This window comes from Furipterus horrens, unplaced genomic scaffold, assembly GCF_987537825.1.
Source record: "Furipterus horrens unplaced genomic scaffold, mFurHor1.1.pri manual_scaffold_2, whole genome shotgun sequence".
NCBI classification, from domain to species: domain Eukaryota; kingdom Metazoa; phylum Chordata; class Mammalia; order Chiroptera; family Furipteridae; genus Furipterus; species Furipterus horrens.
Window position 1 is genome coordinate 70,131,422 of NW_028327172.1, and position 72,089 is coordinate 70,203,510.

The 72,089-nt window shown below is 37.0% G+C and overlaps 1 pseudogene; it reads right to left on the bottom strand.

The window, feature by feature from the left end:
• Positions 1–24,087: 24,087 nt before the first annotated feature.
• On the bottom strand, positions 24,088–30,023 carry LOC150018761 (UAP56-interacting factor pseudogene; annotated as a pseudogene).
• Between the last annotated feature and the right edge of the window lie 42,066 nt (positions 30,024–72,089).

The following is a 72,089-nucleotide window of genomic DNA, read 5'->3' on the forward strand; positions in this document are numbered from 1 at the left end:
TGGTTTTACAATATGGTGCTAGTTACTGTTAAAGCTTAGTTTTGCCTTTTAGTTTGGCCTTGATGCAGTGAATAGGGACACCTCTTCTTACTGCTAAACTTGTACATGTTTCATGCCTTTGACAAGGCCCCTGGATGTTTCAATGGACCTGGAGTGTAAAGCAGGATGTTCCAATGAGCATGTTGGCTTCTCTTTTCCTAGTTCATGTGGGTAAAGATTACCTATATTCTGCTTGCACCCTCCATGAACTCCCTTCCCCTTGCCCGAGCTTCTTAACTGTCCTCTGGTGGCCCTCTCACACAGTGTCAGAATATCTGCTGCTTGCCACCATTGGTACCACCCTTAAAATCCATCTCCATTACTACTGCCACCACATCGATTCACATTTGTCACTCTACCTTTTTTCTGCTTCCTGTCTTTCCAGCCTCTAATAGTTCCTGTCATTTTATTCATTAGTCTTGGATAATGAGATATATAGATAAAGCCATTTAATGAGAGTTTTTTCTTCCATTTCATAACCACGGAAGGAATTCAATTCCTCAGCATGCTATGGCTCCCTCATTTGATGTTTTCAGAAATTGCTTCACTATGGCCCAGGGCTTTTTGCTCTGTTTTGTTCAACTTTCTCAGTCATTTTTGCACCTGGAGCTGTTCCAGAAGTTTAATGGCTCCAGAGGACTCCAGTTAGGACAGCCAGGGTTTTTCTGTACATAAATTATTATAATGCTTCTTAGTATTTAATATGTGCTGCATACGAGAACATATAGAACTAGGTCAGAGGCAGTGTTTTCCAGGAAGACCTATCTCAGTCTTGGAAAAGTATATGTCTTTGAGTTGTTGTTGTTCCAGAAATGTGCAGTTCTAGTCTCCCCATTACAGGTTTTGGGGATTGTGAGTTAGTTAAAAAATGATTTAGGGTTTAAAATAGATGTAAAAAATAAATATGAAAGATTCTGGATATGAGAAAACAAGAAGGAGTGGGAGAAGAAGACTATATTAGATGTAAACCTTTTAATTTTAAGTAACAAAAACCCTACTTAAATGGACTTATAGGAACAGGGTGTTCATTGGTTCATGCAACTAGAAAGAATGGGGTGGAAATGGCCTTTGGGTCAGCTGGGTGCCAGGATTCTCTCTCTGCATCTCTGCTCTCTGCTTTCCTTTGCCTGGCAGTGCTTTTTTCTCCTGTGGCAGATAGATTTTTCTCCATGCAACATGGCCAGTGTAGCTCAAATGATTTATTAATTGTTCCACGCCCTTGGCTTAGGAAAATCTTCCTAGCTCAGTGATCATAGAGAAGGAGATAGACCTTTCCTCCCTCCCCCACTTCAATGCAAATAAATCACAGTGAAATGTTCCGTTTGGCCTATTGCATTGTCATAACTGGGCTATACCTGGTCTGGCCCTGGTCACTTGCCCCGCCACGTGGCAGGTGGTGTGAAAATGTAATTGGCAGCTCCCCAAGAATCACTTTATTTTTTGAGGAAGGTAAAAGCAGTTAATCCACAAAAGAAGCAGTTACCTAGAAAAGGAAAAAGGTATCTTTACCAGACAAAACAACTGACATTCACTTTTGAAAGAAAGTAAATGGAAAGCAGAATAGTAATACAAAAATACAGGAGAAAAAAGGGACAAATTTATAAGGAAAATATGAAATAAAAAAAATGATCACAATGATAAAATATGTGAAGATTATCCTAAGTATTTGAAGTTTTTAGGCATTGTCAAATAGTTAATAGTAGGATATACTATTAAAAGTAGGACAAACTAAAGTTTAGAAATTATCTTAGGACTGGAGTAATGTGTATTGATAAAAAATTAAGTGGTCTCAGGTACCTGGTTTAAATTCCATCTACTTGTTTAGAATGGCATTAGGTGGATACCTGTAAGGCTCAAACTTCAGAGTGGATTTGCAATGAGAAAGAAAGAGGAGTAGAGTAGGAGTTTTATCTGGAAAGGTAGGGTGGATATACCTTCAAAGCTTTAAAAAGCCAGAAAGTGCAATGATGACCTCAGCCAGAATTCCTATCTGTGAACCAATGTGGCCAACAACAGGCAGCCTGAGCACCAGAGGAAATTCCCAGAGAGGACATAAGGGAACAGCCTCGTCAGGGTGGAGGCTTGTGCCAATGTCACACAAACAGTACAATACGGGGAAGTCTGACATGTTAAGGCCCAAAAGTTCATGGATTATTCTTCCCTTAGGAAATAAACAGTTGGAAATCAAATGAGGTAAAAGGAAAATTACTTAGTAAGAACAGCACATAACTTCTTTAGGGTTCCTGATTAAGTAAATCCATATACACAATCTCTGAAGAAGTCAAGACTGTTATAAATACCCATTCCATCTAACCCCCTTAACTGTTGTACATGCTGACCAGGATCTTGATCTATTCCCAGGTTGATGAATTAGTGTGCTAAGGTGAAAGGAGTGGGCTTCAAATCCTAGCTCTACCACTGGGTGTGATATCGTCATTTAACTTCCTGAGCTTTCGTTTGCTCATTTGGAAACGTGGAAATCTGGGATGACGAAGCTAGAACCTATTTCTAATTGAGTGCACTTTCCCTAAATAACAACATTCCCCCTCAACCGGTATTGAATAGTTGTGCAAACTGAAAAGAGAACACATGAAATCACTTGGCCTTAAATTCACTTTTCTGTCTCCTTTTCTTTTTTACTTTTTATTTTCAAATTGAATCTATTGGGGTGACATTGGTTAATCTTCTGTCTCCTTTTCATTCTCCATAGCACAGTTTAAATGCCATCTCCACCTATCTAAATTAGATCCAAGTCTTCTGTTTTCTTTCATATCATCCATTTTGTTCCCTTCGAGGATCTTCCTGCAATGTGTAATGAAATGTTTGTTGCCTGTCCTCTCCCACTAGTCACTAAGTCCCCAAGAACAGGGACTCTATCAGTCAGAGTCCCAGTGGGGAAAATATGGCACACTGCCAATGGACACTTAGAGCAGGCTTAATATTGTGGCTGGTTACATTGGTTGGGGCAGGATGTAGCCAAACCACAAAGAATGGTTTGGTATCCCAGAGCTATTAAAATCAGGCCATTGGCATCCTAAGCCTGAAGGGGTGAGACAGAGCTGTCACTGGAACTGGAGGGAAAGAATCATGTGCAGAAGGACACCCTGAGTAGAGTAGTGCCTTTGATTGAGGGACATAGATGACCTAAACCGACTCCACAGGAAGAGAGCCAGGGCCATAGAGGGCCCCTGCTTCACTCCCCTTCGTCCACTTAAATTTCTCCTGGGAATGGGAGGAAAAAGATGCCCACTGATGCTGTCTGGCAGAGAGGAGGGTAAAGAAAGAGGAGAGTGGATGAGGAAGATGTCCAGCACAGGAAGCGTGCTTACCTAATTCACCTCTACACCCAGTGCCAAATCAATGCAGAACTAAAAAGAAGGCATTTCCTAGTATGTATTTTACTGTACTTTCCTTCTCCAGTTCTCATTACTTTTAAGTGGATGCTATGGAGATTTGCCTAATTTAGATTAAACTAAACACCTTTACGTAGATGGGCCTTCCAGGCATCTCTTTCCTTGAGGAATGAGAACTTGATGGGGTAGAGGGCAGTGACAATACATTAGGGCAAGCCTAGAAAAATACCTTCACCCTTTAAAGAACAATAACTGGCTTTTAACTATTCTGGTATTATACTGGGTAGAGAAGGCACCCACCTGACTGGATTATAGAGTCAGGACGCATGAGCTTTGTACGGGAAGGACGAAAGTGAATGGCAGCTGTCACTCCACTCACACCTCCCAGTCCCCTTCCTCCCTCCCAGTGGCAAGGAGATGGTGAGAACAGGAGCAAGCTCCTGAGATCCAGATAAGACCCCAGGTATTCAGGATGGCAGAACTGCTTACCCCTGGGCCATTCCACAACAGAAAGAAACTCCTATCTTAATTTGTCTCATTGTAACAGCAACTCCACCTGCATCCTCACTAAAGCAGAGAGCTTCCAGGGGGTGAGGAGATAGGCTCCCAGTGCTGTATCTTTTGGGTGACTCGACGACAATTGTTAGAAGAGGAATTCAAAAGAAAGAGTGATCATAGCAAAAGTTGTGTCACTGGGAGTTTTAACATGGAGCTAAAAGAATGCAATTAACTGTTGCTCTGTGTTCTCAAATGGACAAGGAGCAAGCACTCCTCACTGAAGGAGGCATGTGGATTCTCTACATGACAGCCATGGAACCCAGATAGCATCAGAGCAGTTGGGGTATAAGCTTGGTGACCTGGCCTCTGGATCCAGGTGGGGGTGTAGAAGAAGATAGCAGGTGGTGGAATATTTGGATACGGTTTTTTGGGATTAGGGGAATACTACTTGGTTGTTCATGGAGAGGATTTTAAGTTAAAAAGTTCTTATTAATTTTCTGACCTCATTGTACCCCTGGATGGTAGGCTTAGGAAATACCTATTACTTTGCCTATTTATGATAGAAGGATTTTAGGCTAAATTAAAATTACTGTGCTTTGGATAAGGAAGGCTGACACTTGGGAAGAAGGAAGAAGCCTGGGTGCCTGGAGAAGACTCACTGGTTCGTGGGGGAGACTGGCAGGGGACAGAATGTGTGTCACTAGGAACTTAATTTTCTCAGTGCCTCAGACTTGACCAGCTCTGGGGGCTTAATCAAGATAACAGAACTCACAGAAGCTGGATATGTAAATCAGAATTTGAATTATTCATTATAAAACAGCTATTCTTTGTAGCATCTGAATTTTATAAAACTATCATCTATGCCCCTTCTTCCTGGTATTAAAGTACATAAAAACCTGAGTTACTGTATTTCTATGATTTTATAATATCACTGATAATTAGATTATCATAGATTACCATTTTTTAAAAAACAAAACCAGTACCATATTAAATGTACTCCTATAAAGAAGCTTCCGAAAGTTACAAGTTTAAAACTGTCATCATCACTTAGAAATAACAAAATACTCTAATGATCCTGAGGTTCCTTCTTGAGCAGAAGTTCAAAGGAAAGCAGGCAGACCAACAGAGCAGTGGTGCGCCAACCAAAGAACCCGGGTGGCATTTGGAAAGGGAAGTGAGAGGTCTGCCTTCCTGGGAAAGCAAGTCAGACATTTCAGGAAAAAAGAGGCGGTATGTAGAATATTGAAAAACACATTCAATTTGTAATTACTTGGATTTGATTTTAGTCACACACATAATTTAGTTTTAATTTCAAATTACTCTAAAAGAGAGTAAAGTTTGAATATTTTTAAAAAGAAATATTTCTTAATTCAATAAATATTTGAGTCCCTGCCACAGGCCAGGCACCGTGATAGATGCGGAGGGCGCTGTGATAAACTAGACAGCCTCTTCCTGCAGGGAGCTGACAGCTCAGCCATGAAAATTGAGATAATGTAGTCCCGCTCCTGGAGCAGCTCAGTGAACTGTGATGCCACCACGTCAGAGAACATTCTAGTGGCCCCGTTCACTTCCTCCCCTCAGAACAGTGTTGGGTCAAGATTGACAAGCCCTTGCTCTCTGGCCCTCCCCTTTCTAGGCTCCGTGTGCACCGTCCTCTTTGTGTCTACACATTCTCTTTTTAAAACAAATCAAAATAATACCATTGCTTAAGCTTTGCATTTTTTCTTTTCTTCCATGAGTGCAGGCATTCACTTTCCTATCTGGTCTTTTGCTTGAAGAACATAATATTTTATGAAGTGTTTTCTGGAGATAAAAGATCATATCCATTAAGCATTGAATTACTAGTTTAACCTTTAGAGAAAAGCCTGATTTCCAAACTCTGGTAGGCGTTTCACTGTCACCTCAACTTCAAGGATAGAATGCCAATCGCCATCAACTACCGCATTTATTGAGCACTTAACATGTGACTTGCTCTGTGCTAAACATGCAGGGTACAAAGATAAAAAACATATAGTGGTTCAGTGCATTGAACACTGGCCTGTGAACCAAAGATACAAAAGATATGGTGGTTCAGTACGTGCGAACCAAAATGTTGATTGTTCAATTTCCAGTCAGGGCACATGCCTGGATTGCCGGCCATGTCCCCAGTTGAGGGCATGTGAGAGGCAACCACACACTGATGTTTCTCTACTTCTCTTTCTCCCTCCCTTCCCCTCTCTCTATCTAAAAATAAATAAATAAAATCTTTAAAAAAAGAGATATGCTTCTTGAGCTCTAACAGTTTAAGGCTGAGGTATATGTGTATAAAATGATAACTAGTTCAGTGAGACAATTTATGCCAAATCAGGGCCATAGACAGGAAATGCTAAAGAGTTCTATGGAGGAGAGATGTGGGTTGCCAAGATTTCAGCAAAGATAGGATCCTGTTTCTTCTCATTTTACTCCTTAACTCTATCCCTATTACCTACAAGTAAAAAGAGTCCATCTAAATGACCTCTCTAGGCCAAGCCTATCTTTATAACTCCACCCTGAATTTTTTTGCCAATCTATGATGAATTCTTTAGTTTGGGTTAAATTTGATCTCTACCCAAATTGGCTCAGTGAATTAAAAAATAAAGAGTGACTCTTGAATATACTGTGCTGGGTACAACATTAAGGATATGGAAATGTAAGGCATCTCTTTCCTCTGAAGAGTTTGCAGTCCCATTTAGGGCAATTAGATGAAAACACTGAAGTTAAGACACAGAATGATATAAAATTTGGTTAAATACTGAACTGTGCAATGCAATTATGGAAACCCTACCAACCTTGTTATTGGAAGATTTTTATTTACCTACCAAAAGCAAATATTTTTCACCACCAGTGGAGTGAAAGACAGTCCACAAGTCCAGTGGGACTCTGAGCAAAGTGAGTCTGGGCAGAGAAAGCTTGATTTCATCATTTCTGGTGATGATTTATGGCATCTGAGGAATAGGAAGTAACTAGCTGTCTTGGGACTCAAGCCATGCTGTGGTTCAAACAATGCCGGCTGCTAGAGTGGGAGAGTACCCTTCCCAGGCCTTGCCTCGTGAGTCCTTCATATCACATACTGAGAGCTCAGATGTGCTCTCCATTTAGGTTGGTCAGGGAGGCAGGGGGCTGAAATAAGAGAAAGTGAAAGCAAAATTGCCACTTATTGAGCATATACCATGTCCTAGGCATAGTATATGATATATATACACACACATATATATATATTATTCATAGTATCTTGTGCTATTTTCACAAAAGGGGATTCATGTTGTCATTCCTCTCTTATAGGTGGCAAAAGTGAAACCTGTGGAATTTGAGTGACTTATCCCAGGTCACACACTAGCACAGCTGAGATTCCAACACTTATTTGACTTATCTGACCCCTACACCTGTGCTCTTTCTACACCTTATTCCGAGGGAATGGTGAGGGGACAAGTGCCTCTCTGTCAGGAACTGGTTAGGTCATGCCTCCTCAGGAGGTTAGCAGTCTTGCCTTCTGCAATGTAGAAAAAAGAAGGAAGAGAACCATGTTTCCAAATGCTTACCTATGGTCTGGCCCATGTTATTATCTATAGGCTTCTGCCAACAGAATATCACCCATATGTACCATATTTATAATGAGAAATTATTAGTTTAACTCTAGTGAAGGCTGTGAGGCAGCAGAACACAAGATCCCCTTATATGTTATAAGTATGCAATAAACATTGCATAGGGAGAGAAAAGTCCCAAACACACCCAGATGATGGAACAGCTGTTGTTCATCAAGGCATTCCACTGAAAAAACTCATGAAACTGCAAAAAATTCTGTTTAATCCTCACTGTCACCTCTCAACCTTGCTAATAACTCTTGAAGAATAATGACATGAAAGCTATTTTCAGTTTAGAGTTTTCTTCACTTTTTACCAACACTCCCCAGTGAAAAGTTTTCCTGTCCTCTACTTCTTCCTGATGCAGGGTGGAGGTAGAGATGTACAGTGAAAATACAGATGAGGGAATTAGGAGGCCTGGATTCTAGCCCTATCTTGCTGGTAATAGTTATATAACTTTGGGCAAATAACTTTTGATTCTCTAGCCTCCATTACCTCACTGTCCAATGAGAGTCTTGTTCTATAGAACCACCAGCAAGGGTCAATGGTGCAGAAGTTGAGACCTAGTTTAGGTCACCTCTTCTAATAGGAAAGATGCGCAGGTAGCAGGGATCTGAGCACAGGGAATGACTTGTATAGAAACGCAAATAAGGCTCGTAGTTGTGGCATTGAGAATCACCCAAGTTGTTTCCACGGAGGAACGTTCAAGCTCAATGCAAAATTTGATGCAGATTTCCTGCTCTGCTCACCTGGTCATTTTTAATGTGGCAGCCACACAGTACACCTGCTCACTCTATGGCATCTACCACCCCCACTGACTAGTACAGTGAAGTCATCATTGTTCACCATGTATGTTTCAGGCAACTCTCCTTGGCTGCCAGGTTATATCCATGTCATGCAAACCATTTCATTATATTAACAATGGCTGAATTTATATATATATATATATATATACACACACACCCATATCGATATACCTATATCTACATATATATTCCTGTATTTCTATATCTCTATCACTATCTTTCTATCTATCTATCTATTCCTCCCCTGAGGACATTTTTTTTCATTGTTTTTAGAGACAGAGAAAGAAACATGAGAAACATAGATGCAAGAGAGAAGCAACAATTGGTTGTCTCCCATATGCACCCGGACCAGGGATAATACATGTTCATACTAGGCATGTGCCCTGACTGGGAATCAGCTTGCAACCTTTCAGCTATGGGATGAAGGGCCAATCAATGAGCTACACCAGCCATGGCAGGAGAAAATATTTTTAAATAACATATCTGATAATGGCCTAGGATCCAGGATATATAAAGAAATTTTACAATTCAATGACAAAAAGGAAAAATTATACAATTTAAAAATGAACAAAATATATTAATAGGTAGTTCTCCTCAGATGATATACAAATGGCTGACATGCACATGAAAAGATGCTCAGCATTATTATTCATTAAGGATATACAAACCAAAACTATCAATATAATAACTTCCCACTCCACACTCAATTGGATGATTATAAAATAGCAAATGTTGATGAGGGTGTGGAGAAACTGGAATCCTCATAGATTGCTGATGTTAATGTAAAATGGTTTAATCACTATGAAAAAGAAGTTTGGCAATTTCTCAAAAAGTTAAACATAGAATTATATGACTCATCAGTTTCACTCCTATGTATATGCCCAAGTACAGCAGAAAATTGGTACTCAAACAAATACTTGTGCATGAATATTCATAGCAGTACAATTCACAATAGCCAAAAGGTGGAAACAACCCAAATGTTCATCAATGAATGAATGGGTAAACAATTGTGTTTTATACATGCAATGGAATATTACTGAGCCTCAAAGAGAATGAAATATTGATATATTTTACAGTGAAGATGAACCTTGAAAACATAATGTTAAGTAAAAGAAGCCAGACAAGAAGGTTACAGACTGTATATTTCCATGTATGCCACATAAATAGAAAAGGTAAATAGAGAAACAGAAAACATATTTATTGTTGCCAGGGGCTGGAGGGAGAAAGGATTATGAAATAATAGCTTAATAGGTACAATATTTAGGGGGAATAAAAGTGTTTTGGAACTGAGTAGAAGTGGTGGTCACACAACATTGTGAATGTACTGAATACCCCTGAATTTTTCATGTAAAAATGATCAATGTCATTGTATGTGAATTTTACCAAAGAAGGATGAGAAATAAATATGTCTTCACAAAGGTAGTTCTTTATTACAGCACATCAGCTTTGATGTAATCTCATACTTTAACATTTCTGCCATGTAGCATTTCAGAAGATGTTGAAACTCTTAAATTGAAAGTTAGCACTATTTCATATATTTGAAAGAATCTCAAAATAAGTAAAGAACATGCTGATTTCTTGACATGTACATACCTGCCTATTATACACATCTTTTACAACACCTATTTCAGTAATCAAGCCTGCAATCTTTCAACTTTATCACTCCCAGTAATCTGATCTCAGGTCCCTTTTGTTTCTCTGTCCTTTTTCCTTTAGGATTGTGGTTTTTTTCCTCCTCCTGTGGAAAATTATGGTCTGTATGGGAAAAAAAAAAAAAAAAATCCTCTGATGGAGAGCCAGAAAACAGATCTGGTGGAGAAGGCTGAGCGTAAAGGAAGGCAATTGGATTTGGAAAGCTCATGAAACAGTATCCAAGACTTGACATTGAAGAAGACCATAGTTCATGTGGTCCCGAGTACATACAAAGCTTTGCTAAGCACCACGCATTTTTCTTTGTTTAGTCTAAGAGTTTCTTATTTCTATTTAATCACAGAGGGAATTTTCAACATGACCGAAAAACCTAATAGAAGGATCTTGCTATACTACCAAAAACTGAACCATTCTCAGCTTGGGAACAGTTTGTCCAAAGTGCAGACTGTGGTCACACACTCTATTCATCCCCTCACTCTGTCCTTTTAGCGTGTCTAAACTGTAAAGGCTCTCTTTTCTGTGAAGTTTTCAATGACCACATCAACTGACCCCAAGCAGCATGAGATGGTTAGAAGTGTTTTTCTCTCTCAAGTCAAGTTTCCATTTTCTTTTTAAGTGCAATAAACTTGTCCAGAAAATGATTCTATCAAGCCCTATCTCTGATTCTCTAGGGTTTCAGTACAGTACATTCTGTTGCTCATGACATCATGGTCTCCATGGCAACACCCCAATGAGACTTTTCATAGTCAAAAGAAAAATAAATGCAAAGAAATTTCTGTTCAATCTTAATAGCCTTGGTTATTTATTATTGAGAGAAGAGGGAGAGAGAAGAATTGAATTGTTTTACTTGAGGTTAACCACAGAAATTTCAAGCCAAACTTTGAAGAGTCTCAATCAGTAATCTTCATTCTTCCAATTTTTTTCTTAACCTCTCCATAAAAGTTATGGTAATGGGACCTGTCTGACGACTGCCTGACTAGGTATTCTGGGTGTTGAGAAGTTAAAGGGAACTTAACCGAAAACATGTAGCAGGCCCCAGCTGGCAAGGCCCCAGGATTAAGACCCCTGTCATGGTAAACAAGTTTCTGACTGTGATTTTCATCTAGTCAGTCAAATTCACTGTGGTAGTTTCCTCATGTGCTGAAAAGAAGGCAGTACTTGTTTTGCCACCTTTAGAGGGTACATTGTGAGGCTAAAATATGTGATTTTTCTATATTAAAACTATGCATTTTTGGAAACCAACTAGAAAAAATATAATGTAATTATCTTTTATAGTCAATAGTATAACATATTTCAATCATGATGGCTGCCATATGCATCACACTTCCTAAGAAAATATGCCTCATGCTGAAGAATGGGTTTAGATAGTCCTATTCAATCCTATGTGACCTGTAGCTCTGCCATAGCCTAGAGGAGAGCATGTAAAAAATCCATAATATGGTCTGATATGAAGAGGAAATAGATAAACCAGGTTCTTTCTATTTGGATCTTCCCTGGAAGATTATTAGGATCAGGATTCCAATCAGAGAGTGCAGGGATAGACTACTCAAGAAGAAGAATTGGGGCCAGTGGAGACTTGTGGGGTATAAGAAAATGAAGAAGAATCAGGATATTGGTGAAGTAAGTGTTATAAAGCAGCAGATACAATAAGTCTAGTAAAAACTATAAAGAAATAATGAAAAGTTTAAGTCACTGTATGCTGCAGAAAGAAATAGAAGCACAAGACAGATCACTTATTCAGCAAACACTAGTTGAGTGCTTATTGTACAATGCTGAGCACTGGAGATTCAATAGCAAGACAGACACAGTTCTTATTTTATGGAGACAACAACTGAATAGACTATTTCTTTAAAAAACTGTCTTGAGTACTCTGATATATGCTAGTCTGGGCAGTTCAAAAATGACTTTCCAGAGAAACTGACAACTTATATTTTATTAGGTCTGACTTAATAGACAGAAGTAGGAGTAATTCTGGTGAGAAAAGATAGTGAAAGAGTATTTCAAACATTGAAAAATATATGAAAAGTCTTGGTTAAAGCATTTTTATATCACCAGGATACATATATATACATATTATTAATTTTATTCTCTTAAGCTTTTCCTTGAATAAACTTTGTACACCTTGACCTATTGGGCCTAACTAAAGCAAATGGCTGCAAGAGTTAAGAGAGTTTACATGAAGCTGATGTATATAGGTATATATATGACATATATATGCTCTTGAGAAGCTGAGGGTGAATATGGACAGATGCTCCATCAGCAACAAATAAATATGAGAACTAATCATGAAATATGCTATGTTCTAAATGCCAAGTTATAAGTACAGACAGTAAATGGTATATGAATTCCAAGGTAGCAAACCATAATTTTCAAATTATTAAATACAAACTTCTCATAAAAAGATATTTTCTTTGTGGTTACCATGGGGCTTGCAAAGTTATAACAGTCTATTTTCAGCTGATAATAACTTAACTTCAATATAACAACTCTACACTTTTACTTCTCCTCCCTTTGTTATTAATGTCACAATTGACATCTTTTTATTTTGTGCATGCATTAACATATTTTATACTTCTAGTCATTTTATGTAGTTTTGTCACTTAACTTTTATACTAGAATTAAATGTGATTTACACACCATTAAAGTATTCTATATTTGTGTAAATATTTGCATTCACCAGTGAGTTTTACCCTTTTATATACTTCACTTTTCTGTTTAGTGTCCTTTTGCTTCAACTTGAAGAGCTCCCTTTACCATTCTTTTTAAGGCAGGTCTAGTGATGATAAACTCCCTCAACTTTTGTTTGGGAAAGTGTTTATCTCTCCATTTCTCAAGGAGAGTTTTGCTGGGTATAGTAATTGGTCATAGTTTTTTTCTTTTACCACTTTAAATATATTATACCACATTCTTCTGGCCCACATAGTCTCTGGAGAAATGTGCTAATAGTCTTATGGGAACTCCCCCTCTACATTACAAGTTGCTTTTATTGCTGCTTTCAAAAATTCTCTCATTGTCTTTGACTTTTGACAGTGTGATTATAATGTGTCTCGCTGTAGAGTTCTTTAGGTTCAACTTTTTTGGAATCCATTGAGCTTCCTGGATATGGCTATCCACTTTCTTCTCCAGATATGGAATGTTTTGGGCCATTTTTTCTTTGAATAAACTTTCTGGATCATTCTCTCTCTTCTCCTTCCAGGACTCCATAATACATAAATTGCTCTACTTGATAATGTCCTATAAGTCCCTTCAGATTCTTACCTCTGTTTCATTTTTTTTTTTCCTTTCCATTCATCTGACTTATCTCCAAATTCACTAATTCTTTCTTCTACAATACTTGATATAGTGTGCTGCTGGACTCTTCTGTTGAATTTTCCAGTTCATTTATTTATTATTCAGGCCCAAGATTTCTATTTGCTTTTTTAAAAATATTTTTTCTTTGTTGAAATTCTCACTTTGTTGATGATTTTTCCCTAGATTCATTGACCATCTTTATGACAATTATTTTGAATTCCGTGTTAGAGAGCTCATATATCTTCATGTGATTAGGGTCCATTTCTGGAGTTTTAGCTTGTTCTTCTGTTTGAAGCATGTTTCCCTGCTTCTTTATTTTCCTTGAGTTTTTGTGTTAGTATTCACACATAAAAAAACAGCAATTTCTCCAAGTTTAGAAGTTACACGAAAGAAAAGAAAAAGGAATCAAAGTGTATCACTCCAACAAAAATCAACAAACTACAAAAAAAAAAAAAAAAAAAAAGACAGCAAGAGAGGAAAAGAAGAACAAAAGGGGTATCAGACAGAAAGAAAGTAAAATTACCTAAATGGTAATGGTAATTTATTCCCTCTCAATAATTACTTCAGATATAAATGGATTAAGCTCCCCAATCAAAATACATGAAGCAGCTGAATGCATTAAAAACAAAACAAAACCCAAGATTCATCTATATACTGACTATAAGAGACTCACTTTAGATTTAACTATCATACATAGGCTAAAAGTAAAAGAATAAGAAAAGATACTCTATGAAAGTGGTAACCAAAAGAGAGCAGGGGTGGCTATACCTGTATCAGACAAAAATAGACTTTAAGACAAAAACTATCACAGGAGATAAAGAAGAAATTATGTAAAAATAAAATAGCAATTCACCAGGAAGATATAAAAATAATAAAAATATATGCACCCAACATTACTGCACCTAAACATATAAAGCAAATATTAAGAGACCTGAAGGAAGAAATAAACAATATAACAATAATAGGATACTTAAGCACCCCACTTTCAATAATAGAACATTGAGACAAAAAATTAATAAGGTAACAGCTGACTTGAACAATACTATAGTGAAATAAACCTAACAAACATGTATAGAACATTGTACCCAATCATAAAATAGTGTATTCTTAAGTGCACAAAAAACATTCTCTAGGATAGATTACATTTTACGCCACAAAACAAGTCTTAAAAAACTTAAGAAGATTGAAATCATACCAAGTATTTTTTTTTCTGACTAAAATGGAATAACCAGGAATCAAACAGAAAGAAAACTAGGCATCACAAATACATTAAAATTAAACAAAACACTCTAGAACAACCAATCAGTCAAAGAAGAAATCAAAGGGAAATTAGAAAATATCTCAAGACAAACAAAAATAAAAATACAACATACCAAACTTATACAATGTAGCTAAAGCAATAGTAAAAGTTTATAGTGATAAAAATGTGTGTTAAAACTAATGATTTTACATAAACAACCTACATTTACATCAAGAGAAATGAGACAAAAAACAAAAATCCAAGCCCAAAATTAGCAGAAGGAAAAAAATAATAAAGATTAAAGCAGAAATAAATCAAATACAGAATAAAAATATAAAAAATTAATAGAACTAAGGGTCTTTAAAAGTGATTAACAAAATTGACAAACCTTTAGCTGGACTAAGAAAAAAGAGAAGATAAGTGAAATCAGAAGTAATGAGGAGACATAACTGATGACACAAATAAAAAGGTTCATAAGAGACTACTATGAACCATTATACACTACAGAGAAACTTAAAGGTAAGAATAGAAATTAAAAATAGAACTGTCATATGATTCATCATTCCCACTTGTGAGTGTTTATCCAAAAGAACTGAAATTAAGATCTTGAAGGGATTTCGTTCCCATGTTCATTGCACTGTTAGTCACAATAGCCAATAGGAGGAAACAATCTAATGTCTATCAATGAATGAATGGATAAATGTGGTATACAGAAACAATGAATTATTATTTAGCTTTAAAAAAGAAGAAAATTGTGCCATATGTGTAACAACATGGATGAACCCAAAGTAAGTTATGTTAAATGACATAATCTAGTCACAGAAGTACTAGTACTGAATAATTACACATACATGAGATACCTAAAACAGTCATACACTCATAGAAGCATAGACTACAGTGGTAGCTGGCAGTGATTGAGGGAAGGGGAAAATGTAGAGTACCTCTTCAACTGGTACAACATTTCAATTATTCAAGGTGAATGAAATCTAGAGTTCTGTTGTAAAACATTGTATCTGTATTTAAAAATGCTGTATTATACACTGAAAATTTTATTGAGAGGTTAGATTTCATGGAGAATAATTGATCACAATTTAAAAAAGAAGATATTTGGCATGTGTCAGTTTCATTTAAATGATTGATGGAGGGACCATCAAGATGACAAAACTAGATCAATGAAGTTATGAGAAACTGGGATTTATATATTCAGTAGAAATAAGAATGGTAAAATAAGGTTACTAACTTAGATTAAAAAAAAAAAAACTGGACCCTAATCAATTGTTAGTCAGTTACATCTTCTGAGAGACTCAGATGAGTCTCAGATGGGCCCTAGTATTACATTAAAAGTTATGTAATCATTTCTTTGCCTTATTTCAAGTTTTGGATAAATTTTCCTGAATACTCCACTGCCACTGTAAATAAACTGAATATTATTCCTGATAATGCGTGCATCCACACGTCCTCATGCACTCATAAAAACTGACTTCGTGTCTTTGTGCTCAGATCATTAATTGAACATGTTTAATAAAGTGTCTTCTATAGTTTTTAAAGGTAACTGAAATTATACATAGATTTTATGTATGATATAACATATGTAGTCATATACTAATGGTACAATAATTAATATTATTATGATAATTCAGAGGTAGCTATTACATGTAGTCTCAGAAACTGTTTCTTTATATTGTATAGATTCTGTTCTATCTGGCCTAATTCATTTATATAAGTGCAACAAGTAAAGTATCATAAGCATTTTTGTCATATCGTCAACAAAACTAAAGAGAAGCACACCTAATTAACTTATATGGAGGTCATGCAAAGAATCTAGTGTTGAGTTTTTAATAGCTTTTATCATTCCAGAGATTATTTTCCTACTACTCTTATCAGCTTATCTATTCTGAGGCTAAGAAACGGTGACTAAAAAACTAATCTCTACCAGCTTTTACCTACAGTACCTATAATCATAAATGAATTCCTCTTTTTGCAGGGTTCCCCAATTCAGTGAGAACCCTGGCCTGCCAGGAAGTGATCATTTTATTACCAGCTGAAAGACATATACCTCCAGAGAGGGCTTTGTAGATATTGATTCCACATACAGTAGTGCCCTGTCTGTGGTTTCATTTTCTGTGGTTTTAGTTACTGATAGTCAACTGAAATTCAAAAATATTAAATAAAAAGTTCCAGAAATAAACAAATACAAAGGTTTTAAATTGCACACTGTTATAAGTAGCATGATGAAATCCCGTAGTGTCCACTGTCTGTTCCAGCAGGGGTGTGGATCATCCCTTTGTCCAGATATCCATGCTGTATGCCTGTCCATTAGTCACCTAATAGCTATCTTGTTTATCAGATCAACTGTTGCAGTGTATCAGTGCTTGTGTTCACGTAACCCTTGTTTTACTCAAATAATGGCCTCAGAGTGCAAGAGTGGTGATGCTGGCATTTTAAATATGCCAAAAAGAAGCCCTAAAATGCTTCCTATAAGTGAAAAAGTAAGTACAGTACTATAAGATGTTCTGAGACAGACACCCCATTTACATAACTTTCATTGCAATTTATTATTATAGTTATTTTGCTATTATTATTTATTGTTAACCTCTTACTGTTTGTAATTTATAAATTAAACTTTATCATGATATATATGTATAAAAAAACACATAGTATATATTGGGTTCAGTACTATCAGCAGTTCCAGGCATCCACCGGGAGTTTTGGAACATGCCTCCCACAGATAAGACCAGACTACGGTATAAAACACAACCTTGCTCCTTAATGGTGGGCCCTCCATACATAATTAAATGGAATTTGTTCTCCAGCATGACATTACCAGCATGGCTTTGGTTGCCCAATAGGTCTGTTCAGTTGTATTCTGGCATAAGGACTGGTTTTTTAAAATCCTGTGTAAATAACCATGAGGCCATTAAATGTAGTTATAATAATAGCTATACACTGTCCTAAGTATGTTGTAAACAAGGCAATAAATATCTTACAGATTTCCCACAAAAGCATCACAGATTACACTAGAGGTAATATCTATATAGATTGTTTATTTATACATGAATTACAATTAGAAATGATTAAATCTGAACTTCGTGAAATCTTATCTCTTTTGTTAAAGGTCAGTTGTGATTTTGATAAGCTTAATCAAACATAAAAGCATTATTCTGGGTTCCAGTAACCAGGCTCATCATCATCCTTAGGTTCCCTTGAAGATTCATTAGTTTATAATCTGTATTAAGATTTCCCAGAAGATATTTTTACTTAATTCTGAGAGGTCAATGTGAATGAAAAACATTCTAAGTGTGTTTCTTTTAGTGTGCACAAATATAGCCTGTTAAACTAAGCATTAGAAATAGAACAAGAGGAAGAAAACGGGAAGTCTTATATGTTCCTCACAAAACAGAACATTAAAAACACAAGGAATATTTTAAAACAAATAACAACATGTGGTTTTTCTTCATTGATTTTATTCAGTCCCATGTAACTTGTTTACATTCTGTCAGATCTTGGGTCAACTGCTATCTACTTTCATAAAGTTGTCTCCTCTGAGTTAAAGTACTACTGTAAGTCCTGATATCAGCTCACCCTGACAGCACTGAGGGAGTGAAGGGTGCGTGTTATAGTCCTCTCCTCCCAAACTCCACAGTGACCCTTCTTTGCTATTTCTTTTAGGCCTAATTTGTGGTCTATAGCTAAAAGCAGAAGCCTTCATGCAAGGAGAAGAAAACACGTATTAATGACAAAAATGAAAATTTGGGTATCTTTTTCTGAACAAGGGGATGAGGAAAATTGTGGGGAAACAAGTGAAAGAGCTATGTCAGCCAAGAAAGGTAATAAGAGTCCTAAAAACAAAAAAGATCAAGGCTCTAAGAAATAACAAAAATACTGAAACCTCAAGTATAGAATGAGTTTTAAGAATTACTGACTAGGAAAATGGAAAGTGAAAGAAAAAGGAAGGAAATTAATGACATTGAAGCCATTGTTCTTTGAAGAAACAGGGTTAGAGTTTTTGAAAACAGTTTCAGATTTGCTGGGAAAAGAATTATAAGAATCTTGGCCAAGGAAAACTTTATTTACTTAGAGATAACCTGTGAACATTAAGAGAGATTAAAAAAAATATTTTGGAAAAAAGTCTACTCAAAAGCAGGAGTCGGGTAGACAGGAGCACTTCAGTTCATTGTAGCCTTCTTGAACAATCCCAAAGAGTGGTTTATTCACTCTGTTAGTGTGAAGCTGGAAATAACTGTGAAAAAAGGAAGAAAGGGGGAAAAACCATGTCAAAAAATACTGTAAAATAAAGTGAAGTTTATTCATTTTAAGGAAGCTCATTAGTCTCCAAGGTAGCATTTTAGCTATTTTTAAATATTTTCTCTGTTCACTGTCCACTGGCTGTTTAGCTACAACTAGAAGTTTGGATAAGTATGCAACTATTATTTTTCTAGGTGAAAATCAATGGGCTTTGAGCCAGTTTTAGTTTTCTAAGCAAAGTTAGATCTAAATGTGAGACATTCCTTCTTTTTCCAAAATAACACTTTGGGGTCTCTCAGCTCTGTGGCTGGAAAAAACAATGAACTCTATCTCCTTCTCTTTCTTTTTGCGGAAACTCCACTAGGCGGGTAACCTAGCACATGCTTGTAACCATCTCCTAAGTTTACTCATTCCTATGTTGGTACTTGGCTCTTTTTCTGGAAGCCTTAATTTCACCTGTGCTCATCATAAATGCCACTGAACCACTAAGATCTAACTCCACGTACACTTCCTCTGTGAAGGCAGTTCCACCCCTGGCTTTTATTTATCTCCCATGTACAATTCAAACATAGTACTCAGAGGATATTCTGTGGTGCCCAGCATTGCTAAGTAAAGTGATACTTTTTAGTAAAATAAAAAGTCCTAAATTCACATGATGGTGACTGTAATCTTATATAATAGAAAAATAAAAAAATAAAAAAACATAGGATGAGCGCTCCCAGTCTTCCACCTCCTTCTGCCTACACAAAAGGATTACAACTTTGTATGGTCACTGCCTCTCCCAGACCTCCAAGTTGCCAAGTGATTTCTTTAGGATTTTTTCTTCGGAAATCAAGGGGAAGAGAGAAGAGGGAAAGAATTAAGGGCCCTCGGCTTTGGAGGAGGAAAGTGCCGAAGGGATGAGAATAGTGGATGCAAGTTCCAAAAACTGTTACAGCTTCAGACTATAAATCTTATTTGTGGTATCAAGAAATAGTAAAGTATATGATTATCTAACCACTATGCTGTATACCTGAAACTAATACAAGATAACATTGAATGTAAACAGTAATTGAAAAAGTAAAATTAAAAAAGAAATTTTAATAAAGTTCTAAATAATTTTTAAGTAACTTTTTTTTCTCTTGACTATTAGGATTTCATAACTGCTGCATTTGGTGTCAATGTATTGAGAAAATAGGTTGTAACCCAAATCAAGAACACTCTCTTGGAGTGGGTAGAGATGATGTAGTATGGATTTTTGAGACAGACAGAGGTTTGATTCCAATTCTCCAAATACAACTTGTGCAACTTTAGACCAAATGTCTAAATAATCTAAACCTTACATATCTTGACTATCTTATTTTATTATTCTGTAAAAGAAAAAGAATGATAACAGTATGATGATAATAATAATGATACTACAATAGTATCTAACCCATAGATTAATTGTGAGGATTAAATGATGAGTTTAAAGTACCTAACAACATGCTTGACACCCAGTAAATGCTCATTAATATTGACAGCAATTTTTATTAGTACAATCCACATATGATTAGTTCATTTGGAGAGAAGAGTGATAGGCAGGGATTAATTAGTTTAGCTAAAATGCTTCAAGAAAGGGGGTTACTTCTCATCATATTAAATTTCCATTCACTTATGCTTTCAAAAATTACATGAAATATACATATTCACTGTGAAAAAAATCATAAAATATAAAAAAGGAAAAATCATCCGAAAACTCTCTAAAAATAATTACTGTTATGTTTTGCTGTATATTCTTTTAGACTGTATCTACATATACACTCTTTGTTTGGTATTTGTTATGAAACAAAAATAGGATAAAATTATACATGTTTGACAAACTGCTTCCTACACTTAGTATGTTATAAATATTCACCATATCAATATATATGTATTATATTTTCATTTGAAATCTCTGTATAGCATAAAACTTAATTAACTAATATTGAAAGTACATTTTTGATCTGATTCCTAAAGAGTGAGAAAAAGGTAATCATATGAAACTAAAGGCAGAGAGAACAGCAGTTGCTAAGGCTTTTATATGGGAATAAAGTTGTGATGCCTGGATAAGGAAAGATATTAGAGGATTCTGAGCAAAAGAATGGCATGATCTGCTTATTATTATTATTTTTCAACAAATGCAGTAGCTATGTAAAGACTAGAATGAAGGTTGGGGGCCTGGAAAAGTGGAAGCTGAGAGACCAGTTAAGGAGGCTTTTGAAGTATTTCTGGGAGAAAAAGACAGTAACTTGAACCACAGCTGAAGCTCTGCTGCTGCTACCTTGAAACTCATAAAAATTTATCTTCAAACTTAAGCTTTATAAATGAAAGTTTGATGGGACGACGGGTTATGCACATAAGCAGAGGAGAGACATACAATATGTGTGTTCATCATTCTTTGCTGTTCCATTTGCATACAGAATTTGCAACGCCCCGTGAGCACAAAATTCTGGTGGGTTTACAACGTGTGGGAGATCAGCGAGATTCAGAGCATGTACAGGGATGGGTAGGTTAAGTCTAAGACTGAGTAAGCAGGGGTATTGACAAGAAAGCTTTTCGTTTGAACAAAGCTTTCTGTTTGGAGCAGAACTTGCTTCAAAGGCAGAAGACAATGGTGCTCTAAGAAACATGAAGCTACCAAGAAACTCTACCATATCCTCTCTTAATTCTTACTTCTGGGTACTAGCCAGCCACTTACATGAAAAATTATGGCATAGAAACAAGGAAAATAAGGCAACCCTTGGCTCCTTTTCTTACTCGTTTCTCCTTTCTTATCAGTAACCTAAGAATGTGCATGTATGAAGAAGTGAAGTAAAAACAGTTGAGTTGGTTTTGTGCAGTGTTTCCACTATTCTGATAAAAATAAAATACATAAGTATAAACTAGAAAGTATAAATTGTTTAATTTAGGTGATTTTGCATAGATGTTAGGTGTTCTAATTTTGTACTTAAAACTGGGTTTGCACAATATATAAACAATAAAGTATGCTAATAATTTAAATTTATAATTTTTTTAAAACTCAGAATGACAATTGCTATGGACAAAAAGTGGTTTTCTTGACCTGTAACATTTTATTTGTTAAAAATGCACAGTTTCAGAATAGATTTAAATGTAGCTTTTCAAAAAGACACTGAGAAGTGCAGTGTAAGTCAGCTCCTCATTAAACATAAACTTCCATTTGGTGATGCACTGCGTCGATATTTTGCATGCACCTTGATGTAAAGGAAATTTTAAGTGGTGTCTTGTTTAAAAAAACTTTAAGAACTGAAAAAGGATGACTACAACCACATTCTAAGAAAGGATGTTTTCCTCTATCAAAGCATATTCTTTTGTTTATATATAACACATTAGCGCTGAACACTTTTAATTTAGTTGTGACAAAAGCTAAAATTTTGTATTTAAAAATAAAATGAAATTACAGATGGACAGAGTAAAAGTTTAATATACCGAAGACACTGTGTTGTTGCTTGATGTACTTAATGTCAATGTTTGGGGCAACTTTTTAGGTTTAAAAAATGCATTAATAATAGCTCTACTTTGTACAATATTAAAAAATGACAAGAAAATGAAAACATCTTTATATCAATACCATATTTTCACAAACTGTTCTAAAGACAGCATACTTGTGCTTCATTGCTTTTCCTTCACTTTAAAACAAACTACCAGTAATTCTAAACCAGTCTAAAATATATTGTTCATGGATCAAATTTTAGCATTTATATTTGCAAAAATGTTTTGCAATGAGTGAGGCCTTGGCCTAAGGAGACACTAGAGTTTATTTTCAAATTGTGTCACTGGCTTCCAATAACCCCACACCAGTAGACTTACTGGCAAAATACCAGATATTGAAAGATCAGGTTTAATTCTTTGGTAGAAGCATGAAACTGTTTTTGATAGCTTTTCACAACTAGCATAAACCAAATAACCCAAGGAGCATGGGAGACAGTAATAAAGTCTAGTATACAACACAAGGCAGGCAGGAGCCATAATTCAATGTTTTCTCTCTCTCTTTTTTTTTTTAAAAAGAGAAAATCAACAATAATAATACACTCTAGGGAAGCTAACGCATATTTAGAGGCTTTAACAGTATAGCAACCAAAAGGTTAAGCTTCAAAATGTCCAAACTTGTCAGTGGATATTTTGCAGCATTTTGGCATTATGCTGTAACCTGTAGCATACAACCATCCGAGGCCTCTTAGAACTAGTTTGGTACAACCTACCAGCTCATCCTACTCCTTCTAGAGTGTTGGGGGAATTAATCTTTTTCTAAGCATAAATGCCTCAACTTTATACAAGAAGTCAAAGTGAAAGGTGAAACATAACTTTGTTATTATTTTGTATTTTGTGTGTGTGTGACATACAAGTCTATTTTTGTTTTTGGAGCTGTATTCTGTTTGAGTTAACAAGCTTAAATTCCTATACAACTTAACTTTTCAAATAAGAAGAGTATAAGACTTTATGGCTATTAATTTTACTATCAAAATATCTAAGGGGCTCAATCCACTTTAATAATTATAATTTTTCTAAATTATTACTTGAAGAATTCTTCATAAACACTATGCTCAAGACTACACTAAATCCAAACAGTATACTAATGGCCTGGGTTTTAAAATTTTGCATCTCAGTAATCTGTCTTGAACCTGTTATTTCTTCTTCTGTTTTCTTCATTTACTTACACATATTGTCAGATTTCTACACTGGATGTTCTCCTCCAAGGCTCCATTAGATAACTTTGCAAACATGCATTTATGGCCTTCAAACATCAACATTTTAAACCAAAACTGATGCCTAGAGTCACATTTATTAAAATTTCAACTTCAAAGATTTATAATTCTGTAGCATTAACCTAACACCATCTGAAAAATGAGCCAAGTTCCAGATATTTTCATAAATCGTACCTCTAAGTGGAATTCTAATTTTAAAAATATCTCTAATGAATAAAAATCAATTGTATTTATTACATCGATAAGGGATAGCAACAAATGGACCTAGTCATGTTTCTGAAGACCAAGATTTATCACGGCAAAGTGTAAAAAAGAATGGGAAAAGGAAATGAGATCCCAAATACACTATCATAGAAATAATTAATTTCTGTCTTTCTGTCTTCTTTCTGTTCTATGAGGAACTAAAGAAGTCAAATAGAGAATTGTTCCATCTGGGTCAACCAAGAAATCTTTAAGAACAGGTAGGCATATTCCCTGTAATTCTTATGTGGGCATTATTTATACTGTTAAAAAGAAAACTTCAAAAGTAAAAATAAAAGTATTTAGCCTTGTGAATATTTAAAAATGAAGTTTCTTGAATTTCTGTAATCAACTCTTGAAGCAATTAAGCTTTTTTAACAGAGTCACCCCTCAAAAGTGCCTTTAACACGGGTTCCAGCCCAGGGTTACAAAGAGGCTTCCTTCTTTGTTGAACGTGAGAGTGGTTCTTTGTTCCTTCATGATCCCAAATTGCTCATTCAAAGTCATCGCTGTCTGTTTTCCAACACTATTTATGCCAAATGGCAGGGCAACACCTTTAGGAAATTTGTTTACATCCCCTTTTATCAAGAATGATGGTGGAGATCCAAGATGGCGGAGGAGTAAGTGGAAGCTACACTAACCTCCTCCCAGGACCAGTCTGGATTTACAACTTAATTTTGGAGAAATCATCTGGAATAACCAACGGAACACTAGCTGGAAAGAAGTCTTATAACCACAGAGAGACAGAAAAGGCCGCTACATCACAACGTGACCGGTAGGGAGTGCGGAGACGCGGAAGGGCTGGCTGGGCTCACACGGGTGGCTGCTGAAGGGACTGAGAAACAGCTCAGCAGCCGGGGATTCCCCCTGAGAAGGGCAGGGTCTAAACCCCCAGCTGGGCTTCCCAGCCTACAGCGACAGAGTGGAAAGTAAAATAGTATCAGCTGTGAAAAGCGAAAAGCCACAGGCTTTCTTGCTAGCCGGAGAGAAACAGCAGGAGAAAAAGAGCTCTTAAGTGGATCACATACGAAAATATTTTGGCCACCACTTACCCTGGGCTCAAGCAGAGGGAAGGCAGAGAGGACTGGAGACACTTGGGGAGAATTTGGCACGGTGGCTTTGAGGGGAGAACTGGAGGAGCAGCTGACTGGGTCCCAGTGCTGACTCATCCCCAGTACTGCGGGTAGACCGTTCCCCTCCAAGTGGCGTCAGCCTGAGGGGAAGCAAAAGCCCTGCCTACAGGAATTAAGCTGTCACACCCACAGTTCTTAAGCCTGACAGCTAATCACAGATTGAATAGATTAACAATCAAAGAAGACAGACAACAGCAGTAGATCCCTGGAAGTCTCCAACAGGCTGCCTAGGGCCAGACTGGTACATGATCTGACGCCACCAGAGGCAGATCCAGGAAGTGCAGATCATTCCAAGAAGCACCAACAAACAATAGGAGTCAAAAAAATGGGGAGACAGAGAAACAACCTCCCATCAAAAGGAAAGGTAGAATCCCCAGAAAGAGTGCTAAATGAAATAGAGGGGAGCGAACTATCAGATATGGAATTCAAAACATGGATTATGGAGAAGCTCAATGAGCTCAGCGGAAACTTCAAAGAACTCCAGAAAAACTACAAGGAACTCACAGAAAATTACGTGAGCATGAAAAAGGACATAGAAGCTATCAATAAGAGCCAGGAGGAAATGAAAAATACGATCTCTGAATTGAAGAACACAGTAGAAGGAATTAAAAGCAGGCTAGAGGAAGCAGAAGATCGGATCAGCGAGCTGGAGGACAACCTACACAAAAACTCCCAGACAATGCAACAAAATGAAAAAAGACTGAACAAGACTGAAGAGGTTCTAAGACAGCTGCAGGACAACATGAAACGTAATAATATCCGTATCATAGGAATTCCAGAAGGAGAAGAAGAAGAGCAAGGGATAGAAAACCTCTTTGAAAAACTAATGACAGAAAACTTTCCTAACATGACGAGAGAAAGAGTCACGCAAGTCCAGGAAGCACAGAGGGTCCCAATGAAGATGAACCCCAACAGGCCCACCTCAAGACACATCATAATTAAAATGGCAACATTCAAAGACAAAGAGAGGATCCTAAAAGCAGCAAGAGAAAAACAACTAATAACATACAAGGGTACTCCAATAAGGCTATCATCAGATTTCTCAGCAGAAACACTACAAGCCAGAAGGGAATGGCAAAAAGTATTCCAAGCAATGAAAAACAAAGGCCTACAACCTAGAATACTATACCCAGCAAAGCTCTCATTCAAAATGGAGGGTGAAATAAGGAGCTTCCAAGACAAAAGAAGGCTAAAAGAATACATCTCCACCAAACCAGCAATGCAAGAGATGCTAAAAGGTCTGCTCTAAGAAGATAAAGAAACAGAGAGAGACAGAGAAGAACACGAGTACAAAGGGGAAAAATGACAATGAATAAGTACTTATCGGTAATAACCTTAAATGTAAATGGATTAAATGCTCCAATTAAAAGACATAGGGTAGCTGAATGGATTAGAAAGAATGACCCACATATATGCTGTCTACAAGAGACCCACCTTAGAACAAAAGATCTACACAGACTGAAAGTAAAGGGATGGAAAAATGTATTCCAAGCAAATGGACATGAAAAAAAAGCCGGGGTAGCAATACTTATATCAGACAAAACAGATTTCACAGCAAAGTCCATAAAAAGAGACAAAGAAGGGCATTTCATAATACTTAAGGGAAAAATCCATCAAGAAGATATAACCCTTATAAATATATATGCACCAAATTTAGGAGCACCCAAATATGTAAGGAAACTTTTGAAAGACTCCAAGAAAGATATAGACAACAACACACTCATAGTAGGGGACTTTAACACCCCATTGTCAACAATGGACAGATCTTCGAAGCAAAGAAACACCAAAGATATGGAGGCACTGAACAACACTCTAGATCAAATGGACTTAGTCGATATATATAGAAGTTTTCACCCCAAAGAAGCAAAATATACATACTTCTCAAGTGACACAATGGAGTTCTATGTAGCAGAAAGAAAGAAGGAACTTCTACCATTTGCAACAACATGGATGGAACTAGAGAGAATTATGCTTAGCGAAATAAGCCAGGCAACGAAAGAAAAATACGTTATGCTGTCACCTATTACAGGAAACTAATGAACAACACAAACAAATGAGCAAAATTGAACCAGAGGTATGTAAACAAGGAGTAGACTAACAGTAACAAGGGGGGAGGGGGGAGGGAGAAAAGGGGGTAAGAAGGGGAAGTGTAAAATCAAAGAACATGTATAAATGACCCACAGACATGGGCAACTGAGTGGGGACTGAATGTGGGGGAAGGGAGGGGCAGGATACAGGGAAGCAAGAGGGGAAAAAAAAAAAAAAAAAAGAGAGAGACAACTGTAATGGAAAAACAAACAAAAAATTTTTTTTTAGTGGGGGAAAATGAAAATATGAAGAATGGAAATGCCAGTTCAGTGAATATTAGGACAAAGATTTTCCTTCACGTTGTATATTTTTCTCCCTATTTGATCTCTCCAGAGTTTGGCATTCTAAACAAGTAAGTAATGACTTAAGTTTCTTTGCATAGACCTAATAAGACCAGTTGTTAATAGAGGTTCCTTTTTCTGAACAAGCCTTTGACTGGAATGTCAAGCCTAAAGGAGACATGCTTGGGCTCATGTTGTTACCAAAAAGCCCTAAGGAACTGGGAATGACTTTCAAAGGTAATAAAAGCCCGCGAAATAAAAGGCCTGCTGCCATGGTTGGTTGTGCAGTCCACAGCAATCTCTCCAGGGAAGGAACGAAGGTTGTTTTCCTGAAAGATGGCTAGAAGGGACCTTAAGGCACAATGGAAAACCAGAAAGACTTGGAAAGGACAGGTGTGTACAGGCAAGGATGAATGCCAGGTATGTGGCCCAGCTTCTGTGCACTGAAGAGCAGACTGAGGGCCACCCTAAATGTTCCTTGGGTAACTTCCAGCAAAACAGAACTAAAGATCATAAGTGATCATTTGCTGCTCTTGTTATGCTTATGCAAATGAACAGGATAAATTAAAAATGGACTTAATGTAGTCCCTTTAAAGACAAGGAGAGTAATCTTAGGGAGAAAAATCAGTATTCAAGGAAAATCACAATGATCAGTGGCAGACTGTAAAGTAGGGCAGCTAACTGTCTTAAAAGTTTCTTCTCATTTAAAAAATGGTTTCACTTGAAAATTAAACCATATCTGTGATATCACCAAAGAGATTCAAGTTGCAGGCAAGTAGAATGTCAAGTGCCTTGCAACTGTATGTCTTCCCAATAAGACAGTCTTACAGATTTTGAGACTTTTTTTGTTGGTTATGTTACATAAATTAACATGTGTTTTCTGTTTTCAAAGGGCATAAGCCTATGACCGCATTACCTGAGTGATTGTCTGTACGCATAAGCCTCACTTAATCCTCTCTGCAGCGCTGCCTCCGGAGACTCAACAGTTTGGCTGAACTAAATGGCTGAGTTGGTGAAGAATGGGGTGGTCTGTGGGCTTCACTTTAAAACTGAATTCTGTTTTCTATCCTAATGGCTTGGACAGAAAGGGCCCAGAGGTCTGAGAGGGGGGAAACATAAACTATTTCCCTCAGTCCAAACTAAATAAAATGGGCAAAAGGGTTTTGGACAGGAGAGATGTGCCTAGCACACCTTCCTCCAAAGAAGCCCTTTTTTTTTTTTTTTTTTTTTTTCTCCTAATGTGGAACATTGAAAAATTAATCCCTGCCTTTTGCCACCTAGTAGTTATGGATTGAATGATGCTTTTTAACCCTTTTTGCCAAATCTGTTGCCCCCAGAACACAACAAGGATGCCAGCCTGCCAAACCAAGCACGCCGTTGTCCGGAGACAGCCAACTGACCTGGAGTCTGCATGATCCTTCCCCATGTGGGAAGGCCACCCTCCCCTCCACACCCCCACTCTTATTAGGGATTTCTAGACCCAAGGGTAGGTAGGACGACGACCATGTCCAGCTTGAAGCAGCTAGAGGAGCTTGAGACCTTCGCCCATTGTCCTTTACAAGATTACAAAGGGTCTTAATATCTGAGAGGGAGGGATAGTTATTTTTTACGAACCATGGGTATGGACTTGGGGGGGGATACTGGGGGAAGGAGATACTGGGTGGAGGGGAGTAAAGGGGAAAAAATTGGAACTACTGTAACAGCATAATCAATAAAATATATTTAAAAAAAAAAAAAAAAAAAGAAAGTACCAAGGAGAATAATCTAGTCAAGAGAAGAGTAAATAACCACTTGAATAAAATATTGTACAAATTGCCTTGCAAGCCAACTCAGTTCATTAAAACAAAACAAAAATGAAAAAAAAGAAAAAAAGAATTACATAAAAAAACAAAATTATATTGGCAAACAAAAGACTGAATTTAAGCAAGGCAGTTGGCAAATTCTTTATGAATTTGAGGGAACATTTGGATTGGCTGTGTTAATGGAACCACTAGTTTCTGGAAATTACTGATTAAAGGATCATTGTCAACCTGGAAGGTAAAAAAAAAAAAAAAAAAAAAAAAAGAATGATGGTGCAGCAATATGAGTTATGTGGTTTCTGAGTTACTGGGCAATACCCTGCTCTAAGGTTATGGATGGATACAGTTAAAATTTCCCCATCTGTGGTGGAAGTCTGCCATTGACGAATTCTCTTCGCTACCACATCACCTAGCGGGTATTCTGTGTTCAACTGGGCCTAAACCTTTAGGCCTCTTTTGAAAAGAAAAGTTGCCTGACGAGTGTCTTTCTGATGACTTCACTTATTTGCACTCCTGATATAGTTGGTTGGAATGTTATTTTTTCACTTTAGCTGGTTAGGTCTCTTGAGAACTGAAACCAGTTTTTCTCTGCGCTTCATCTTGTCTCAGAAGATTTGCTTTTCCTTTTTAAGGCTGGAAAATACTGTTCTACGTTTTTGCCACTTACAGGTGGTCGATTCATAGGACTAATTCCTTTTCGCTTTCCAGCTGTTTTCCTAGCTGCCAGTGCTAACTCCATAAGGATGTCTCTTTCCAGGCATCATTCTTCCTCTATGACTCGGACTAGTCTGACCAAAACCCGAATTTTGTTGGATTCTCCGTCGTACTCTCACCTTGAATTGCCGCATTCCAGCACCACTTTGCTGGAGTCTTCTATTTTATCGCAGAAAATTCTGCTTCTCCCCTTACTTTTGATTTAATTTTATGATATCATCCAGAGACATATCAACTTTTTCCAGATTTTCAATACTGCGGAGTTTCAGCAACAGTGACAGGGTCGCCATGGTTCCCACTAACCGGGTACCAAACTGACTCATGGCTGGATATATGAGGCTGGATCAGTCAGCAGAGGAGTCCAGAGTCTGAGGCCACTTAGGCTCCCAGTCTTAATGGACAAAAATTAAGCAAGAAAGAGGGATTCAGACTGGGATATGAGCTTCATGAGATATTAAAACTTAAGCTAAGACCTGCAGGCAGTGAAGGGGCAAATGATGTGCATATCTGAGAGAAGAGCTTGCAGAAGATGGAACTGAGACTCAGAAGAGCAACCCTTAGAGCCCTGCAGGAACCCAAACTGCACAACCATATACAGTAACACTAGAAGGAAGAGCCACTGTAAAGGCCCTCAGGAATTTGCACAGCACATCTGAAAAACAATATAGATCTCTGAGTTGGAGCAGAGCGAGCTAGGGGGACTGTGGTCAAAAGAAATGGGAGGTACAGGGGCAGTATGTATACCTTGTTGGAACTTGTACATGATTGTTAGATCTTTGGCTTTTAGTTTGAGTGAGATGAGACTCATGGAAGGGCTTAGGGAAGAGAGCTGAAAGGAATAAATAAAGATATAAATTGAAGGGCTGACCCTATAACTTATCAGCTATTTGATCTTGAGTTTGCTACTTAATAATTTTTCTAAGGTTTGCTTTCTCTCTCCAGACAGAGTTAGTAGTTGTATGTAGAACCCTCCCTCAGGGTCGCAGGAGCACGCACACAGAAGTGCCCCAGTCTGCCAGCCAAGACGCGCAACCAACTTGCCAGCCACCACGCCCAGGCACCCCCGGCCAACCCCAACAGGCATAAAACCAACCCTCCTACTGGCGCTCAGAGGCCTCCTTTTCCGCCAGGATCAGGCGAGCAACCAGTTTGCCTTGGACCCGCCTGCCCTGGTACGCAATCGGTCAACCTGCCCCTGGCCTGCATGAGGGAGTGCACTTGCCCCTGGCTGAGGCCAAAGGATGGTGAACTGAACTAGAGGCATTTTGCAATAAGTTTTGGGTGCTGGCTCTCAAGAAAGAACTGGGAGAGTAGCATACTAGGTCCCAGTACAGAATTATTCCCAGTGCTATTGGAGAAATCACATAAGCAGACTGCTCCCCTCCAAGTGGTGTCAGCTAGAGGCAGCAGCTCAACAACTGTATACAAGAAGGTCACACCATAAAGGCAGAAAATAAAAGCAGATCAGTCTAAGAAGCAGAAAAAAAGACCAGTACTCAAAATGGGGAGGTGGAATAACACTCCACCAAACAAAAACAACACGCCACCAAAAGGAAAGGAGGAATTCCCAGAAGGAGGGATAAATGAAATAGAAGCAAGCAAACTATCAGACATGAAATTCAAAACAATAGTAATGAGGAAGCTCAATGAACTCGACAAACTCAGAGAAAATTACAATGAACTCCAGGGAAACTACAAAGAACTCCAGGGAAGCTACAAGAAACTTATGGAGAACTACACCAGCATAAAAAAGGACATAGACACTATCAATAAGAACCAGGAAGGATGAAGAATACAATTTCTGAGCTGAAGAACACAGTAGAATCAATCAAAAGCAGGCTAAACGAAGCAGAGGATCAGATCAGTGAGTTAGAGGACAACGTAGAAAAAAATTCCCAAACAATACAACAAAATGAAAAAAGACTGAAAGAGTATGAAGGAGGTTTAAGAGACCACAGGACAACATGAAACAAAACAATATCTGTATCATAGGGATAAAAGAAGGAGAAGAAGAAGAGCATGGGATAGAAAACCTGATAGGAAAAGTATTGACAGAAAATTTTCCTAATTTGATGAGAGAAAAAGTCATGCAAGTCCAGAAAGCAGAGAGGGTCCAATGAAGATGAACCCAAAAAGGCTGACTCCAAGGCACATGATAATTAAAATGGCAAAATTCAAAGACAAAGAGAGAATCCTAAAGGCAGCAAGAGAAAAACAGCAAATAACATACAAGAGAGCGCTGATAAGACTATCAACTGATTTCTCAACAGAAACACTATAAGCCAGAAGGAAATGGCAAAAAAATATTTCAAACAATGAAAAACAAAGGCCTAAAACCAAGACTACTCTACCCAGCAAGGCTCTTTCAAAATGAAAGGTGAAATAAGAAGTTTCTCAGACAAAGGAAAATGAAAAGAATACATCTCCACCAAACCAGCATTGCAAGAGTTGCTAAAGGGAATGCTGTAATATAAAGAAGAAAAAGAAAGAGGGAGAGGAACATAGGTACAAAGGGAAATGAATAAATACCTGTCAATAAAAACCTTAAATGTAAATGGATTAAATGCTCCAATCAAAAGACATAGGGTAGTGAAATGGACACAAAAACATGACTCAGCTATATGCTCTCTACAAGAGACACACCTCGAAACAAAAGATTTATACAGACTGAAAGTGAAGGGATGGAACAACGTATTCCAAGCAAATGGACATGAAAAAAAAAGATGGGGTAGCAATACTTATATCAGACAAAACAGATTTCACTGCAAAGGCCATAAAAAGAGACAAAGAAGGACATTTCATAATACTTATGGGAACAATCCATCAAGAAGATATAACCCCACTTATGGCCAAGATGGAGGCCTAACTGACATGCTCCATCTCCCTCCACAACTAAGAAGGACTACAACTACTGCAAAACCAGAAATAACCAGAAGTTCCAGAAAATAAAGCTACATGGAAGTTCAATATATGAAGTTATAAACAAAGTGGTGCTCGTCCAGATGGGTAAGAGGGGTGAAGCTGGGGCAGAGGGGTCAAGCTGTGCTGGTGGCGGCAGCTAGAGCGATGGGCAGCGGGACCGAGGTAAGCATAGACACCTGTATTTAAGGGGAGGCGAGAAGCGCCTGGGAGCACCCCTAGCTGCAGACGAAACCCATCAGGTTTCAATTCCAATGCTGAGGAAGGAAGACTCCCATTGTCTCAGACTGTGAGGCCCAGAGGGTATGGGGATGGAGGAGGAGGCTCCCAGTCTCTCAACAGAGAGTGAACAGCAGGAATCTATCTTGGAACCCCTGTCCCCACACAAAGTGCCATAGTGTGGTGAGAAGGGTCGCCTGGTAGTGACAAGGGCACAGGACTCTGCCCCTGATACCGTAGGAGGCATGACAGCCTCGCCCAAGAAGGAGAGGTAAACAAACCTGTGAGGATGGCAGGGATCATGATAGAGATCCCAATCACTCAGCTGACCAGACAGCAAATACACGATTTATTGGACCAGCAGATAGATAATCTTCCTGAGGCTGAGTTCAGAGCTATAGTTATAAGACAACTTACAGAACTAACAGTGGATCTTAATCAAGACAGGGAAGGAGTGAAGGCAAGTCCTGCTGAAATGAATGAAAACACATAGGAAACAAATGGTGAGGGAAGGAAAACCAGGGATTAAATCAACAAATCGAAACATAGGGAAGGAACAAACAGTCAACCAGTGCAGAAAGAGGAAATGAAAAGTGAGGAAAATGAGGAGAGGCTCAGAAACCTCTGGGACAGCTATAAGAGAGCCAACAAATAAAGTATAGGGTTGCCAGAAGGTGAAGAAGAAGAACTGGAAGTTGAAAACTTATGTGAAAAAATAATAAAGCAAAACTTCCTGAACTTGGGGAAGGAAATAGACTTACAGGTCCAAGGAGCACAAAGAGTTCCAAAGAAACTGGACCCAGGGAGAACCACCCCAAGACACATTATAATCAAAATGTCAAAAATTAAGGATAAAGAGAGAATTTTAAGAGCAACAAGAGAGAAGAGAAAATTATGTACAAAGGGATCCCAATTAGACTCTCAGCTGATTTCTCAAAGGAGACTCTGCAGGCAAGCAGGGACTGGCAAGAAATATTCAAAGTAATGAAAAGCAAAAATCTACAGCCATGATTACTCTACCCAGCGAAGCTGTCATTCAGAATAGAAGGGCAGAGAAAGTGCTTCCAGGACAAAGTAAAACTGAAGGAGTTCATTAGATCTAAACCACTATTATATGAGATGTTAAAGGAACTTGTTTAGGAGAAGGAGGATCAAAACTACAAACATTAAAATGAAAACTGTATCACAACAACCAACAACAGAAGCTAGGGAATCTAAACAAAGGCAAACTAAGTAGGCAATGAGAGTGGAAAAAGAATTATAGGTATAGGGAACATATTGGGCAGAGGTCAGTGGGGAGGGGGAAAAGAGGAAAGGGAAGGAGATGGTCCAGGAATTAAGAAGCATAGTAAGAGGGAGTGAAGTAGATAGGAAGATGTTGAGAAGAACTATATGCAGAACCAATAAGCATGGACTAAGTGGGGGGGACAACTGGAGGGAGGAGGGTCAATTGGTGGAGGGGAGAAGAGGGAAAAGAAATTGAGACAACTGTAACAGCATAATCAATAAAACATATTTTAAAAAAAAGAAGATATAACCCTGATAAATATATATACACCCAACACAGGTGCACCCAAATATATAAGAAAAATCTTGGAAGACTACAAGAAGGATATCAACAGCAACACATTCATAGTAGGGGTCTTTGATACCCCATGTCAACAATGGACAGATTTTCAAAGCAAAGACACACAAAGGATATTGAGGCATTGAACAACACTCTAGATCAAATGGACTTAATTGGTATATATAGAAATTTTCACACCAGAGAAGAAAAATATACATTCTTTTCAAATGCACATGGAACATTTTCAAAAATAGACCACATGGTAGAACACAAAACAAGCCTCAAGAAATTCAAGAAATTTGAAATTACATCAAACATCTTCTCAGATCACAATGCCTTGAAACTAGAAATCAACCTCAAGCAAAAACTCAAAAACACTCAAACTCATGGAGAATGAATAACATGCTATTAATGAATGGGTTAACAATTACATCAAGGAAGAAATCAAGAAGTTTCTGGAAACAAATGATAATGAGCACACAACAACCCAAAACCTATGGGACACAGAAAAAGCAGTCATGAGAGGACAGTTCATAGCAATACAGGCCTACCTAAATAGGATAGAAGAAACTCTAATAAAAAAATCTAACCCTATAGCTACAAGAACTAGAACAACAACAAACAAAGCCCAGAGCAAGAAGAAAGAAGGAAATCGTCAACATCATAGCAGAATTAAATGCCATAGAGACTAAACAAACAATTCGAAAGATCAACAAAAGTAGGAGCTGATTCTTTGAAAAGATAAACCAAATCGAAAAGCCTTTAGCCAGACTCATCAGGAAAAAAAGAGAGAGGACCCAAATAAACAAAATCAGAAACGATAGAGGAGAAATCAAAACCGATATCACAGAAATACAAAGGATTGTAAGAAATTACTACAAGCAACTATATGACAAGAAACTTGACAGCCTAGATGAAATGGACAAATTTCTAGGAACAAATAATCTTCTAAAACTGAATCAAGAAGAAGCAGAAAGTCTGAACAGACTGATAACAAAGAGTGAAATTGTAACAGTAATAAAAAATCTCCTGGCACACAAAAGCCCTGGACTGGATGGATTACAGGAGAATTTTACAAAACATTTAGGGAAGAATTAATGCCTACCCTTCTTAAACAATTCCAAAAAATCCAAGAAGAGGGAAGACTCCAAACTCTTTCTGTGAAGCCAGTATTAACCTAATTCCAAAACTAGGTCAAGACACAGCAAAGAAAGAAAACTACAGGCCAACATCACTGATGAACACAGATGCTAAAATCTTCAACAAAATATTGGTAAACCGAATACAGCAACACATTAAAGAGATCATATATCATGATCAAGTGGGATTCATCCCAGGGATGCAAAGATGGTTTAATATTTGCAAATCAATAAGTGTAATACACCACTTAAACAAAGTGAAAGACAAAAACCACATGATTATATCAATAGATGCTGATAAAGCATTTGATAAAGTACAACACCCATTTATGATGAAAACACTCAGCAGACTAGGAATAGAGGGAGCATACCTGAACATGATAAAGGCCATATACAAGAAACCTGAACCCAACATCATACTCAATGGGAAAAAAATGAAAGCATTCTCCCTGAGATCAGAAAAAAGACAAGGATGTCCACTCTCTCCGCTTCTATTCAACATAGTGTTGGAGGTCCTAGCCACAGCAATCAGACAAGAAAAAGAAATAAAAGGCATCCAATTTGGAAAAGAAGAAGTAAAACTGTCATTATTTGCAGATGATATGATAGTATACATAGAAAACCCTATAGACTTCACAAAAACACTACTCGACCTAATAATTTGGCAAAATAGCAGTGTACAAAGTTAATATTCAGAAATCAAAGGCATTTCTGTACACCAACAATAAAATATCAGAGATAGAATCTGGAAAAATAATCCCATTTACTATAGCAACAAGAAACATAAAGTATCTAGGAATAAATATAACCAAAGAGATAAAAGACCTGTACTTGGAAAACTACATAACACTGAAGAAAGAAATTAAGGAAGATACAAATAAATGGAAGCATATACCATGTTCATGGATGGGAAGAATCAACATCATTAAAATGTTCATACTACCCAAAGCAATTTATAGATTCTATGCAATCCCTATTAAAATACCAATGACATTTTTTACAGACCTAGAACAAATACTTCAAAAATTTATATGGAACCAAAAAAGAGCCCAAATAGCCACAACAATTTTGAGGAAGAAGAACACAGTAGGAGGAATCACAATACCTGATATCAAACTATATTACAAGGCCACTGTAATCAAAACAGCCTGGTACTGGCATAAGAACAGACATACAGATCAATGGACAGAATAGAGAGTCCAGAAATAAACTCATGTCTCTATGGTCAACTAATGTTCAACAAAGGGGGAAGGAACATAAAATGGAATAAGAAGAGTTTCTTCAACAAATGGCACTGGGAGAACTGGACAGGGGCATGCAAAAAAATGAAACTAGACCACCAACTTACACCACACACCAGAATAAACTCAAGATGGATCAAAGACTTAAATGTAAGATGTGACTCCATAAAAGTCCTAGAGGAAAACATAGGCAGGAAATTTTCAGATATTCCACGTAACAATATTTTCACTGATACATCTCCTAAGGCAAGGGAAACAAAGGAAAAAATAAACAAATGGGACTACATCGAACTAAAGAGTTTTTGCTCAGCAAAAGAAAACATCAGTAAGATGAAAAGGGAACCAACTATATGGGAAAACATATTTGCCAATGATACCTCAGATAAGGGATTGATCTCCAAAATATATAAAGAACTTACACATCTCAACACCAAGACAGAGAGCCCGATTTAAAAATGGGTCAAGGACCTGAACAAACACTTCTCCAAGGAGGATATACAGAGGATCTATAGGCATATGAAAGACCGTTCTACATCACTAGCCATCAGAGAGATGCAAATAAGAACCACAATGAGATACCACTTTATACCAGTCAAAATGGCCATCATCAACAAATCAACAAACAACAAGTGTTGACAAGGATGTGGAGAAATGGGAATCCTACTGCGCAGTTGGTAGGAATGCAGACTCATGCAGCCACTATGGAAAACAGTATGGAATTTCCTAAAAAAAAACTAAAAATGGGACTACCTTTTGAACCAGTAAGTCCACTGCTAGGATTATACCCAAAGAAACCTGAAACACCAATTCAAAAGATCCTATGCACCCGTATGTTCATAGCACCATTATTTACAATAGTCAAGTGCTGGAAACAGCCTAAGTGCCCATCTGTAGATGAGTGGGTTAAAAAAAATGTGGTACATTTACACAATGGAATACTATGCAGCAGAAAGAAAGAAGGAACTCCTGTCATTTGCAACAACATGGATGGAACTATAGAGAATTATGCTTAGCGAAATAAGCCAGGCAATGAAAGAAAAATACCATATGATATCACCTGATACAGGAGACTAATGAACAACACAAACAAATGAACAAAACTGAACAAGGAACAGAGCAACAGTTATGAGGGGGAGGGAGGAGGAAGAGAAGTGGGGTAAGTAGGGGAAGGGTTTAGTAAAGGAACTAGTATAAATAACCCATGGACACAGACAACAGGGTGGGGATTGACTGAGGGAGAAGGGGTGGGCTGGATAGGGGGTAGCAATGAGGGAAAAAATGGGATAATTGTAACAGAACAACAAAAATAAATTTAAAAAAATAATAATTGTACCTAACTCAGAGAATATGATACTCTGCATAAAGTGCTTAGTACTGTTTGATGCGTTATAAATGCTCAATAAATATTACCTATTATTAATGATGTTTTGATAATGAGAACTTATGAGTAGTAGCATTTTCCTTAGTGTACATTTACTATTCCCCAAGATCAGGAAAAATGGTTATATTAAAGTAGTTCCTACTTAGATAAGAATAACCAGTACATGTTAACTATTTAGAGTTATTTCCTATTTTAAGTAAGGTTACTTATTAATCCACTCAAGTTAAAAGTAGTTTGTTTCAGTAAAGCAAAAATTTTAAAGTCACCTAGGGGAAAACATTCTGGCCAGACTACAAGGTTAGCATTGACTAAAAATCTGCCTCTAATCTATTCCATTAAACTATTTTTTAAAGTGTCTTCTTCTAATATTCCTTTTTAAACAGCTTTACTGTAACATAAGTAGTATAAACCGCTCCCTTTTAAGTGCATAATTTGATATGTGTTGACATTCTTAACCCATGAAAACATCACAGTCAAGAAAGGGAGCATGTTCACCACCACCTGAAGTCTTCTTGTGCCCCTTGGTCATCTCTCCTCCTCCTACTCTCTACCTCTTACCACCAGGCAACCACTGATTTGCTCTCTGTTACTATAGATTAGTTTGCTTTCTCTACAGTTTTATAGTAATAGAATCATGTAGTATGTGCTCTTTTTGCATGCTTTGTTCATTCCACATAATTATTTGGAAATTTGTCATATTGTTGCATTTGTCAATAGTTTATTACTTTTTGTTTCTGAGTAGTATTCCATTGTATGGAAATACCTTAATTTATCTATTCATTCATGATGGACACTTGAACTGTTTCTAATTTTTGGATATTACAAATAAAACTGCTATATTCATTTGTGTAGAATTGATATTTTTTCCTTAAATACTTGGTAGAATTCACTGATAAAGTAATCATGGCCCAGAATTCTCTTTGTGAAATAGATTTTAACACCAAATTTATTTTCTTTACTCTTCGGGGCTACTCTTGAGACTAAGATTTGGTAGTTTGTATCTCCAAGTAGTGTGTTCATTTCATCTAATTTTATTTATCCATTTCATCAGTCAAGCAAATTGATTGATAATGGTGGTCAAGTGTACATAGCCTTGCTCATTTTCTGTCTACTTGTTTCATTAATTATGAAAGAGTGGATTTTATATTTATCTTTTGAGTTCTATAACTTTTAGCTTCATGTTCTTAAATTACTTTTATTAGATTAAGATTGTTAAAGAAAATGTCTTGGGGTTTTTAGAACATTTACATTTAATGTAATTATTGTTGTAGTTAGTGTGAGTCCATCATGTTGCTATTTGTTTATTTTTCCCATCTGTTCCTTGTTCCCCTTTTCCTATTTTCTGCCTTCTTTTGAATTTATTTTTTGTGTGATTCCAGTTTTTTTTTTTTGTTGTTGTTGTTATTGTCATTGGTTTATTTGCTGTAACTCTTTGCTTTGTTATTTTAATGGTTGATTTGGGGCTTAGAATATATATCTTTAATTTATCACTCTCAACCATCAAGTGATATTATGTACCTTTCATATATTGTAAAAGACCCTTCCAGTAGTATATTTCTATTTCTCCTTCTTTGTTTTTATGTCACTGTTGTCAGGCATGTTCCTATTCTATACATTATAAGCCCTATACTACATTGTTACTATTTTTGCTTAGTCAATTATCTTTTTTAAAAAATGATAGTTTTTAAAAGATTTTAAAAATTTAAAAACATCTTATATTTCACCCATGTAGTTGCTCTTTCTGCTGTTATTTATTCTTTGTATAAATCCAGATAGCCTTTTCAACAAATGCCACTGGAACAACTGTACATCCATATGCAAAAACAAACAAACAAACAAAAACCTCAATATAGTTTTATACCCTTCACAAAAATTAACTAAAAAAAATCACACACCTAAATGTAAAATATAAAACTATAAAACTCCTAGAAAATAATATAGGAGAAAATCTAGATGATTTTGGAATGTGTTGCCTTTATAAATAGAATATCAAAGGCATGATCCATGAATAAAATAATTGATAAGCTGAACATAAATAAACTTAAAGCTTCTGCTTTGTGAAAGACAATGTCAAAAGAATGAGAAGGGAAGCCACTGATTGGGAGAAAATATTTTCAAAAGACATATCTGAAAAAACAAACCAATTTAGTTTGATTTTATTAAAAATAAACAACTCTTAAAACTCAACCTTGAGCAAAACAAATCAATTATAAAAATGGACCAGGAGATCCAAAATGATGGCAGAGTAGGTGGAAGCTACACTAACCTCCTCCCAGGACCAAATTGGAATTATGCGCAATAATTAAAATGGCAAAACTTAATGACAAGGAGATAATTTAAAAACATGCCAGAGAAAAACAGTTGTTACCTATAAGGGAGCTCCTGTTAAACTGTCATCTGATTTCACAACAGAAACATTTCAGGCCAGAACGGATTGGCATGGACTATTCAAGGTAATGGAAAGCAAGGACCTACAACCAAGACTACATTACCCAGCAAGACTATTACTTAAACTTGAAAGAGAAATAAAGAGTTTCCCAGACCAGAAAAAACTAAAGGAGCTTGTGAACACCAAACCAGGAGTGCAACAAATATTAAATTGTCTGTTTGAAGAAGAAGGAGGAGGAGGAGGAGGAAACAGAAGAAAATTGTTAAAAAAAATAAAATGACAATACATACATATCTAGCAATAATTACTTTAAATGTAAATGGCTTAAATTCTCCAATCAAAAGACATATGGTAGCTGAATAGATAAGAAAATAAGACCCATATATACGCTGACTCTAAAAATGACTCAGAATGGAAGATACACACAGACCTAAAGTAAAGGGATGGAAAAATATATTTCGTGTAATGGAAAGGAAAAAAAGTTGGGGTAGCTGTACCTATATCTGACAAAATAGACTTTAAAACCAAGGCTATAGTAAGAGACAAAGAAGAACACTACTAGTGATAAAGGGAACAATCTAACAAGAAGATATAGCATTTATGCATCCAACAGAGGAGCATCTAAATATGTAAAGTAAATCTTGATGGACATAAAGGGAGAAATGCACAGAAATACAGTCATATAAGGGTATTTTAATACCCCACTATAACCAATGGGTAGATCTTCCATGTAGAAAATCAACAGAGTCCATGGCCTTAAATGACACACTAGGTCAAATGGATTTAATTGATATCTATAGAGCATTTCACCCTAAAGCAACAGACTATACATTCTTTTCAAGTGCTCATGGAACATTTTCTAGGATAGATCACATGTTAAGATACAAAACAAGTCTCAATAAATTTAGAAATATTAAAATTATATCAAGCATCTTCTCTGATCATAATGATGTAAAACTAGAACTCAATCACAAGAACACTGAAAAATACGCAAAAACATGGAAGCTAAATAAAATGTTATTAAACAATGAAGGGGTCAACAATGAGATTAAGAAAGAAATCAAAAGATACCTTGAAACAAACAGAAATTAGAACACGACAACACCAAATATGTGGGAACAGTAAAGCAATTCTCAGAGTGAAATTCATAGCATTACAGGCCTATCTCAAGAAACAAGAGAAAAGCTCAAATAAACACTCTTAACTTTACACTTAAAGGAACTTAAAAAAGGAAAACAAACAAAGTCCAAAGTGAGTAGAAGGAAGGAAATAATAAAGATCAGAGCAGAAATAAATGAGAGTCTAAAAAATGATACAAAAGACCAATGAATTCAAGAGCTGGTTCTTTGAAAAGGTAAACAAGGTTGACAAACTTTGAACCAGAATGATCAAAATAAGGGTGGGGGGAGAGAACCCAAATAAATAAACTCAGAAATGAAAGAGGAGAAAAAACAACTGATACCAAAGGAATACAAAGGATTGTAAGAAAATATTGTGAACAACTATATGCCAACCAATTGGACAACCTGGATGAAACAAATAAACTCCTAAAAACATACAATCTTCCAAAACTAAATCAGGAAGAATCAGAGAATCTGAACACACAGATTATGCCTAGTGAAATTGGAACAGTAATCAAAAAATCTCCCAATAAATTAAATCCCTGGACCAGATGGCTTTACATGTGAATTTTATCAAACATTCCAAGAAGAACTAACGCCTCCCCTTCTCAAACCACTTTTAAAAATTCAAGAGGAGGAAAGACTCTGAAGCTTATTTTACAATGTCAGTCTTATCCTAATTCCAAAACCAGATAAAGACACTACAAAAAAAGATAGGTCAATATCCCTGATGAACATAGATGCTGAAATCCTCAGCAAAATATTAGCAAACTGAATACAGCAATACATTGAAAAGATTACATACCATGATCAAGTGGGATTTATTCTGAGAATGCAAGGTTAGTACAACATTCACAAATCAATAAATGTGATTCACTTCAAAAACAAAATGAAAGGTAAAAAACCCATGGTCATATAAATAGATGCAAAAAAGCATTTGATAAAATCCAGCACCCATTTTATGATAAAAACTCTCAGCAAAGTGGGAATAGAGGGAACATACCTAAACATAATAAAATCCATATATGACAAAATCACTGCCAGCATCATACTCAGTGGTCAAAAAACTACAAGTATTTCCCTTAAGATTGGGAACAAGACTGGTATGTTCACTTTCACATCTGTTATTCAACATGGCACTAGAAGACCTAGCCATAGAAATCAGACAAGGAGCAATAAAAGGCATCAAAATTGGAAAGAAAGAAGTAAAACTGTCTTTATTTGCAGATGACATGATACTATACATAGAGAACCCCAAAGATTCCACCAAGAAACTACTAGAACTGATAAATAAATTCAGCAAAGTGGCAGGATAAAAAAATTAATATACAGAAATCAGTTGCATTTTTATATGCCAATAATGAACTAACAAAGGGAAATTAAGAAAACAATTTCATCCATGATTGCTTCAAAAAGAATAAAATATCTAGGAATAAACCTAATTAGGGATGTAAAAGACATGTAATTGGAAAATTATAATATACTGAAGAAAGAAATTAAAGATACAAATAAGTGGAAGCACATACCGTGTTCATGGATAGGAAGAATTAACATCATTAAAATGTCTATACTACCCAAAGCAATTTATAGAGTCAACACAATTTCTATCAAGATTCCAATGATATACTTCACAGAAATAGAACAAATATTTCAAAAATTTATATGGAATCACAAAAGGCCCCGCATAGTAACAGTGATCCTGAGGAAGAAGAAGTTGGAGGAATCACACTACCTAGTATGAAACTATACATAAGGCCATAGTAATCAAAACAACATGGTACTGGCATAAAAACAGATACGTAAATCAATGGAACATAATAGGGAGCCCAGAAATAAACCCTCACCTTTATAGTTAAATATTCGGCGGTTGAAGCAAGCAAATACAATGGGCTAAATATAGTTTATTCAATAAATGGTGGGAAAAGTTGACAGATATGTGCAGAAAAATAAAACTAGACCACCTTCTTAAGCCACATACAAGAACAAATTCAAAATGGATTAAACACTTAAATGTCAGACTTGAAACCATAAAAATACTAGAAGAAAACATAAGCAGTAAAATCTCATTGCTCATAGCAATATTTTCTCTCTTATATCTCCTCAGGCAAGAGAAACAAAGAAGAAAATAAATGGGACTACATCAAACTAAAACGTTTTGCACAACAGAGGAAACTATAAACAAAATAAAAAGACAGCCCATGGAATGAGAGAACATATTTGCCAATAGATCTGATAAGGGGTTAATATCCAAAATTTATAAAGAACTTATAAAGCTCAACACCAAAAAATCCAACAATCTAATTAAAAAATGGGCAAAGGACCTGAATAGACACTTCTCCAAACAGGACATGCAAATGGCCAATAGACATAGAAAAGGATGCTCAACATCACTAATAATCAGAGAAATACAAATTAAAACCACAATGACGTATCATCTCACACCGGTCAGAATGACTATCATCAATAAATCAATAAACAACCAGTGCTGGTGAAGATGTGGATAAGGGGGAGCCCTTTTGCACTGTTGGTAGAAATGCAGATTGGTGCACCCACTGTGGAAAGCAGTATGGAGATACCCAAAAAAATTAAAAATGGAACTCCCTTATGACCCAGCATTGCTCTTCTGGGAATTTATCCAAACAAACTCAAAACACTAATTCAAAAGAACATAAGCACCTATGTTTATTGTAGCATTAGTTACAATCACTAAGATATGGAAGTAGACCAAGTGTTCATCAGTAGATGAGTGGATAAAAAACTATTGGACATTTACACAATGGAATACTACTTGGCCATAAAAGAAGAAGAAAAATGACCCTTTGTGACAGTATGAATGGACCTGGAGAACATTATGCTAAGTGAAATAAGCCAGTCAGAGAAAGACAAATACCATATGGCTTCACTCATTAAGTGGACTCTAATGAACAAACTGAACTAACAAGGAAAATAGAGACAGACTCAAAGATACAGAGCAATCTGACAGCTCTGGAGGTGAGGCAGTAGGAAATGGAGGGATTGAGCAAAATGGAAAAGGACTCATGGACATGGACAACAGTGTGGTGATTACAGAGCAAGGGGAGTATAAGGGGGACAAATTGTTATAGAAAAAACACAATAAAAATAAAATAATTAAAAATATGGGCCAAAGACCTTAACAGATACCTGATACAAGGAGATAAACAGACGTCAAATAAGTATATCAAAAAGGCTCCACCTCATATGTCATCAGGGAAATGCAAATTAAAACAACATTGAGATATCACTGCAACCTATTAGAATGACCAAAATTTAGAATACTGATCACACCAATTGCTGCCAAGGATGTGGAGCAACACCAATTCTCATACATAGTTGGTGGGAATGAAAATGGTATGGCCACTTTGAAAAAGAGTTTGGTAATTTATTACTAAATTAAATATATTCTTACTATAAAATCTACTCCTTGATATTTACCCAAAGGAGCTGAAAACTAATGTTCATTATAAAATCTGCACCTGCATATTATGGAAGCTTTATTTATTATTGCAAAGCTTGGAAGCAATTAAGATGTCCTTCAGCAAGTGAACAGAAAAATAAACTGTGGTATATCCAGATAATAAAATATTTATTCATCTATTGAAAGAAATTAGCTATCAAATCAAGAAAAGACGTGGTGGTCACATAAATGCATATTACTAAGTGAAAGAAGCCAATCTGAGACTTCCAGCCAAGATGGAGGCCTAGACAGACATGCTTTGTCTCTCTCCACAACTAAGAAAAAATACAACTACCTCAAAACTAGAGACAACCAGAAGGTCCAGAAAGTCGAGATGCATGGAAGTCCAACAAACAAAGATATAAAGAAGGAATACACATCCAGACAGGCAGAAGGAGTGGAGCCAGGTGGAGAGGACTCGGTGTGGTGACAGCAGCATTGGTGGCAGTGGCAGGCTGCCGGAAAGCACAGTCACACATTTTAAAAAGTCAGGAGGGACACCTGGGGAGCACTCCCAGCACCAGACAAAACCATGCAGCTCATAGTTGCAACACCAGGGAAAAGCAAGCCTCATTGCTTCTGACTGTGCAAACCTGTGGGGGTTGGGTGGAGGAAGAAACTGCCGGTCTCTCAGCAGAGTCCGCTTGTTTAAAGGACCCCCATGGTCCTAGAACATCTGCAGACCTACCCACTCTGGGAAGGACAGCCAGGGCAACAACTACAGAGGCGCCAGTCCCAAACAAGGTGAGAGAAGTGCCTGGAAAAGGAGTGAGTGCTGAGCAAGCGACATTGTTTCCTCTCAGACCCCTCCCCCACATACGGCGCCACAAGCTTGTGAAACAGGTCGCCCTCTACTGATGAGAAACCTAAGGCTCCGCCTCTTACAACATAACAGAAGTGACAGCTCTACCTAAGACACAGAGGCAAACAAACATAGGAGCCTGTCAAGATGAGGAGACAGAGAAGTATGGCCCAAAAGAGGGAACAGATCAAGGTTCCAGTGGGAGAACTAAGTGATGAGGAGATAGCCAACCTAACAAATGAGGAGAAGACAACCTAACAGACACAGAGTTCAAGACACTTGTGACAAAGATGCTCATAGGCTTGACAGATATGCTTAAGTATGGCAAATGCATAAGAGAAGAAGTGAAGGCTGTGCTAAATGAAATGAAGAAAAAGCCACACAAAACCAATGGTGAAGAGAAGGAAACCAGGGTTCAAATCAATAGTTTGAAAGGAAGAAAAAACCAGTCAACCAGTACAGAATGATGAAACAAGAATTGAAAAAACTGAGGAGAGGCTTAGGAACCTCTGGGACAACTTTAAACATGCCAACATCCAAACCATAAGGGTGCCAGAAGGAGACGAGAAAGAACAAGAAATTGAAAACTTATGTGAGAAAATAATGAAGAAAAACTCCCCATATTTGGCAAAGTAAATAGACATACAAGTCCAGGAAGCACAGAGAGTCCCAAACAAGCTAGACCCAAAGAGGACCACACCAAGACACATCATAATTAAAATGCAAAAGGTTCAAGATAAAGAGAGAATCTTAAAAGGAACAAGAGAAAAGCAGAGAGCTACCTACAAAGGGGTGCCTATATGACTCTCAGCTGATTTCTCAAAAGAAACTTTGCAGGCAAGAAGGGACTGGCAAGTAGTATTCAAGGTGACGAAAGGCAAGGACTTACAACCAAGATTACTCTATCCAGGAAAGCTATCATTTAGAATGGAAGGGCAGATAAAGTGCTTCCCAGACAAGGTAAAGCTGAAGGACTTCATCATCATCACGCTATTATTATATGAAATGTCAAAGGGACTTACTTAAGAAAAAGAAGATCAAAATTATGAACATTAAAATGACAACAAACTCACAACTATCAACAACTGAATCTAAAAAATAAGAACAAAATCCAACTAAGCAAACCAGAATAGGAACAGAATCATAGGTATGGGGATCATTTGGAGGGTTATCAGCTGGAAGGGGGAAGGGGGAGAAATGGGGAAATGGTGCAGGGATTGAGAAGCATAATTTGTAAATACAAAATAGACAGGGGGAAGTTAAGAATAATATAGGAAAGTGTGAACCCAAAGAACGTATATGCGTGACCCATGGACATGAACTAAGGGAGGTGGGATTGCTGGAGGGAAGTGGATACTGGGCAGAGGGGAGCAAAGGAGGAAAACATTGGGACAACTGAAACAACATAATAAAATATACTTAAGAAAAAAAAAGAAGGAAGCCAATCTGAAAAGGTTACATAAAGTATGATTCCAACTATATGACATTTTGGAAAAGACAAAACTATAGAGGCAGTAAAAAGGTCTGAGTTGAGGAGAGAAAGATGAATAAGCAGAGCACAGAGGATTTTGGGAACAGCGAAAATACTCTGTATGATACCATAATAATGGATACATGTTATACATTTTTCTAAACCCATAGAATGTACAACAATAAGAGGGAACCCTATGTAAAACTGTGGACTTAAGGTGATTGGAATGTGTCAATGTAGGTTTATTCGTTGCAACAAATGTACTGCTCTGGTGAGGGGTGCTGATAATAGGGGAGGCTAGGCATAAAAGAGTCTTAACTTTTTAAAATTTCATTTTGGTTCTTTTTAACATCTTTACCTGTTTACTTAAATTTGAACATATGAGATACAGTTATAACAACTGCCTTAATGTCCTTCCCTAATAATTCTAATATCTGTAATTTAGGTTGTTTTTGATTGAATTTTCTTTGAATTATGGATGCTATGTTCCTGCCTCATTGACTGGATGGTGATCTTTGATTAGATGCCAGATATGTAAATTTTAGCTCATTGTATTCTAGATATTTTTATATTTCAATAATTTGTCTTGATTTTTTCTTTGAGATGTAGTTAAGATACTTGTAAAGAATTTGATCTTTTGGGGATCATTCTAAAGCTAATTATTCCCACTACTGAGGAAAGACCTTTGCCCAACGCCCCATGAATTATGAGTTTTTCCAGAGTTGCTGCTGAGAACAGGCACAATTCTTAGGCAATTTCCTCTAATCTTTTTTAATGGTTCTTTCCTTGGCCTTAGATTTCTCACATGCATGTACCCATAAGTACTTTGTTCAATACTAGAGGAAGACTGTTCGCAAGTCTTTGGAGTTGCTGTAGGTGCAGTTCTCTCCTCAATTTTACTTTGCTCTGAGAACTGTAAATGTCTTGTCTTTCTCAGACTCTCAGCTTCACCTCTTTTGCTCAGGAAGAGCACTGGGTTCTGCCTACATTCTCCCCTCTCTGCTCCTCAGCCTGGAAACCTTGGAGTAAGATTTCTCCAGGGAGTAAGCTTGGGAAATTGTAGGTTTTTCCTCATTTGTTCACTGTATCTTCAGAAAAACTGACCCTGGTTGCCTGATGTCAAATGCTTGTGTTCCTTCTTAAAAGTATATACCTTTATATTTTGTCAAGATATTTAGGTGTTTCAAGTGGGAGGGTAAATCCTGTCCCTGTAACTCTATGGTGACTGGAAATTGAAATTTTCCTTTAACCTTAATCCTTAATTTTCCTTTAAATTCCAAAGACTTTAAATGCCCCCATTTCCATCCATTTTTGGTCATACTTTCTGTGTCTTCTTATACCCTCTCATGGGTAACCATTCTCAGATAGAATTTTCTCTAAAAAAATTCTATTTATATATATTAACCTGATTTTAAATTCATTCAATATGCAAATGTTTACCAGATTCTTCCTAGGCTACTGGTGTTTCGTTATAGAAATATGGACTCTTTGCTCTGTAAAGCTCCTCATAATTCATTTCACAGGTAGGTAGGTTATCCTCATAACCAACCCCTAAGAACTAACTATTGGCTTTTAAATTTTTAGAGTTAGGAAATATGTCTATTTATTGTATACTTAACCCCTCAGTAATGCAGTTGATCATTATTGTGATTATGATGATAAATATTCATAAAGAACCTGTGGAATTACTAATTGGCTTAAATGATTACTTACTTCTTGGAAAACAAGTGAAATAAATGTACTTTAAAAAAGAATCATCTTTGCTCTGTGGTCAGTTTTTATTTTTCTGTGCCTATGTGGTTGGGTACACACTAATTGAAATTCTTCAGTGAAAACCTGCCATACCTAATAAATCTTTGTAGCAATTTGATGTGGGAGTTGTTTTAACCTACCATTCTCTTACCTCCAAGCCTTCACAGGTGTTGTTTCCCATTCCTGAAACGACATCTCACCTATTTGTTAACTCTTTATTCTTCGGCTATTAGTTCAAATATTACTTTCTTTATATACCTAGTTTTGAGCTTAATCTGTGTTCTCTGAGCTCCTTTCTTCTTATACAACTTGTTATTTCTTACTTAGAGTTTGTTTTTCCCACTAGACCATGAAGGATAATGAGGAAAGGGACATTGACTCTTTTTTATTCTTCCTCAGTCCCCCTCCTTCTGCACTATTTCAGTGATCTTTCCTACTAAGGAGAATTCTGAGTGAATTATCAATGCTATCTATCGTAAGAGATGATATAGCAGAAATTGTTGACTTTAGATTATTGGCAGGAATTTAAACATAGAAATAACGTAGAATCACAGAAAAGGAGAAATGGAGAGCACCTATGAGCTCAAAATTCTCATGTAGCTGAAAGCATTAATATCCAGAGAGGAAAAGTGAATTGGTCAGAGTCCTAAACAAAATTGGGAGGTGCTTTTGGAAGGAACATATCTAAGTAGCTCAGGGTAAACTAAATTTCTGGGCTGGTTTGTCCTCAGATTAATTGTCATCAATTGATATCCTTAAATAGTCTTATGTTGAGTCCTGTTAGATGGAACTTAGGGATCTGAAACTGGCAAACAAAAATGCAGATGCTGGGGCCAATTCTATCTTTTTCCTCATTTAAAAAAAAGAACAAAAAACTATGACTCCTTGTGTAAAAAATTCAGGTAACAATTGATTTCAGATAGAATTCTTCCTACGTGTATACTGTTTTGAGCAGCCCATCTGCTTGATCCTTACCATTCATTAACTGTGCCTAATTCTATGGTGTAAAGCTGGTATTATAGGCAAGTGAGTAAGCGATCTATAAGTTTGTCCATATGTTGTACTGGGGCGGGGGGCGGGTGATAGTTAGGAAAGGAATGATGAACTCTAGTGTCAGACAGCCCTGATAGAAATCAGGCCGCTGATTTCTTACGACTGTGCGTTGTTCCTTTGAGTTTGTCTCCGGGACCAGTGCCAGAAAAATAAATGAGAACCAGAGACCGAATTAAATGTTGCCTGATCATTATGTCAAAGACAAAAGCAGGAAAATAAAAATCTCAAAGCCAAATAGATCCAGGACAAAGGGGTAATAATGACAGCTGTAACCATAGTTTGAAACTAAGACGTGGAACAAATGAGGCTGAACTTGCTGACCATCTGTTCAGAAACAGGGGGAGTCTCAGAAAGTGTCCTCAGCTTAGGGTCTGGTGATGGGCTTTCACACCCTTACTTAGCTTCTCATTAATGGGGTAACTTGGGAAAGGAAACCTGTTCTGTCTGAATTTCAGTCATTACACCTATTAAATGGACATAATGATAACCCCCTTTTCCAAGATCAACATGTATTTGTTCTCCAGCAGCTTTATTTGCTCTGACTGCCTCCCACCACCAGCACCCAACTTCAGTTTCAGTGTCTTTCTAGGACTCCTGATCTTTCTAGAACTCTGTCTGTGACAGGCATTGCTACTTCACTTTAGGAGAAAAAATGCAATGCAATAGCAAGAAGGCAGAACTTATGGAATCAGTCCAGAGTTCTAAACCTTCCTCTGCTCAAGGATGATCTTAAAAAATAATACTTATCTTTTCTGGCCCTCAGTTTACCCAAATGCACAAGGTTGTTGTGAGGACTAAAAAGGTAATGCTCACAAAGTACTTAATACAATGTCTGGTGCATAGTAAGAGCTAGCTAAATATGTATTGTCATCCTTGTTAATATTGTCAAAGTATACATTTAAACATTTAAAAACATACTAAAATATATGGAGCACATGTCAAAGATTTGTTTAACTTTTCAGTGAGGGAAGCAGTAGGATGGTGAAAGAGACTGAGAGAAAGAAGTATATATAGTAGGTGAAAGAAAAAAATGATTTAAAAAGTTATTTAAGTTATATTCAAAAGTGTTAATGCCCTAGGAGGCCAATAAAATGGTAAATCTGAGGTTATCTTTTTTTACTGAACATATACTCCACTGGACAAAGATAGCTCACAACTTATCAGTCTTCTATAACCTAAAACTAAATTTTATACAGAATCTGAGCCCTAATTAATAGTGAATATTAAGTCAAACTAAAAGACAGCCATAGAGAATCAGCAGATACAACAGGCTGGTCAGAAAATGCTCTAGTACGATCATGAGAGATGTGGTGGTAATCGTGCTTTGTTTCCAAGTTTTAGATAATTATTTTTGCTTTGGATCTGGTCAGTGAATCATTGGTCTTCTGGGACCTGGACTTTGGTGATCAAGCTAAAATTTCTCACCCTTTGAGTCTTTGTAACTAAATTAAATCACCATACATATCTCTGTGTTTGAAACTTGAGAGGATATTGGGAAATGTTTAGTTTCATTTTCACGTAGGGTGTGAGTTCTTTTTTTCTTGAGTGTTTTGAAAAGGGGAGTGTTTCACATTGGGGGCAGCCATCTGCATGTAAGATAAAACAATTGGGTTTCTATCTGACCAGCATACTCCTGAAACCTCGGCTGTTATCCTTTCCTCCCTGTGCCCTCCAGATGAAGTTCCTGTTTGTTTTTTCAATCCATTCATTTCCCTTTGCTCTTTATCTCTTACTAATCTTTTCCTTTCCTACCCTTCCTTGGTCTTCATATTTACTTCAAGCAGTTTTTCTTCTTCTTCTTCTTTTTTTTAATGCCCCTTCCCTCTTGGAGTGGTTGAGAGCAGAAAAGATCTGTTTTCTTTTCACTGTCTCCCTGATTCCTTTCTTTAGTTTGCTTCTATGATATCTCTCTCCCAGCTGTTTCTTTGGTTACAACTACCCAGGCCCTTTGCTCCCCAGTTCCTCCTTTTGGCCATTTTATGCATTCTTAGGCCTGAGAGAGAGGATAAAAGGAGAAGCAAAACTCTAGAGAAATCAATACACATTATAAAGGAGGAATCTTTAGTTATTCTTTAATCATGTATGCTTTTTTTTATCACATTTAACAAATTAAATAAAAATTATTTTAAAGCTAAATACAATTATATACTACCATAGATTTTAAACAAAATAATATTTCCATGAAACTGCCTCATTAATATAAACATTTTTATTTCTCTATTTACCTTCTACCTTTGTCTTCTGATATTTATGTTATTTGCATGATTGTAAAAACTATTCGCTGTACCTAAACATTAAAAAAATCTATTTAAGCTGTGGCACAGATATGTGAGCATATCTTATAGGTGTAAAAAGGCATAGACAGAAGTTGCCAATTTTAAGCCTGTGGGACACTGACCTTTTGGTGTGGGAAACAAAGACCCATCTTCAGGAAGCTGTGTTGCTGCCCACGCAGCATGTCATACAACGGTTTGAGTTACCTTGCTCTGAACACATGGTCAGAGACCCAGTTCTGCCTTCCACAGGTAGACAGTCAGCCATAGATTTGTATTCTAAGTCATTTGAAGCAGAAAAACAAGCTAGTTAATAATGGACATTCTAATAAATGAACAAAGAGCTTTTACTGCGTGGATGAAAATTGGCACATATTATATAGCAGTGTTGGTCTGAGATCTGAGTTCAAGTCCTGCCACTTGTAAACTCAAGTGAGACACTCAAGTTCTCCAGTCTTTAGTTTTTTCTTCTGTAATGTGGAGATAGTAATAGAGATATTAATCACAATTTTGAGGATATTATGTTATATACACCTTGTGACAAAATACATGATCATAAATGACGAGGAAATGTCGCATGTAATTACTTATTTTTCTCTTCACCAAGAATGTTTGCATGGAGGAAATAAAATTTCAAGGTTTGCTACAGATGTGTATTATTTTTTTCCACAATCCCTTCCAATTTACAAGTGCATATCTGCTGAGCAAATAGGAGTAATTAAAGCAGTAACTAATTAAAAACTGTGTTACTGACATACAAATAGATTGATAGATCAATGAGAAAACATGAAGTTCAGAAATAACCTACATTTATAAAAAAGTTTAGTATATAATAAAGATGACACTTCAGATCAGTGAGCATTTGGATGAAAATATATCCTTGGATAAAGTATGAAATTTCCACATTTATACCAACATTGTTTAAAGAAGTGCTTTGAGTTTTATTTTAAAAATTTACTAAATTACATAGATGGTGAACTACATCTTCCCAAATTCTTGATGAAATCAGAGAAAAGATACTTTAAAATCAGTACATCTGTTAAAATGTTGAGAAAAAGTACTGTGCATATAGGAATTTAAAAGCATTTTTTGGAGGAGAGGAAGAAAACGGGATCTCTTTTTAATGGAGACAACCAAGAATATCAAGATATTTTAGGAAAAGCAGCATCAAAAAGGAACCTAGAAGTGGAGGGGGAAATCAGAAATATTGACTCAGGAAACAAAGCAAAAAAAAAATTAGAACATTCTGATCTATTATTGTTAGAAACATTTAGGAGAATATTTGAACCTTAAAATAAAAACAGACTTCAATGAAGGAGGAGAAATAAGAGATAGTTCTTCCATTAAAAAAATCATGACTGCTGAATTTTTTTCAAAGAAGGCTTGAAGACCAAGTTACAGATATGAAAGATGAAGATGATGAAATCTTCAAAAATGCAGACAAAAAAGACAGAAAAAAATTATGAAAGAAAAATAAGAAAGCAAGGAGGTCAGATGCAGAAGTTCATTATCTGTCAATAGTATTTAAAACAGTTTGGTGCTTCTGGGAATAAACTAATGGATCAATGTGGCAGCATGGGGTTCCGCAATTGACCTTCATTTATATGGAAATTTATATACAGTCAAGGTGACACTTTCAATCAATGGGTATCTGGAGGGAAAGTTTCATTGGCTTCTGGGAGCATTTTCCAGACCTCAGCTTTACTTCCAAATTATTGGTCGAGATGCAGAACTGCTGCAGCTATTCCAGAGGTCTCATAACCAGTGTTCCAAATTTGTAAAATTTGAATGCTTTATCTTTTTTCATCCTAAAAGTTTATTTCACCTCCCAAGGGAAGGGGAAGATGGACTAGAAGGCAAAGGCAGGTGTCCATCTTCTGCTCTAGCAGGCATGAGCGGAGGAAAAATAAACCATTTGGGAGTTTTTTTCTAGTCATACGTGCTGTATAAAGAAAGGCTATTGCTCTTTTATAAAATTGAAAAGGAATAGGCACTAAGACTCAAATCTCACTTTTTTCCAACTTTTATCTTTCCTTGAGGAAAAGGTGAGTTTAGCTAAATGAATATTTCCCCAGATGAAGCTCAGAGATGCCAAAGTGCAAAATCAAAGGAAAGGGCATAGGTTTGCCTCAACCATTTTGTGAGCTGAGAGCAAGAGGGAAACATTGATTTTGTGTCTTACATCTTTCCCGCACCTTGGAAGGAGGGAGGGAAAGCAGGACATGGTCCTCCCTCAAGGGACTAGATTTCACTAGTTCCTCAAACTGCCATGTGTAAATTCTCCACAGTAATGAGAATAAAATTTGTGTTTAGTTTGAAAATAGTTTAAACACATGGTGAACCATCGAATGACTACCTGAGCACTGTAGCACACTTCTGTGTTGGGGTTGGGCTTTTGGATTTATAATTTTATTGGCCTCAAGTAGAAAGGAAAAGAACAATGAAAAAACATTAATGTATTAGTGAAGGCCAATGACAGCAAGACTCAGGCTGTGAACAAAAGTCTCATAGGAGCTTAAATAAGGAACTGTGCCGGGAACATAAAGTTCTCTCATGGTGCACAGAAGCTCCGGCTGCCAAACCTAAAAGATTCGTGCTCTGGCATTCAGTACCAAGTACATACTCACAGGGTAAAGAGTGGTTTTATTTCAGCAAAGTAACATCATCTGTCACATTGAATAGAGTTAATTTGAATTATATTGGTTCTGTGAGTTTATAGTTGTGTGAGCATAAGGAATTTATATTCATATTTATGTTTGTACATATTTAATAGCGTTCCAATAAAAAATATTTAATTAAAAGTAAAGGTTGGAGTCATTGATATGAATGTTTTTATTAGCCAGGAAACACATCAGATTTGATCCAAGCTAGCTGACTCTAGTGCTTCCTCCAGACCACAGAGGTTGTTGCATGTGATTGAACTGGAATAGCATCAAGGGCTCACATGACTTGGCCTCTGTGTTTCGTCTTCAGATAGCCCCTCTTTAATTTCTAGCCAACTCCTTTTTTATGTTTTAATGTTCTATTCATGAATAAGTCACTCTTTCCTTGCTGTTTACTTAGCTGTGCATACTTAGCAAACGGGAGAATGAGATGCTTTGGAAGAGCAGCCTTGGTTGGGGATCTCTTCTGAGTGTATTTTATGCCCTAGTCGTGCAAATCTTAAGATGAATAACTTTGTCAGCAAAAGGACCACTTTTTTTTCCCTGCAGATATCCTCTTTGCCAGAGGAAAGGTCTTTATTGGCCCTTTAGTCTATAGCTAGTTCAAAACAAGGCAGACCTGGTGGAACGTGAACAGTCTCCCAGAGAATCTAAGAAGTCTTTGAAAGAATTCCAGCCATCCTGGAATTATGACCACTCTCACCCAACTGAGTGTTGACAAAATCTTCCCTTTAAGGAAAAGAACTAAGAGCTCCTGGAGCTCTTAGGAGATAAATGTTAATCAGGTGCATAGTTCAAATTAAACTAGAAAAATAATACAAGAATTTATGATGATAGCATAACCATTTTAAGCAGATAAAATTCTCCTGATTGCAGATTAGTACATTCTCTTCCTATAGTCACATTATAATTGCTGTGGTCTAAATATTTGTTTCCCCCCAAATTCAGATGCTGAAATCTTAACTCCCAAATGATGGTATTAGGTGAGACATTTGGGAAGTGGTTAGGTCATGAGGGTGGAGTGTTCATAAATGGGATTAGTGGCCTTATAAAAGAAATCCCATAGAAATCTCTCATCCCTTTCACCACGTGAGATCACAATGAGAAGGGGCTGGCTGTGAACCAGAATATGACCATGCTGGTGCCTTGATCTTGCATCTCCTAGCATCCAGATTGGTGAGAAATAAATTTTTGTTGCTTATAAGCTGCCCAGTCTGTGGTATTTTGTTATAGGAACCTGAATGGACTAAGACAATGATCAAAAAGTTGCTTGGTAAACAGATAACAGAACCAGGGGATTTAGCTGGATTATTTATCTAATTTGATCAGAGCATGATGGACTGACACAGCCAACCTGACACACAGACCTCATAGACCCTCCCTCCTAAACAAGAAGCTGCTTCTTCTTCTTTTTTTTTTTTTTTTAATAATTTTCTTTCTGGACAGTCCCTTTCTGAAGGATGCATTGCTTCTTTAAGTGTACTAATACTCTAAATCTGCTAATAACTAGGGCTTGCCAGACTAAGTCCTTGTTTTTAAGGCAACCATATATATCGATGCTTTGAGACATTGTGTGTTGAAACTAAGCTTGTTCATTTTATTGCCAAGTTCTTGGCATCTCATTATTGCTTAGATATACCAATTGTTTTATTCTTTTACTTTGTGCTTATTACAAAGAAAGATAAGTGCCCTTGATATATGCCTGCTATGGAATCACCAGGATTTCCAAGATGGAAGGGCTTGGGGTCTGTGATCACATGGGACTGAGGAGGAGAGGACTACTCTGAAGCTGCTTCTGGAGGACAAACACACTACTTTTATGTAGAAAGTGTATTTATTTGGCAGCTTGAAGCTGTGTTTACATAGTAATTGTATTTTTACTTGGGTTAGATATTCATTTAGAGTGATTTGGGTGATGGGGCTGATGAGTTTTGCTTCCCTAAGACACACCCTGGTTGCCGCTACTCAGTGCATGGCAACCTGGATCATAGACTGGCTTGTAATATTCCTGGAGATGGAGTTAATTAACTGGCTCTCTCCTAGAAACCTCAAATTACTTGTTTCACTTTTATATTTACAGTCATCTATTTGCACCTGTGTGCATTTTATGCCCTAGTTTTGCAAATCTGCAGATTACTAACTTTGTCAGCATAAGGACCACTTTTTTTCTGGCAGATACGCTCTTTCCCAGAGGGTAAACAAACTTTTCTCTCCCTATTTGCACAATTCAATTTTAACCCCAGGCAATGCAGACAATGCTGGTGCAGCCGGTCAGATATCTCCCAATTAACCCACAGTAACTGCAACAAGTCCCTTGCTGCCATGTTCCCTCCTTGAATACTGATAACAAGATAAAATCAGAAGGGGAATGTCATGGACAGAAATCTAAATGACTAAAGATTGTAAGTATGTGTGCTTGTGCATATGTGTAGAGGGGAGAGGATGCATGTATGCGCCCTGTAATTATATGCAAAGGCCAAATATAAATTATATTATTGGTTGTGTAATCCATGGTGTTTCTTTGACATAGTGTATGAGCTCCTATTGCTGCTATAACAAATTACCATAGTACAGTGGCTTAAAATAACACAAATTTATTAACTAACAGTTCTGGACATAAGAAATCCGAAATAATTCTCATTGGATTCAAAGTGCTGGCAGAGCTGTGTTCTTTCCAAAGGCTCTAGAGGAAAATCTGTTTCCTTAACTTTTCTGCCTTGTAGAATCTACCCACATTCCTAGGCTCACAGCTTTTTTCCTTCAATTTCAAAGCCAGCAATGTTGGGCTAAATCCTTCTAACTACATCGCCCATCTGGTACTCTTCTGCTTCCCTCTTTCTCTTTTAGATGCTGTGTTTGCATTGGGCCCACCTGGATGATCTAAGATGATCTCTCTTTTTTAAAGTCAGCTGATTAGCAACCTTAATTCAATCTGCAACATTAATTCCATCTGCAATCTAAATTCCCCTTTTGCCATGTAACCTCACATAATACATGTTCCAGAAATTAGGACATGGACAGTTTTTAGGGACGGGGTTGAGGGACCTTATTTTTCCTACTACACATGAAAAGTCAAAACAGTCTCTAAACATTTCAGTGTGGGTACCCTTGATTCCACACTCTTGACCCTCAATGTGGATTGATATTTCTGTATGTATTGGGTTGGCCAAAAGGTCCATATATTTTTTTCCATAAAATAAAAGACACATTTTTTACTTTCACCAATAACTTTATTGAATTGGATATTTTGAGTATGTAGGCTATCTCCCGCTATTGACTTCTAGTGGGTAGAGGCCAGGGGTGCCGCTAAACATATTCCAGTGCATAAGACAGCCTCACAGCAAAGAATTATTTGGCCAAAATATCAATGGTACCGAGAAACATCACAAACCACTTCTGACACAGTCGATCGGCCACATCACCTTTTCCATACACTGCACAAATCTGTTCTTTTGCTTTTTTTTTTTGCATTTCAGTTGTGTTTTTACCATTCTTGAAATAATAGAACATAATATGCTGAAATGTTGCTTATTTTCTTCCATCTTCAGTATTAAAATGGCTATAAAAAATTCACCAATTTTGATAACTTTTTAAAAAACACATGCTGATATGACAGCTGTCACAGTACACTCTAACAAAATTGTTTCAAATGAAGTTATAGACAGTTAAGCACTACTAGAGCCATCCTATGGAAAAAATTAAAACTTTTGGCCAACCCAATATGAAGACCTCATATGATAAGTGTGCATGAGTCCCCGCATGATGTTCCTTCCTACCACAGGAAGACAGCCCTTTTCAGTGTTTGGTCTGGGAGTCACTGAAACATCTCTTTGCTCTTCTTTATTTTTTTCCCTCACAGGTCTGCCACAAACATGGGACTTCTAGCATCAGTTACTACTTTGGGTTTGGGACCATGTCTTCAAAGCTTCTAAAATTAAATTATAAAACTTGGCAACCCATCAGTCTACTGGCACAATTAAAACCTTGACATGTACTGATGTATTAGTGAAATTAGATAGTCACCTGGCAGGATGCAAGAGGGATAACTTGAAAAAAATTGAGTTGATGAAAAATAAAGGAAAATTTTTGATCCTAGGACATTTGGGAGATGAAAGTGTGCAGGTAGTAAGGGCTCCTGAATTAGAAGATAATCAATGTGGTTGGGAGGGCCTTTGGGAGACCTGTTTGTTCATAAACATAAGTTCAACAAGTAGTACTCCAATGCAACACATTAGGGTTCAGATATGAACAAAATATCCAATAGCTTCTCTCACAAACATTAGTTTAGGGGCACTCAATGGGATAGCATGAAAGTGAATGTGTTTATTTTTTCCATTTTTCCTGGGGTTATACCCTTGTTCCTTCACTTAGCATGTAGCTTCTCTACAGTTACATAGAACTTTGATTGTTGGCTACAGGTTTGCTACATATCATCATGGGTTGACTTATGTATAATAATAGTTCAAGTGGTCTCCTTAGCTTTATTCAGGAATGCATTATATTAGTGCTTTGTAAGCCATGCGCATTACTACCATTATTATTGTTATAATTATTATTTTGCTGATATTTTATTTGGAGCACTGGATTTTATTGATGTATAGAAAATTTGCTGTAGAGGGTGTGCTGTGTGTTACAGAATGTTAAACAGTATTTCTCTTCTATCCCCACTTGATATCTATACACATCCTCTCAATTGTGACAACCAAAAATTTCTCCAGAAATTTCCAGTATCCCCTCAGAAGCAAACTTATTCCCATTTGAAAATCATTGATGAAGAGCATACAAACAGAAATATACATAATTTACAAGTGCACAGCTTGACTAATTTTTATGAAGTGAATACATTCATGTGACCTCCATCTTGATCAAGAGATAGAACATTACTAGCACCCAAGAACTTCTCCTTTTGACCCCTTTGAGTTATTTTCCAAGCAGTGATAATCACTATTTAGACTTCTTTTACTATGGATTAGTTTTGCCTATTTTTAGACTTTATGTAAATGAAATCCTATAGTATATGTTCTTTAGCTCTGTGAGAGTCTTCCCTTGTGCTGCGTGTTGTGATGGTTTATTTTCATTATCTATAGAGTTCTATTGTGGTCATACCTTTGTGTATTGATCACTTCTAGCTTTGAGAAACATTTGAATTGTTTCCAGCTTATGGCTATTATGATAATGCTGTTATGAACATTTATATACATACCTTTTGGTGCATTTCTGTGGTGTATGTACCTCAGAGTGAAATTGCTGGGTTTTGGGTATGTGGATTTTCAACTTTAATAAATACTGTCAGAGTTTTCCACAGCGGTGCTACCAATTTTTATTCCCAACAGTGTTTGAGAGTCTACTTGATCCATCATTGTCAATGATTAATTAATTTTAGCTATTCTGGTAGATATTGTGGGTTTTGGTTGTACTTCCCAAGTGATTAATATGATTAAGCATGTGTTCATACAATAATTGGCCATTTTAATATCTTGTGTGTGTGTGTGTATGTGTGTGTGTATGCGTGTGTGAAAGAGTATATTCAAGTCTCTGTCCATTTTTTTGCAGTTGGTTAGAAAATGATACCATCAGCTACTGTGATTATCTGTCTCTTTAGAATCTTTCTCCCTCAGCTTAAACTAATAAAGAAATACTCCAGTGTTGTTTATCTCTCTGGTGTGCTTCATTAGTATGAGTCCATTCATCAATCAGAACTCTCCTGGTTAAATTGATCATATGAAAGCCACAAACTGGCCAAATTAAGGATGAGCCTAGGGGCCTGATAATTCTGCCAAGGTAGGTCTTGGTTGAGATAATATTGCAATCCTTTCTTCCCTCCTCCTCCTCTTCTCCCTTTTAACTAAAGAATCAACAGTCAGGCAGCTATAGCTAGAATGTTCTTATTTGATGCCAGAGCTTAAAACATGTTTGATATTGCCATAAATATTTTCTAGAATGTTTATTTATTGGATTATTTTGTGAACTAATTTGCTGCCTGAGATGACTACTTAGTGAAGAAAGAGTTTAATTTTAGGGAGTCTCATAGAGGAATGGACAAAAGCCCATACTTTTTATTCTTTTCCTTCCTGCCCATGAAAAGAGCTATATGACCAGGATTTTTCTTCCACAGGCATTTTGGCCATCTTTGCTAGTATGACATCACATGCAAAACAGAGCCTGACTCACCTTCTTTACTGTCAGGCCCCTCACAAAACCAGGGTCTACCCCTCAGATGCTCTTTTTCTTCATTCATGCATCCTCTCCTCCTCTTGCTATATTACATAACCATCCAGAGTCCTGTGTGCTCCTTCCACCTCAGGCTGAGATGTCATCAACCCCAGCTTTGGATGCACTCTGTGCTTGAAAGGGAAGGCTCCAAGGACCATTCCATCAGCCCATGCTGTGCTTAGTGCCGCCAAAAGTAGGGCTGCTGCCAGGGATGCGTACTTAGGCTAATGGCCTGTGGGATTCTGGGAAACAAAAGGGCAGGTGGTGGAGGACAGCCATCAGAAATTGGCAGGAAACAAGGCTCTTTTTGAGAAAAACCATTAAGAAGACTATGACTCAAATAAAAAGACTCTCAAAGGCTCTGGAAATATAATTTTCTCCTCATTTATATCTCTCAAGTAGGAAGAAGTTGAAAGAGATGGCTGAGATCCTAAATTCCCAAGTCCTTGACCTCCACTGCCACAGGAACAGGAGGAGACGCAGCAGCGATGCTGAAGGCAATGTGTCCAGTTACTCATGCTAATACTTGAGCTCCACGTCAACATATATAGTGCTAACTTCGTGCCAAGCACTGTTATAAAAATGCAATCTTCAACACTTTGTTGTAGGTATTATTACTCTCCTTATTTTACAGATGAGGAAACTGAGTCTCAGGGAAATAAGTAACAAAACCCAGGGTTGTCTGTTAAGAGAGTCACAAAACTAGGATTTGAACCCAGGCATTTTGGCTCCATAATGTACTGAACTAATGATTTCTCCCTACAGAGGAAATAAGAGATAAGAATTCTCCTTCAGGGATATTTTATATGAAAGAATATTAAATATACATAATGTATATAGTCACATCCTATGAGAGATCATGGTCTGGGCTGAAATGGATAAAGACAAGTGTAGAGGAGAAAATTCTAAGGAATCGTGCAGGATTTCAGTGGTGCAAAGGGAGAGAAAGTTTTAGGAAATGAATCTGTGGAACATTTAGCATTCCTCTCCCATTAATTGCTAGTAGGAATCATCAAGCATTGTGACAACCAAAGCTTCTCCACACATTCACAATAGCCTACTGGAGAACAGTTGAACGACAGGGACTGTGGCTTAGACCAGTGGACCTCCTATGTAACAGAATCACCTGGGGGGCTTGCTAAAACACCAGTTGCTGGGTGTTGGCCTCCAGTTTCTGATTCTGTAGGTCTGGGTGAGGCCAAAGAATCTGTATTTCTAAAATATTTCAAGGTGATGCTGATGTTGTGGGGACCCCATTTTGCAAATCACTGGCCTTGAAGCAGAAGCCAGCAAGACATGAGAGAAAGGAGAGATGTATGGGCTGAGAGCAGTAAAAGATAAAAATGAAGAAACAAAATGATTGTTTAATAGTAACAGCCAACTTCCGTGACTATTCTGAGTCAGTTCTGTGTAAAGCTCTTGACATATATCTTTAATCCTTGCCACAAATCATAGATATTATTATTTCCAGTTTACAGATGAGAAAACTAAGGAGTAAATACAAAAGAAACATTTCCAAGTCATATATCTAGAAATGCAAACCCCCATTGGCAAAACCACTGGCCAGTACTGTTCCGCAGCTCAGTGTTTCAATGTGATGTGCTAGGAAGTACACGATCTTTCAGTTTCTAATCAGTGATGCAGCAAGACAAGAGAGATAGTGTAAGTTATTATGGTAGAATTGTGCAGTTTAAGGTCTAAGAGGATAGCTATGCACCTATAACAGCAATACAGGCATGATCAAAATTTCAGGCACAGATCTTTGCATCCTATCCTTTTTCAGCATCTGGAGTTTCATTAAGGCTGGATTCCTTTTTGTTTGCATATCTGATATTTAAAAACACAGATTTTGGAATCAGAAGCCTTTTTATCTTAGATATACTGCTTACAATTAACTTGTTTATTCAAAAAATATTACTAAAATCCACTAAAATGAAAAATTGGGGGGCTATTATTTTATTTTAAAATCACAAACCAAAACCATGTTAAACTTTTTTCACTGGCTAGTTTTTAACTCTTCTTTTTTTCCCTGGTGTCCTATAGTTTCATTATGATATGTTCAGGTGTGGATTTATTTTGATTCTGCTTGTGTGTGACTTGGTGTCTTTCTGAAAAATTCTTCACTATTATCTCTTCAAATTATGCTTTTTTTTCATTGTTAGTATTATTTCCTTCTGGAATTCTGGTTATATTATGTTGGACTTTCTCATATATCCTCTGATTTTATGAGTCTATTCTATTTTTAATATGTCTCTTTAGAAAACATTCTGGATAATTTCTTTGAATGTATCTTCCTTTTACTAAGTCTCTTCTTACCTATTTCTAATTACATTCATTAATTTTATTTATTTTATTGCCACTTTTGATATTTAAAAAATTTTTTTCAGGCTTCTTTTATACATTTTCTTATTTCTTGCTTATATTTTTAGACCTCACTCCTTCAAGCATATTAAACATTTTTATTTTATATCCAGCCAAAGTGAAAAGAGTTGCTTCCTTGTTGTCTACTTTCGAGAAGAAATTGTATCCTAGTAAGGTTTCAGCTTTACATGGGGGCCTACAATTAGACTTTCTACTTTAGGTGTGCCCAAAGTTTCTTATCTTTCTCCTGTGCCTTATAAAGTCTTCAAACAAAGGTTCAAGTTCACCAGGGTTTAATGGGGTCCATCAGGGCCAAGGATGGATTCTGCACTTGCTTGCCTTTCACCTCCCCATATAAACTTGTTTTTGGCTTTGGCATATTATATACTTTCTTGCCAGCTTAGGAATGCACTTAGAGTATTCTAAACACACACACACACACACACACACACACACACACACTATTTTAGCTGTTTCATTAGAAACAGAAAGGTTGTTCAAGATATCTGATTATCCAGTCTGATGTATTGCTGAAAATGCAAATTTCAAGTTAAACTGAAGATGTGTTACAGGTTATATTAAAAAGAAAGGAATAAAAAGCAGTCATTTTTATTGAAAGGTATTATTAAATAAAAATGGTAAATGACCTCCCTGAGGATGGAAAAAATATATTTATTTTATTTGTATCTTTAGGTCTTACTACTATGCCTAAGACATAATAAGAGCCCCATAACTAATGAATGAATGAAGTAATATAACCATTTGTATTGCATTGGAGGCTTCAAATGATTGGATCAGTATAACTCATTTCTAAATGTGTATGGATGTATGATTAACTGGATCCAAAATAAGCTTACCGTCGTCGTCGTCGGCAGCCGTCCGTCTCGAGAGACGATGGTGTAGCTTCTTAAGAGTCTATCTGCACGGCCGAGAATGGCTGTGCAGTCCAACTCGGGAGTGACACGGTATCTGTCTCCTCCCGTGTTGAATCGACATCTTGTGATGACGCTGGAGTGTCCTCTCCAGTGAAGCTGAAGCTACAGAGCCTGGGCAGGGTGATATGGAGGGTCTGCTGTTGCCCATGCAGCAGACCCCCCCTCTCTTCGCAGCTGAAGGATCCAAGGGAAAGACGGAGTCAATACAACTTGGCTTCAGGTGCGCCGCAGGAGTTGCCGGTGTTGACTACAACGTCAAACCGCCTTAGGGACTCCGGCTCCGGATTTTCTGTCGGGGTTTACTCCCTTAGCCTTTCCCCTGAAGAGGTATGCCGCAAGGCCAATAAGCTTACCACACTTCTGATAAACCTATTAACAGGCAGGAACATACTTCAGCAACTCTGATTAGAGCTAATGCATTTCAGATTCTGAATTCTAAAACTGACCTTCTCATTCCAGATTGTGATTCATTTACCTGCATTAATATTATCCATGGAACTTCCCATGGCTCTGCTTCTGTGAACTGAAAGGCATGCTATTGAACATAAAATCACTGAATAGAGGAGAATGGATGAAAAGAAGGATCCCTGCCAATGGTACCCCCTTAAATTAAGGAGCTCTTCAAAACTTGGCAGAAACGGAAGATATCGAAATAGTAAGTTTCAAATTTCTGTCAGGTCAGGCTCTGAGGTGTATGGTTAATTCTGACTGGTTGGCAATCTGGTGAAGCTAACTAGACCAAAAAATACCTTGCTTTGAGGTGAGGAACTGCTTTATCTCTTTTAAAAGGAATCTAGAATAATGTTTAGACAGAAATTGGAGTTAAACAAAACTATTTTCAAATCTGGCTTATCACTTACTATCTTTTTGTCAGCAAGCAGGTACTAACCTTTCAAGTGTCTATGCCATCACCTTCGGAATGCAAATAATAAGATTGTGTTAGGATTTAAAAAGATAATATTCATAAAATCATTACTACAGTGCCTCATACATTGTAAACATACAATAAAATCTGACTACTAGTAATGGCTATTATTATTGTTCTTCTCAATGAAGCCTCTTGTAGTATGCTTGTTGCACATTGGGACATTTAGTGAATATCTGCAAATTAAGTAATAAAGACAGCCCTCTCTACTTGTTAAGTGATTGCCCATATTTCCTCTCTGCCTGTGGCCCTTTTCTTGAGAAAAACAAGAATCAGGATGATTCTTTGTTCAATGAAAATAAAGACATATAGAGACATATTCCTTTCAACTGCTTAAGAACTTAAGCAACTATTCAAAGGAGGCAAAGGCTACTTTCCTGCTCTATCAAAGGGTAGAAAAAATTCCCAACACCTGACACCAGCATCACCTTGGCACCAGCAGCCTCCACTCTCTCTGCTTTGCCTTGGTGAAACTTGTGTGCTTCCATTGAGTCAACATACAGCTTTACTGCCATGACAGCCACTACCCATGTATTTATCTCATGAAGCCCTAAGTATTCTTGCCAACCCCAGAGAGAGGTTACAGATGAAGACCGATTTTCTGGAGGGCTTGATTTGAGGCCTTGGTGTGGGTCCTTCCAACATTTGCTTTGTTGCTTGAGGAACTCAAGCTTCCTGGATTTGTATGTCTATTTACTTCACCAAATTAGGGAAGTTTTCTTTCATTATTTTTTTCAAATAAGTTTTCAATTTCTTGCTTTTCCTCTTCTCCTTCTGGCATCCCTATGATTCAGATGTTGGTTTGTTTAAAGATGTCCCAGAAGCTCCTTAGCCTATCCTCATTTTTTTGAATTTTTTTCTTTTTGCTGTTATGATTGAATGCCTTTGTCTTCCTTCTGTTCCAAATCATTGATTTGATTCTTGGCTTCATCCCCATCACTGTTGATTTCCTGTAGCTTTTTCTTTATTTCACTTAATGTAACCTTCATTTCTGCTTGTTTTTTTTAAATTTTTATTTATTTATTTATTTATTTATTTTATGCTGTTGAAGTACCCAATGAGTTCCTAGAGCATCTTATAACCAGTGTTTTGAACTGTGCATCTGATAGATTGCTTATCTCCATTTCGTTTAGTTCTTTTTCTGGAGAGTTGATCTAGTCTTTCATTTGGGCCATATTTCTTTGTCTCCTCATTTTGGCAGCCTCCCTTTGTTTGTTTCTGTATATTAGGTAGAGCTGCTTTGACTCCCTGTCTTAGTAGTGTGACCTAAAGTAGAAAAGTACACCTGTAACTTGTATGGTATAGAGCCTTAGGTAATAACAAGGGTGTGGCAACCTATGTCAATGCTCTGTGGCTCTGTATGGGGGAGGGCCCAGGAGGGGATAATGCCGTTGCTCTAGCAGCTGACTCCAGGCACCTGCACTGTTACTGGTCACTTTAATTTTTCTCCACATGGCTCTGGTGCCCTTCCAGCTCTTCCCCTGGTGCTGAATCCCAGAGGAAGTGGGTCTGTGTGAGTCTTAAGTCCATTGTGAGCCCTTTAAGAGGAGTCTTGAGAATCTCACAGTTTTTTCTGCCACCCCAATCCCCAGTCATTTTAACAGCTAGAAGTCATGGGGACTTACCTTCCTGCCGCTGTAACTCTGGTCTGGGTGCTCTGGGGCTGGGATCCCTGGCTCTCGAGGTATTCCCCCTGATTTTTATCCACCACACGTAAATGTGGGACTGCCTGTTCCACACCTAGGTGCCTTTCTTGCCACTCTGCATCTTTGTGCCTCTCCGTGTGTATCTGCCTCTTCACCTCTCAAGCATCTTTGTCAGTCTCCACATCTCTGTCCCTCCTACCTGTCCTGATGAATGTGGCTTCTTTAAATCCTTGGTTGTCAGACTTCCATACAGCTTGACTTTCTGACAAATCTGGGTGATACTGTATTTTTTGCTCCATAAGATGCACTTTTTTCCCCCAAAAGTGGGGGGAAATGCCTGTGCATCTTATGGAGCAAATATTGCATCACAGACCATGATGTGTATTACCTGATCTATCAACGGTGGCAACAACTGTTAGAAGAGGAAGTGGTGGGCCCACGCGAAACCCCTGGGGACACTTAAATATCCCATTTTCTTGCTGAATCTCAGGGAGTCTAGTCAGTTGCCATCCGCCTCTGCCCATCACCTGGTACCTGGGAAAGGGCAGAGAGCCGCCTGACACTCTCAGCTACAACTGCTGACCTGTCAAATCAGCTGAGGCTGATAATGGGTATGAGGCACAGTGCCAATTGCCAATTGTCTTTGACACTGGGTGGTGTCTGTGTCAGTAGAACTGCCTCCAATCACCAACCACTGTGTCTTAAGCTCTGCCAATCACGAGAGGCAGATGGATGGAGCTGAAGTAACATGTTCTCGGCTGGCTACTGGCTCCCGTAGATGCTACATCTGTCTCATCTACCTCCATACTCTTTCTAGTGCACACCAGATTTCTGTGTGAGGCCAGCAGTAACTGGGTGAGCAGCCATGAATGCTGAAGTTTGTAGTATATAAAGGGAGTTATGGTGGAGTCACTATTCTAGTAATAGTGTTACAGAACCCCTGGGCTGCTCCAATTGAAAACAAACCCACGGGCTCTTTAGTTAGGGGTTCGATTGCCCGCCACCAGAATTACAACTCTTAATACTTCAGTTGAGTGAAAAGAAAATTGTTTATTTAACAGTTACACATATCCTTGCCTCCCCCCTACCAAACCTAGACAGTTTTAGGAAGGTCAGAAACACTGTTTCCCTACTTCTTAAACACAGTTCAGCTTTACCAGCGGCTGCCAATCATTCAATCTGATTGGGGAGGTCCTTTCTCTGCTGTGGTGCCCTTCAGCTCTCAATGCAGAACCGCCGGGATTCTCAGCCTCCTTGCAAACTGTCTTCTTTCTGTAAACCGCGTGGATCTCCTCTTCTTCTCCAGAGCACCCCTGCGAACACCCGCCAGCGAGGGAGATAGCCCCAGAGCGCGCCCTCCCCCCTAAAGTGTTCGCAGCTGCCTATATATCCCTGACTGCGTCCTCTGATGCAGTGGGTGTTGCCAACAGTTCTGACCATTCACAGAGCCCCACATAGGCTCTGTGTGCTTTCCACACTGTCCCCTGGTTCAAGACTCCTCCCATCCACCTGAGGCCTTGGAAGCATCCAAGCAATTTTGCATAATGAAAGACACCAGCCACCAGCCTCAGGCGTGTGGAGGCATTCTGAAAGCTGCTTCCTTCTCCCCATCCCCCAGCCGCAAACTCCAGGAATTTTTGGACTCCCCTGTTTCTGTAACATTATCACCAAGTTTTTCTTTCTTTCTTTCTTTTTTTTTAATATGGAAAGCTTATTGATTGGTATTAAAAATTAAACCAAACTTGAATTTCTGGGATAAATTCTAGTTGGTCACAATGTGTTAATTTTATATATTGGCAGATTTGATGAGCTACCATTTTTGTTAGGAATGTTTGCAGTTTTCTCTTTTTATACTTTCTTTGGTGTCAACTTAAAGCTTTTATTTTCTGCAAGTTTGCATAAAATTGGTTTTATCTTTCTTAGATGTTTGTAGAATTCATTATCACCAGTGATGCCATCTTGGGCCTAGTGTTTTCTTTGTAGAAAGGTTATTAAATACAAATACAATTTCTTTAAGAGATATACTACTATTCAGGTAATCTATTTCATCTTAAATGAGCTTTGGAAATTTGTCACTTTCAAGAAATTTTTAATTTCATCTCAGTGATCAAATGTATTGGCATAAAGCTGTTCATAATATTTCTGTTTTCCTTTTAATGCATCAAGATCTATAGTGATGTTCTCATTTCATTCTTGATATTGATAGTTTGAATGATTTCTTTTTTTCTTAATCATTCTTATTAGAGGTTTATTGATTTTATTTATAAAACTGATGATTACATCAGTTTTCTCTTGTTTTTTGTTTTCTATTTCTTTGGTAATATGTTTTTTATCTTTATTCTTTCTGATTACCTTGTTATTTGCTTTCCTTTTCCTTTTTAAAAACCCTTAAATCAGCTTAGATAATTAAGGTCATTCTTGGTTTCTAATACAAGCATTTAAAGTAATAAATTTTACTTTCACTGTTTTAATTTTAATTGAATTCAGAGCATTTTCAATTCTCTGTTATATTTTGTTCAAGCCATAGGTTATTTAGATATGTGTTATTTAATTTTTATTATTTGAATATCTTTCCAATATCTTTTTTAAATTTCTAATTTAATTTCATTGAAAAATCAAAGCAGTTTTTGGTCAATAAGATTTAAATTTTTATGGATTTAAACTATATATAGATATTTATGTCTCAGAACGTAGATTACCTTGGGGAATATTCCACTTTAAAAAATGTCCAGTCTGATGATGTTAGGTAGAATCCATAAATGTTCATTAGGTCAAATTAGTTGATAACATTATTCAAGTTTTTATATTCTTTCTAATTTTCTGTTGTTTTAATTATTGATAAAGAATGTTGAAGTCTCCAACTCAAACTGTGGATTAATCTCTTATCAGTTCATGTATGCTGAAGCTCTGTTTTCACATGCATACATATTTAGAATTGTTATGTCTCAATAATAAACTAATACCTTTTATTACTGTAAAATATTTCTCTTAATCACTTTGTTCTTTTTCTGAATTCTACTTTGACTAAAAGTAAAAAGTAGTTAATCGTACTTTCTTATGTTTATCATTTTCATATCTTTTTTTATTCTTTTACTTTTAAACTCTTTCTTTATACATGATGTGGGTTTCTTTTAACAGTATATAATTGGGCCTTGCCTTTTTACCCAATATAACAATCTCTGATTTACAATTAGATTAGTTAATACAATTATTAATTTTAATGTAGTTATTAATATGTCTGGATTTAGATCTTTGTCTATCTCTTCTTGCCTTTTTTTTTTTAATTGTATACATTTTTTTATGGCTCCTTTCTAACTACCCTTATGACTTCCAGGTCAAATCTCCTTGTTTTATCTATCTATCTATTATTTTTTAAATTTAATTTTAGTGATTGCTCTCAGGCTTACAGAACACATCTTTACATTACCAGAGTCTACTTTTTAATAACGTTATACCACTTTACATATAGTCACAGAGCCTTACAACAGCATACTTTAATTTTTACCTGCCCATTCATTTGTGCTGTTTTTGTCATACATTTTATTATTCATATGTTATAAACTAAAGAATCTATTATTATTTCTATTTAAAGAGTTCTTTAAAGAAAATTTAAAATGAAAAAAATTTTATGTATTTACCCACAAATCTATTCTCTTCATTCTTTTCTGATGGTTGGAATTAGCATCTGGTGTCATTTTCTCTCTACTTGAAGAACTTCCTTTAATGTTCTTGTAATGAATATTTGCTAGTAATGACCTCTCTTAGCTTTGATTATCTAAAAAGTTAATTTGTCTTCATTTTTGAAAGATACTTTTCCATGAAATAGATTTCTAGATTGAAAGTTTATTACTTTTGGTAATTAAAAATATTGCCCTGGCTGAGATGCTCATTTGGTTGGACTATTGTCATATACATTAAGAGGTTGTGGGTTTGATTCCCCAGTTAGGGCACATGCTTAGGTTGCGGATTCAATCCCTGGTCAGGGGGCGTACTGGAGAGAAGCAACTGATATTTCTCTCTCACATTGATATCTCTCTCTCTCTCTCCCCTTTTCACCCTTGCTCTCTCTCTAAATCAATAAACATATCCTCAGATGAGAATTTTAAAAATATTGCTCATTTTTCTTCTAGCTTGCATAGTGGCTAGTGAGAAGTTGACTTTTATTCTTCTCTTTGTGCCTATGTACAGTGTCTCTATTTTTTTAGTCTGGATGCTTTTAAAATTTTCTTTTTATTGATGGTTTTTAGGAATTTGACAATGATATGCTTGGGTATGATTTTATTTATTATTAAAAATATTTTATTTTTAGAGAGATGGGAAGGGAGGGAGAAAAGGGGGGAGAGAAACATCAATGTGTGATTGCCCCTCCCACACCCCCATTGGGGGACCTGGCCCACAACCCAGGCATGTGCCCTGACTAGGAATTGAACCAGTAACTCCTTGGTTCACAGGCCAGAACTCAATCCACTGAGCCAAACCAACCAAGGCTGATTTTATTTATTATTTTGCTTGGGGTCATTGAGCTTCTTGGATCTATGTATTGATAGTTTTCATTAAAGTTGGAATATTTTTTAGTACTATTTAAAAAATATTTTTTCTAAGTATAGGCATATTAACTATTTGATATTGTTGCACAGATTACAGATTCTCTGTTTAGTTTCCTCCTGTGCTTTATTTTGGACAGCTTTTTACTATGTCTTCAGGTGTACTAATCATTTCCTCTTCAGTGTCTATTTCTGAAAGTTTTACTTGGGTGATTTGTTATAGCTTCCATTTATCTCTTCATTATGTTCATGTCTCCTTTATCTTCTTTGAACAAGCAGTTTATTTATAATGCCTGTTTT